Raw genomic sequence first — 61821 nt, forward strand, 5'->3', positions numbered from 1 at the left:
TTTATCAAAGATTCTACTCTCAATCCTATGAGATATAGTGGAGTAGAGTGATTCGTTCCACTCCTAGTCCTTCCGCATGCTGTGTTCTCTACGTATAAGTACTCTTAACTCTAAAATCTAATGAGAGATTTACGAAGTGGCAACTAGACTATGATGCAACTACCCACAAGATGCAACTAGGTGACTATTAGAACTACTATGGGAATGCTACGTTGATTCTATGATGAGGAGTTAGAGGGGGATTGATTCCACCTTAACTCGACTTAATCTTACTAATGACGAATCGTCGTAATCCGAATTGAATCCCATGAGAAATAATATGGTTACTCCTAATCCCTAATTACACATGGCATTTCTACCAATTCATAACTAGTATGTGAGCGATTAAACCCATTCTCATGGTGAACTAATCGTTTCTAGAGTGGAAAGGAAATTACGGCGACTTCTACGATAATCGAATCAAGCTTTCATCAAGGCTTCTCAACCCCTCAATGGAGGTTTAGCCGAGAATCATCAATTATCATTCCCAATGGAATTCAAACAAGACATGATATAAAGATTGAAACTTTGCTTGTTTAAATCCAATTCAAAACTACTAATGCAATAATTGAATTAAACTAATAATGGCAATTACTTGAATCTACGAATTAAAACTAAACAATTAATGGAAATGAAACTAACTTATGGAGAACACTATTTTATTAATCTAATGAATAATAAAACAATGATTCAAATACTAAATTAATAATCTAACTAACCTAAGTCTAGCTATCTACGTAATAAGGGAAATTAGATCTAAACAATTGTAAATGACAAGAATCGAAATTGACAAACTAGCTATTTTATTTATCAAACTAATGAAGAATAATGATTCTAAGAGTTTAATCTAAAACAATAATTGAATTTAAACTAAACTTAATTTTATTACATGAAAACTAGATCTATAATTATCTATAGTTTTAGGTCTAACTAGCTACCATTAACTATCTACCATTAACAAAGAGTTAAGCTTTGGTTTTTATACTTTTAGATCCAAAAATCGTGCATGGGCTTGGAGCCATGTTTTGGGCTAGAGAATCAGGCCCAAAACCCAATTCTTTCAATCCAAAAAGGCCTCTTCAGCTGCAGTTGGCTTCAACAGACTTTTCGTCCACTTCTGCTCCTATGATTGGGTCAAGGCTTGGACCATTGGAAATCTCTTTCCGAGCCGGTCGTTTTGACATAAGGTAGGCCCTATTTCGAGGTCTGAGTCCAAAGATACGGCCTTCGGAAGTTCTGCTGACTTGTGTGCTGTTTCTGCCCGCGTCGACTTTTCAGCTTTTGACCGGGCTTTAGAAAGGCTTTGTCTTCTTGAATCTTGGCCTTTAATCATGGAACTCCTTAGTAACCGACCTTTTCTCATTTATCTCGCTAAAGTGGCACATTTCTGCACATAATGAACTTTGAAGCCTGAAATGCATAAAAACACGTGATCAGTATTAACTCTTAATTATTACTCACATAATTGGTCTAATAGTATGACTGTTACAGGGTTAAAACTACAGTTTTGGGCTCTTATAAAACCACCCCCAAACAGCATTTTGCTTGTCCTCAAGCAAAGATGAGAAATTAGAATAAGTGACCTAAAATGGTGTTTTATCTACTCTCGTTTATTTGAGTCGCGATTGCATTGACCATATCGCGTGAAGGCCTTAAACCACTAGGAATTCCCTAGTGGATGAGTTATAGCCTTGTGAGAGTTTTTCCATGAAGGTACTCACAAACTTCATCTATACTACAACAACTAAGAAATAAAACTATTGTTTCCTTATTCATGCTCTAAATTAACTATACCTCTCACTAGCAATGCATATAGAGTAATCAAGTCGAAACCTAAGCTAATATATGCATAATAATCAATCATCTACAATAAACATATATAAAATGAGTAATACTATTAAATGCCTAGCAGGTTAGTTTACAAACTTCGAATAACGCCCTTAAGTAGGTTCTCACAATAATAGTCAAGATCTGACACTCTCGATTTTTTTTTCAAGTTTATACTCCGATTAATGCGGTGGGCACACTTTACCTTACAATCTCAATGACAACAAGGAAGCTGAGTCGATCAAACACATCTGCCACTTACTATCACACTAACCTATTCCTAATTGAGCTAGAGGTCTTTATTAGGTGTTCTTGGGGGATTAGGAGATGGTTTAAGAAGGAAGGAAATGGATATTCAAAAGGACAAGTCTGAGATAATAGAGTCTTTAGATTATGTAACTAGAGAAAACCTTGTTATTTACTTTTGCTTCTACACTTTGTTTCCATCCTTAGCCATATTTTTTTTTTTTTCTTTGGCTTTTGACTCCTTTTATTCTATATTTTATGGAGTTTTTATTTTATTTCTATTTTTATTTTTCTTTTCTTTGGATGGAAACTTCTTTTCTTTATTTTCTGAAGCAATTAACTAACTTTTGTTTACACAGGTTTTTCTATTCTTCTTTCTTCCTCATTCTATTCTCAGACTTACCTAAATTGGGTAGGTTTTTTTTTTTTTTTTTTTTTGTTTTGTTTTGTTTTGTTTTGTTTTGTAACAGGGTAAAGTATTTGTGGTTTATGAAAGGCTAAAGAAAGGCTCGGAGGGCTTAGCTAGGAAAAATAATTCATAGGTTTGAATTTACGGCTATATCGATCCAAAGAGGGCCTAAATTCTTGCTTAGGATATGGTTTAGTGATCAAGCAAGTGGGCGTGTGATATCTCTATCTGGATTTTACTTCTCCCTTGTGTCATTTCTCAAATGTTTATTTCATATAAGGCTTTTAGGCTATATTCTCCACGATTTGTAGAATAAGTACTCTAGCCTAGATTTCAAAAACTTATCTGCTAACAATCATCTATACCCATATAATATATTTATAGATAGATGCAAAGATTATTACCTACATATTAACCTAAGTTTCTAAAAATTATTACGATGCAAAAGCTACATTGAGACTTCTAGATTGTTAAGAGCATAGAAAGAAAACAATACCAATATTCCTAAGTGTATAGCATAACTTATTTATTTATATTTTTTGAATTTTTGAAATTTTAACTAGAAAACAAATGCATATTATACATATCTATATCCTAACGGATGCCTTAATTACACGTGTTTCTATGCCCCCAAACAAGAAGCATGCTTTGTCCTCAAAGTATTTTAAATAAAGAGGGTAGGAAAAATACCATTGAAGCGTGTGAAATTCAGGGAACATCTGCAAAATAATGTTAGAACGCGTCTAATATAGGAAATAAAAGCGACGAACTCTATCACGAGTTCTACCCATTATGGGGTTAACAAGAATGAAATTGCTTAGGGACATAAGCGGACACTAACTAGAATGAAAACTTACCTTATCTCCGCGTTTACTCATCATCTTCCTCATCCTCTTCTTCTATAAAGAAGTGAGGTTCCTTCAGCGATCCTACCATGCCATGATAATTTGCGGGGTTTCCGCCATTTATCATCTATTATTGCTAACCTATTAAGAGCCACTTGGTCCGACGGGGTGTAGGGTGCAACCTGATGAGGTTGTATCCTCCACCCTTGCCAAGTCATTACCGCGGAAAGATCGAATAATACTATTTGTGGGTCTTACACGATTAATAATCGTAATCCAATCCGTAAAAGCGTGTACAAAAAGCGAGGAAATAAACATAGCATAATACGGAAATTAGAACAGGTATAAGAAGGAACTTATGCCTCATGCTATGAGATTGAGCTAAACTAGACATCAAGGTTCGGGAAGGTCATGACATATACGTCCCGTGGCTAAAAGCAAGGAAGACGCTGCAAGTGGCATCATTCACGAAGAAAAACGCCATTCCCTAAAATGTTTAGCATGATCCAAAACATAGCAGTTCCTATGTTCATGGACCCGGGCTACCAAAGCGGCGTTATATTCCCCTTGGTCCTCGATATCGAAAATGCCCGCGCCATACGACTCATGCAAAAACTCATAAGTGTAGACATACATATTATCTACCCAATAACACCATGGGTCTTGTATTTCAGGGGCATAGCAAGTCCAAGAACAAATGCTAGCAAGAACACGGTAATTTCCATTGGTTCATTATCAATGTTGATGGAGAACACTTGTTCTCCATCTGGTCTTTCAAAGAAAATGCAGTTATCATAAAAATAAGATGCTAGTGTTGGAGAATAAAGTGCATCAGGTCTTACCATAAGCGGTTCCCAGCCTACGTATGTGATCGCTTCGCGAAACCAAGCACCGTAAGTAGTGCTTTAGAACAAATCTTCGAAAGATTGTTCCGGTATCAATGTAGGAGATGTCATCTCAAAATTATGCTCTGAAATAGCTGCGAATGATCCGGAACAACCTGCAGACAAACTGGAATTTTTCTGGTCCACGGAAGTCGGGGCGCGAGTGCGCTCTACTTGGGCGCGAGTGCACTCTGAAGATTTTGGAATTCCAGTGTTTGAGCGCGAGTGCGCTCTGACAAAAATTCTGAAAAAAAATGCGGTATGAAAAGCTCCTCAGGGAATGCGGCTCCGAGGTCTTGAAGATCGGAAAATGAGGCGAAACGTGGGAATCGTGGGAGTGAAAGGTGAGTGATGGAGGTTAGGTGTAGTGTGAGTTGTGAGTGTAGAATGAATGAAGTTTATATAGGTTTTAAGTTGCTAAAACGGATCGGGAAGTTGCCAAAAAGTTTTTACGGCAGTTTCCGAAAATCCTAAAATTTCTAAACCCGAAAACGGAAACAACTCATATTCTTGATTCTAAAACAAACCTAGTATCTTTTAGGTTGAATTTAGGATAGAATCTACCTATTTAATCGAGATTTCATCCTACCATGATACTTATTCATAGATTTGCCTAAATGGCCATATTTTCACCACGACTCATAATAACTTCTAAAAAGCGAGGGTCATATAAAAATCATCTTTGGAATAGATAACACCACCCCAAACAATTTGGGAAGGTGGGATCAATATTAAACAACCACGCACAATGAAAATAACCTCATTATATTAAAATTTTCATTCGAAGTACATTTCACTACAAAATTCAAATTATGGAATTAAACTTACATTAAAATAAATAACAATAATGAAACTACAAATAAACATCAAACGATACTATCCCTAACCACTTTGATACTGGTAGCGGAGGGCACACGCTCAGGAGATGGCTCTGAGCTCCCGATCAGCGGCACCATTAGCCTTTCGGCGACGGCGCCTTCGTGCCTCGATGGTGTGTCCTCGGAAGGAGAATCCCGTGAGGTGGGAATCGTGCAAGCATGTCGGCGAAACGGGCGAGCTTCTAGCTCGGCCCTCATCTATTCCCACGCTCGTCCTCTTCTTTGGGATCGGATCTCGAAGTTATGATGGATAGTAGCCTGTCGAGTCCGGAGGTCTTCGCGATATAGTGTTGAGTGAACGATCCCATGATGAATTATGGCCATGCGTTACGCATCGATCCGACAACACTCTCCGGGGCATCCGCATCAAAACAAGTCAAGTCCTCCCTCATCCTCCGGGCATTCTCATTTCCCCATCCTCCTCGACATTCTCATTTCCACCATCCTCCTCGTCCTCTACCCTATCCTCGAGGCAACCTCCAAACTCGTTGGACACAATCCTTATAGATCGCGAGAATTTGATTGTAGGGTGATGTAAGACCTATCGATGCCGGAGAGTGCTCTCAACTTCAACATGATCTTGGTTATCAACACGGGGAGAGGTGCAAATGCCTTCCCTACTCCCCTAATCATGCTAAGAAAAACTCCAAGATCTGAGAACTTCGTATACTTCTGCTCCTGGAGTATCCATAAAATGTGGAGGCAGTTCAGACCGATGTCGCTGACCTTCTCCTTCCCCAGGACGTTCCGACCAATCCACTGAGCTGCAGCCAGCTGGTTGGTTCTGAGGGATGCCTGGCGAACACAATGCCATCTCGCATTGTAGTTCCCTTCGGTAACTGTCACGTGCATCAACGGCTCTACCCCATTATATTGGGACTCCTGTAACGTGACATCCAAATGGATTCTAGGTGGAATGCCTATAATCTCAGCCAACAACCCAGTAGTTACTTCCTTCCTCCTCTTCGCCACCATAACAAAAATTCTACTCCCCTCCAACTCCCTTGTATTGTAGAACCGTCGAACTAAGTCTTCGTGGTAAAAGGCTTCGGTCGAGTACCACAAGCTATTCCAGTCTCTACTAATCATTTCGTCACCGTAAAACGGCGCGAAGTGGTCGCCAGTAAATGATTGCTCCAGCAAAATTCGACGTTGTTGAGCCATTGGAGTGTTAGGAATATAGTAGGGGTTTAAATGGGATGTGGGGTTGGAATTTAAGTCAACCGAATGAAACAAACAGTGGTGGTGGCACAATGGTGGCGCGACATCTTGAATTTGTAAATTTTGGTGGTTTTTGGTGATGTAAGTTGGTGGATTTGGTGGTTGTTTTGTTTTAGAGAAGATTTGAAGTGGATTTTTGATGGTTGGCGTGGGTTAGTTTAGGTTTCTTTTTAATTTTTTTTTTTTTTTTTTAGTTTTGAAGCTTTGGTGGTCGTTAATGGCGGGTTGGAAGTGAAGAACGCGACTGTTGGTGCAAAGGTAAGGGGCGCAGGTGGGCTGCTGGTGTGCGCGCGGGTTGGGCCCAAGCCCAATTCAAAATTTTCGAAATTTTTTATTTTTCGCGCAACTTCAAACTAAAATTGCCGCTTCGTTACCGGTCCGATTTTTGCGAATGAGATATGGAAATGATCATGAGAGAATTTTCAATCCAATGATCCATAAAACACTCTATTCCGACCGTGGATGACATATAAGATAGTGGAAAATGCCTCGAAGTGCGTGCATGACATACGTTATGCGAACGAATAAACTATAAATTCATAGAATACGTCAACCCGAATCGAATTACAATTAAACGGCCTAAACAACTCTAATAGGGCATAAAACATTCTAGGACGGAAACACGAACACCCCACCCCCAAACAAATTTTTTACAACAAAGTTTAGAAAATTTGTTTTTTTCTAAGTGGGTCTTTTAAAGTCAGATTCCCGAGACTTCCTAGATTACTATGTTTATTCTTTAATATATATATATATATATATATATATATATATATATATATATATATATATATATATATATATATATATATATATATATATATATATATATATATATATATATATATTTTTTTTTTTTATTTTATAAGGAAAAACAATAAGCAAGAAAGACATAATTCACCCCATAGAGAAACATGACTCAAAAATCCGAGAAAACATGCAAGAGTGGAAAACGTGGACTTAGGATCCGGTACTTATAGCCACACACTCCATAGGGAGGGCCCGGTTACCTTAATGGTGCACTCACCAATATCTGGAAATGAAAGGAATGCACCAAACACAAAAAAAATTGAGTCATTTATAGTCAGATACTCGAGACTTTATCTAAACATATGTATGAACATGTAGTTTATCATATATCAACAACCGAAATAGTTGTGGATCATTCCATAAATAAATATCACAGAAAACATATCCAAACACAATCAAGCACCAAGATTTCCTATGACGCAACCTAGTGAACTGAAAGCGAAGTCGGTTAACCCTATAACGTAACTTAGCATGCACCTTCTTTTTCATTTTTGAACGAGAGGGTGTTCTAGTGAATAAGTGTGGAAAAATGAATGGTTGTGGAAGATATAGTGGATATGGATAAGTTGTAGAAGGAAAGCATGTAAACAATGAGGATGTGGGTTTAGCACAAAACTCATTCATGGTGTAGGTAGGGACTGTCTCAAGTCTGAAAATGAAGGTGTCAAATGCTTTGTTCTTCTGAAGTATTTGTTTACTAGGTGGATTTAAAAAATTATGAAGCACAGAAGAAACAAAAGGATCGAGTGCAAACTCGAGATTCCTTTGAAAGGGTAGAAGGAGGGAGTCGAGGTGGATGTTGTGTAAAGTAGTTCTTGATAGGGTGAATCATTACCTGCTCTAAGAAACTCCTTGAATTCCTCATCTAGGTTGGTCATATCCACATTACTATGGTAGTCCACTATATCTTTGAGAAAGTCATCTATCTCGTCCTCATCCATAATATATGTATCGACTAGTGTAGGGATGAAAATGTTGGAGTCTGAACTTCCAAAGGAAAGAAATTTGGGCATATGATTATCAGGGAACGTGTTGTTGAAATAATCTCGAGCGAAGCTTTCGATCATGCTAACCTCTCCATCCATAGATGAATCGGGTAAATGTGTCTTTGTTTTAAAAACATTTACTTCAACAGCAAGATGGCCAAAAGACATGGACATTGAACCATCGCGGCAATTAATGAGCGCATTGACAGTTGCCAGGAAATGATGCCCTAAGATGATTGGGACAGAGTCATTAGCGACTTCTGTATCGAGGATGACAAAATCAGCCGGATAGTAGAAATCCTGAACTTTTACCAGCACATTTTCGACCACACCCTTAGGATACTTAATAGACCGATCAGCTAATTGCAACGTCATTTTAGTAGGTTGCATCTTGTCTAGACCTATTTGTCTATACAAATAAAACGGGAGTAAGTTAACACTAGCCCCCAGGTCTAATAACGCGGTCGTCGTATAAGAATCTCCTAAGGTGCATTGTACAGTAGGACGACTAGGGTCCTTGTACTTAACAATTCCATTATGTTCAGATAGAGTTAGGAATTGTTCTGTTAAAAAGGCATCTTTTGGTATATTGGTCTTACGCCTAGTAGTACACAACTCCTTAAGAAACTTAGCATGGTGTGGTAGCTTTTTAATAGCTTCGAGGAAGGGAAGGTTTATAGTTAGATTCTTAAAAATGTCCCTAATCTCCTCATAATTAGTATCCCTAGTTAACATGGCTAATTTTTGTGGAAACGGTGGCTTCTGTCTATATTTAGCAATGGTATCACCTGGATGTTTAACCTTGGCTTTCTGTTTCTTAGGTTGTGTTGTAACTGGTACCTCTACAGTGGTAGGCTCTTCAATTTCTATTTCGGTATCTAGTAAAATAGCAGGTGTAGGGCTACTGGTGGGGTAACTATAGGCATAGTTACTTTGTTATCAACCACTTTGCCAGAACGGAGAGTGGTGATGGCATTTAGCTCACCTACATTTTCATATTCATTACTAGTATTATCGATTACCTCAAAGGCTGTGTTTGTTGTTTTAAGATTAGGTATTGCGTGACCTGGCAACACACCTTTGGGTTGGGCTTTATCTTGGGCCAACTATTGGGTTAAATTATTAACGGATTGTAGAAGCTGTTGGTTAGATTGAGCCATGGTTTGGAAAAGTTTTGGCTCACTTGTATGAAGGTGTCAAGATGATCCGGTTGTGTGGGTGTAGTAGTCCGCGGGTGGTGTATTTGGAACTATTTCACGTGAATTATTTATGGTTGGATTTTGATAATTATTATTTACCTAACGATACCTTTATTAGCATTATAATTATTATAACTACCTTGACCTTGTGATTGACCTTGTCGAGGTTGCACTTGGTTGTTATAATTATTAAAATTACCCCGACCTATCCTTGTCGTGGTGGAGCTTGGTTAAACCGCGTGCGTTGGCCTAACATATTGATTATTGTACCTGGAGGTGTGGCGTGTTGGTTATTTCTCCAACCGGTTGGGATTTTGTCTCCAAGGGCGTTAGGTTCACTATTAATGGAACAAGCCTGTTCATAGGCTATATAGGGCGATGGGAGTCGGGATGCTTTCGGGGCTCCAACATAAACTACATGGATTTGAATTTACGTTCATGACGGGGATAGGCTTTTGTTGAACGAAATGGTCTCTACCTTTTTAGTGAGTGATTGATTAGAGTTTTAAGCTTCGGGATCGTGTTTAATTTCAAACATACCGGGCGCCTTAATCGTATTTGATGAACTAAGCGGAGCGGTGGATATCGTCACTACCCCCCCGTTGTTATTTCACTTAGTTTGATCCTCTAAAAATTTATAAGCCTCCAAGGCTCCTTTGCTAAGAAAACTACCCCATTCATTATGTCGAGGACTTTTTATGGTGATGTTGAAGTCCTTTGAAAAAGGCACGAACTAACGTGTCTTTAAGCTAAGTTATGATGTGGACACTCTATAAGGAGATCGATGAAATGATTCCAAGCCTCCGAAAATGATTCATGAGGATTTTGTCGAAAGAAATGAATCTTGGAAAGCATCTCATCCGTCTTTAGGGGTGGGTAAAATATTCCATAAACAAAACAAACAAGTTTAGCCCACGAGTCCACGTAATTAGGCGTTTGGGCGCTTAACCAAGGCAGCCTTTATCCGCTAAGGTGAAAGGGAATACCACGAGTTTAATTTGTTCCGCCCAACCGTAGGATGGTAGAATGTTGTTAGGACTTGTTCAATCTTACGCGTGTCCGATAGGGTTTTTCATGGTCTAAACCGTGAAAAAACAGTAACAAATTAAAATATTTGGGGGATTCGAAATCCCCACCGGGTCCGCTAGAACGATGCAAGATTTAGGGCTATCGCTTAAGGCTTTGTAAAAGTCCGAGAGAGGAGTCTCTCCTTCGGGCATTGTGTCGGTGGTGTGTGTGAAATAGTAGCTAGAGGTGTAGTGGGTGGTATACTAGATAGAATCGTTTGTTGACGTTGTTGTGTTTTGTTCGACCGGACCTTAATCTCATACAAGGCTAAGACCAAATTTAGCTAAACACATCAACACTCCAAACAATTCGATATACTAGTATAAACCTCTAACGAGGAGATCGCGAGGTGCGGAAGAAAGGAATACCTGATTAAGTCCCTTGCTTCGCTTATGAATAGCGTCTTGTTTACGTGTGTTCGAGTGTATATAACTAGTTAGAACACCGAAAAACTTGAAAAATCGGGTTCGAATCAAACCCGTGGAAATTCGCAAAAGTCATTTCGGTGGCGCTTCGCTTAGCGCTGATGCGGCGCTCGTGTAACTCAAAGTTACAGTGTTTTAGGGTGGATCGCTTTCGAGATGGGGCGGTCGCTTTCAAGTTTCCGAGCTTATGGGCACAGGTGAGCTTCGCTTTGGCGGTCGCTCCGTATTTTTTTCGCGAACTTTTCAATGCTTTGAACGGACAACCACGGTATGAATCAAACAAGGGTGGTTGGGTTTAATGGGACTTTAAGAAAAGTACTTATACTACGAAAACAATGCGAAAGTGAAACTAAGATGGCAGTGGCGCCATTTGATAAACCATAAAAATGATAGTTTACCTACGAAATGAACGATGAAACTCAAAACGTAAGTAAACTAAAACTATTTACGTGCCTATATTTTATCAAAGATTCTACTCTCAATCCTATGAGATATAGTGGAGTAGAGTGATTCGTTCCACTCCTAGTCCTTCCGCATGCTGTGTTCTCTACGTATAAGTACTCTTAACTCTAAAGTCTAATGAGAGATTTACGAAGTGGCAACTAGACTATGATGCAACTACCCACAAGATGCAACTAGTCGACTATTAGAACTACTATGGGAATGCTACGTTGATTCTATGATGAGGAGTTAGAGGGGATTGATTCCACCTTAACTTCGAACTTAATCCTACTAATGCGAATAATCGTCGTAATCCGAATTGAATCGCTTCGTGACAATATGGTTACTCCTAATCCCTAATTACACATGGCATTTCTACCAATTCATAACTAGTATGTGAACGATTAAACCCATTCTCATGGTGAACTAATTGTTTCTAGAGTGGAAAGGAAATTACGGCGACTTCTACGATAATCGAATCAAGCTTTCATCAAGGCTTCTCAACCCCCTCAATGGAGGTTTAGCCGAGAATCATCACGCTATCATTCCCCATGGAATTCAAACAAGACATGATATAAAGATTGAAACTTTGCTTGTTTAAAACCCAATTCAAAACTACTAATGCAATAATTGAATTAAACTAATAATGGCAATTACTTGAATCTACGAATTGAAACTAAACAATTAATGGAAATGAAATTAACTTATGGAGAACACTATTTTATTAATCTAATGAATAATAAAACAATGATTCAAATACTAAATTAATAATCTAACTAACCTAAGTCTAGCTATCTACGTAATAAGGGAAATTAGATCTAAACAATTGTAAATGACAAGAATCGAAATTGACAAACTAGCTATTTTATTTATCAAACTAATGAAGAATAATGATTTTAAGAGTTTAATCTAAAACAATAATTGAATTTAAACTAAACTTAATTTTATTACATGAAAACTAGATCTATAATTATCTATAGTTTTAGGTCTAACTAGCTACCATTAACTATCTACCATTAACAAAGAGTTAAGCTTTGGTTTTTATACTTTTAGATCCAAAAATCGTGCATGGGCTTGGAGCCATGTTTTGGGCCAAAGAATCAGGCCCAAAACCCAATTCTTTCAGTCCAAAAAGGCCTCTTCAGCTGCAGTTGGCTTCAACAGACTTTTTGTCCACTTCTGCTCCTCTGATTGGGTCAAAGCTTGGACCATTGGAAAGCTCTTTCCGAGCCGGTCGTTTTGACATAAGGTAGGCCCCATTCCGAGGTCTAAGTCCAAAGATACGGCCTTCGGAAGTTCTACTGACTTGTGTGCTATTTCTGCCCGCGTCGACTTTTCAGTTTTTGACCGGGCTTTAGAAAGGCTTTGTCTTCTTGAATATTGGCTTTTAATCACGGAACTCCTTAGTAACCGACCTTTGCTCCTTTATCTCGCTAAAGTGGCACATTTCTGCACATAATGGACTTTGAAGCCTGAAATGCATAAAAACACGTAATCAGTGTTAACTCTTAATTATTACTCATATAATTGGTCTAATAGTATGACTGTTACAGGGTTAAAACTACAGTTTTGGGCTCTTATCATCATGCACCGTTCTCACTTTGTTACGGAACTAAGACTGTCATCCCCTCTGAGCTCACAATTACAAAGACTCGCTCAGAGATTGTTGATTCCGGACATAAAGACTCTATCCTCACTCGAGAAGTCGACCTGCTCGAGGAACGACGTGACCTAGCAGCCATTCGAGTGGCCTCCTACCACTAGACTCTGAAAAAGTCATACAACAAACGAGTGCATCCCCGAAGCTTTCAACCTAGTGACCCAGTCTTGAAAAATACTAACAATGACTCGAAATTGGCACAAACACGGGAAGGCCCTTACATAGTGGAGCGAGTCGTCAGCAATGAAGCATACTGGATAAAAACTCAGGAAGGTCAGCCATTACCGCGTCCTTGGAATACTTGTTAAAAAAATTTTATCAATGGATGATTTACTTATTAAGTTCTTATTCTGGTTACTATTACTGTGCATCCACTCCTTACTTGTATCAATACAAACTAGTCTCTCAAGTTCAAAAAGGAAGGCATAACCCGCTCACTAGAGCATCAGATTCACTCAGGTCATAACGCTCACTTGAGCAGCATGCTCACTCGAGCTCTAAAGCTACATAGTACCACCACTTCTCACTAGTTGAGGACCTATTCTTCTAGGATCAATTTAGTGCATAACGCTCACTAGAGCATCAAAATCACTCAGGTCATAACGTTCACTTGAGCAGCACGCTCACTCGAGCTCCAAAGTTACATAGCACCACCACTTCTCACTAGTTGAGGACCTATACTTCTAGGATCAACTTAGTGTAGAATGCTCACTAGAGCATCCGACTTACTCGGGTCGCAGCGCTTACTTGAGCAAAATGCTCACTCAAGCTCCAAGGCTACGCAACCCAACCATCTCTTGCTAATGGGAGACCTATGTACTTCCAGGTGCAACGCAGTGCAGAACGCTCACTAGAGCAACACGCTCTCTCGAGCCCCAATGCGACCTTGAACTACAGTCGCTCACCAACTTTAGGTCCTAAGATTCCCACAAGGCCTAAGCACTTTCACTAGCTACAAAGCTCCCTAAAGCAAACAATTTTCTTAGATTTTGCAAAATATCAAAATAGTAAAGTTGTATTCAAAACAAAAGAAAATAAGCATGCATCTAAGATATGAACTGCCTGGACCAATCCAGGAAATTAGTTCGAAATATAGCAAAAAATGACAAATTGCCACATACATATGTGGAAACCAGCTCGCAAATACCAAAGTATGTGAACTGCCTGAATCAACTCAGAAAACTAGTTCTAAATTAGCAAAATGGCAAACTGCCCGAGCAAGCCTAGGGAACCAGCTTTATTGTATCATAACCATTTTCATATTGTATCAAGACAAAAATTCACTCACAACTCACAAGATCAAGAAACATTAGTCAAATTTTTAGTTCGTAGGGGCTCCAGTTCATCCCCCACATTGACTCCACCCTCAACAACAGCTAAAGAAGTACCAGCAACGTCCTGCTCATGACGACTCTCCACGATCTCCAGAGAAGAAGCATCCAATTCTGGAGCATCACATGCATCTTCAGGTACATCTAACTCTGGTGTACCCGAAGCCTCGCATTCATGTTCCTCTTTCAGTGCATAATAGATCTTCTCCATCTCCACGTAGTCTTTTTCAAGAGTCTCATAAGCGTCCCTAGCTTTCTGGGCAATCTCTTTGCAATTTTTGGCATAGGTAGTCATTGTATCCAGCTCACCCCTCAGCCTGTTTATATCGTTACCCAAAACAATCTTTTGCAAACATACGTCCTGGTACTTCGCCTTCGTCTCATTGAACTCCTTTTTCTCTGCTCCTTAGACGACTTGCACATTTTTTAACTCCTCCATCAGCTGCTCAACAACACTTTTTTTGGAGTCAGCAATTTGGGCGATCTCTTTCAATTTTTGGTACCCACTAATAAACTAATCAAACAAAAGACATATATAATTAATATTCATAGATTAAAATGGTAAGAACAATCTTTTATGAACAAACACTTACCAAACATTGAGCCAGGTCCATCAACCTCAGGTTCTCTGCCAAGTCTTTCGCGTCAAGATCACTCCGATCCCCATCAAGCGCAAGACTCTCGAGCAAGCAAGTTGCTACTTTAGCCGACTTATAGCTGCAGTCAGAATAGTTGACAATACACTTCCTACCTTGGTCGTCAACATACACCAAATTGCGGTCCAAATCTTCATTCCCCAACACAAACTTCCCACTCACCTTACTAGGTCCCTTCCCCTTCATCAGCGAACTAGGCGAAGCGGTGATACCAGACTGACCCAACCCTAATTTGAAAGTATCTAGGTCTAGGCCACTCAAGTCGATGTCCGACCTCGACCTCAGTGCAGGGCCAGCTTGCCCCCCAGTTCACTCTATAGTCCCTCCGCCAGCTCGCCTACTACTACCACTGTCAACTTTCAAACTTTTTCCAGATCTAGCCTCTGGGTGGTCAGCCATCCTCTTCAGGTGAGGACCATGCACTGAGATGGTGATATCCTCCATCTCAAGTGGAGAGCCCTCCCTTAGCCTCCCTGACCTCTTCAGCACACCTTCACCATGCCCACCACCTCCAACCATACCAGAACGCTTCGGTACCACACCACCACTTTTAGATGCACCCAGAGTATTACCGCTCCTCATCTGCCCAGGAGGACTTTTGTGACGTGCTTCCCTAGTCACCAGACCACTATCTTCTCTTTCCATCTCAACCTCAGGCTTAGAATCACTATCTACACCCCCACGCGCTCTTCTCTTATGAAGTTTCCTCCTCGACTTGACCACCACACCACCTCGCTCTGCAAAATAGCTCGCTACAACTTCAAGTTGTCTCTTTTTATGAGATCGCTTTTGACACGTGAACCTCTCGATCTCACCCCGTTGAGTTCGGTTCCCAATCACAACATCTGCCAGAGACCAAAAAAAAAAAAAAGTCAACAATTAATAGGAAAAGCGAATTACAAACCAGAACAACTTGTAAACTTCAGTAGAAACATACCATCAAAATTACAACTCCTAGTCTCCACACTAGTTCCCTCCACACAATGTTCTCCTATCACTAACAACGGTCTCTGCTCCCACGACTCGTTGCTTACCCCATCTATCACAGACGACTTGCCCGCCAGAGTTTGCTAGATAAAATTATTCGACCTAGATTGCTTAACAACGAAGTGTTCAAACACATCGTCTAAACCAATGTCATACTCCCTTGATTCGTTGAGCAGATCAAAAACTCTAAACAGCCTCCAACTATTACCAACGAACTGACATGGGGTTTTACCACAATAGTTCAACAATCCACATGTCAGTCTTGACAACGGCAAGCGCAACCCAGCTCGCATCTGCCCAACACACAAAACGACCCCACCACCATTCCTCTGTACATATTTACTACTAAATACATTATACACACTACTCAGTTCGTGTATCTCCAGTTCAAGGATTTCAATCTTAAATCTTCGTCTCAAATCCCCAAAACTAACAAAAGCATCCCTATCAACAACCCTAGGTGGTTCACCACTAGAAGAGGACTGATCTACCCCATCATTACTACTAGATATAGCTACCACAGAACGCGAAACCCCTTCTTCGGTTCGGTCATTATATCCTACCGACCTCTCCACCACCTCATTAGATCTTGTATCATCAGAGTTCGACATTCTCACAAAAAGGTATACAAACCCAACAAACAAAAGCTTACAAAGCAAAGAAACAAAAATGGCAGAGAACTAACCTGTTACTCTCTCAAAATGCGCTAAAAGAGGAGTGGTGTAATTGGAATGAAGATATGAGCAAAATGAACCCTTCAATTCTCTAGAATTGTATTAGATACGAAACCCTTTCATTTCCTGATGCAAGTAATCATAACACCAAACCATATAATGACATGTCTTCCCATAAGCCATTTTTGGAAATTTCGGGTTATTCTCACCCACCCACGAAACGAAGCAGTTCCTATTCATGTTTCAAATATCCCTTCACATGTGCTCCACACGTGATACCTTAAAACTCTTACCAGATCGCTCTCTCCGTCCTCAAGCAACCTGCTGAGCGGGGGCTGTGTGAGGGACTAATACCCACGTCCTATGGATATTATACACATGTCTAGCACAAGCGAATCCACCAACCTGTCCTCACCACATGCTCCTTCAGGTCGCTTCATCGCACCCCACACCTCCAGATCGCTCTGTAGCGACTCAAATCAAAAGCACGATCTCATCGGAGAGATCGTCCTACCAGTTCGACTAATGTAGCGATCTCCAAAAGATCTATGCTCACTCAGATCATAATAGATTGTAACGTATACCACAACTGTCACCATTAAGACCGGAGCTTTAGATGCGCACTCCATTACTCCACCACCACTCACCATCATGGCTCATTAAATGACCTTAAGTCCAGAACTTGACTTGACACGGGAGAGGAGAAAGTGTGGGAAACTTGCCTATATAAACAGAAGAGGAACTACGTCTGACTTGATTCAAGTAGTACCCAAGAACTTGATACATAGGCAGCTCGCATCTATCGCGAGCTCAGTCAAACTCATATTCAATCTAATTTTCCATCCACAATCAAGGCATGTAAAATTTATACTAAATTGAGCCTTTACAACAACCATGATTTTAGGGTGGAATTCAGAATATATTTCTGAAAATTAAGAATTACCCTATTTGGCAACTTTTTCTGCACTGGAATGGAAACCTAAAATCCTCAAAATCAATGAATTGTAAGTTTCTATAGAGGGCAGACACTTGAGATTTCCATACATTCAGGAATTTTAACTACTTGAAATTGTCTGTCTTGGAATTATATTTTCAATTCCAATTCCACAGGAGAACTTCCAAATAGACCCTATGGGTAATCTTCTCTAATTGAAAGAGCAAACAATTAGGAAACTAATAATTAAATTTACTCCAGATCGAATTTTGATGGAGTGCTATATATTAGGAAGGAAAATATTTATAAGATCTCTAATACAATAATTAATACGGACATTTAATGAATTAATTACTTAGGAATTAATGTTAACAAAATTAGGAGCAATATACGTAGATTTAATTTCAAACAACCAAAAAAATTGTAAGGCCATGTTCATCTCTTTATTTTTATACTATTTGTAAGGTCATGTTCAACTTTCTGTTAGTGTAATTTGTAAAAGGGTTAAAGAATCTAGCATTTAACTTTTTTTGTAGTATTTAAAATTATGCATGGATTTCACACTCTTGATTAAATTGTGGTAAGAGCTCATAGTAATGTGCGTATTCATCTAAATCAGATAAGACCCATAACTAAATCAGATAAGACCCATATCGTGCACTATTTTGGTTCTTTCAAGGACCAACTTCAATCTAAAAAGGAACTTCAAATTCATATAAATGTCATTTTGACAACCTTGATGAACATGCATAGGAGATAAAATCTATGGATTAATGGATTATGGTCATTTACTAAAACACATATAGAAGCAGCTATACTAAGTGGGATGATCCACTCTAGGAAACACAACACTATGTTTTTAAAGATTTTTTTGTGAAGATATGAACCACAAAAGATGATGTTATGGTGCTACGTGATAAGCACATAAATGTTACACATTTATGCCCATATTTATATTATATTGTCTAGTTAATTAGTATAAGTTCATTTGATTTGTCCTGTTTCATTGGTTTTATAGGAATCGACGCGAATGTGACAAAAAGGGTTGAGACCTGAGGTTTTAAAAGGATTGTAAAATTCTCAGGGGTTTATCACAGGAATAATGTTCGATACGAGTCTAGAAATAATATGCGAAGGACCTATTGAAGAACTTCTAAAAGTTTCAAGTTCATAAGTCAAAGTCAGAGTGCGCCTGCTCTCTAATACGCCTGTTCGAGAGTGCGACCCACGCCCCCTTCTGAAAATGTAGAATTTCAGTGTTTTCCAGAACCCTTTGCAACTTGCACTCATTGCTTGGAATTCGATTTGGAAAGTTTTAATATGATTCAAACACCAAAGGAAATCGTTCCAAACGGGATTCTAACTTTGGCACGCCCTAATCAATCTCTATATATACAAAGCAAGTAGAGAGGGAGAGCTCTCGCTCTCTCTCCCATCATATAAAATCACGAACTTTTGGAAGAAGCTGCTGGAGAAGAAGCCAACACCCAAGATGACGGTTTTGTCGATGACTTCTCTTCCTTACTCTTTTACTTCCATTACCATGTTTATAAGTAACTAAACTCCAAGCTAGGGCTTAGAGGAATCCCTAGACTTGCGTAGGATTTTCTTTGTTTACTGTTTACTGTTCTCAACTTGATTGGTAATGATTAGCTTGACTAATTTCACTGGTTTTAGTAGCACTACTTTCATGGATTATATCTCTCATGATAGCCTTTATGTATTGGCTAGTCCATAGTTAGATTAAGTGTTTGTTATAATCAAAGCATGGCATTTACTGTTGATATAAACTTGTGAAGATAGTTTTGTGCTAAGAGTTTATATATATGTGCTGAAAATTCAAGCAACCTAATGCATAGATTGATATAAGAGATACACGATCACACCTTCGAGCAAGCTAGAGTTACCTTACCCTCATGTTACTCGTAAAATAAAAGAGAATTTTAAATTAGTTAATTAAGAGAACCTACAATGGTCTACGATTGAATCAAACGCCTTAGTGTTTCTACATTTCATAGTTAATTCAAGTTTCTCCGTTTTCATAGTATAGTGTAAGTAAATAGTTTTAAGAGTAGTTAACCAACTTTCAAATCAACAACCATCATATTTGGATTAGGTTAAATAGACTTTAGATTTCAATTATTCCTAGATAGCAATCCCTATGGGTTCGACCTTGTTCTCGCACACCTACTACAGTGCGCTTGCAAGTATTATTATTACAATTATAGGATTTAATTACCCTGTTTATTTAGGTTGGTTAAAACCTTATCACAACGTGCTACTAATCAAAATTAACCTTAGTGGGATGTTGTGAAGTTTTATGCATATCAATGTTAACTTAATACAATAACTCTACTGATCGACCTGCTAATTGCTACTTCCATAAAACACCTCAACTACGTGCTTTAATGGTTCATATATTAGCTTTTGACCAAAACAAGTCAAAGCCTTAAAAGTACTTATTTTCAACAGTGTTATATAACTTAGAATGATGCCATCAAACAATAATTATTAGTATAATATTCCTCCTCCATGTATTAATCTCAAGACTTAGGCCCTTAAAGTTTTATTAGTAGAGTACATCTTAGTTTAAAAAACTCATGCCTTAACCTATTCTCATATCCAATATTGAGTTGATTAATTAAAAGTTTATAGGTTTCATAGTATTAGTGATTTGAAAGATGGTTTAGTGATTTGTTATTATTAAGTCGGGAATTGAAGATTGTTAAATCACCTAGAGTTGAAGATTGCTAAATCATTGACAGTCTAATAAACCATTATACAAGCTAGAGTTTACTATTATACAATCTAGAGTTTAAGATGCCATCTCAATTCAATCTCTATGTGGGTAAGTGCGTGAGAAAGTTAGAGCACACCCATGCCCTAGTTTGCCTTGCAGAGAGCTAGCCCTGCGCCCATTACCTTGTTTCCCTGCAAATTATGCAGAGAGCGCGCCCCGCGCTCTGTTATAGTTCTTTCGAAGCACGCCCGCACCTTGAGTAGTACTGATTCTTTTGATCTTTTGCAGGCTACTTCCAGTTGCAGTGTAGGATCCATAACTTTGCTCGTATATTATTCCAGGGTTGCAGGACACAGTGAAACTAAAGGAGGTATTCTTCTTACTCGTAGTTTAGATTTGTTTGTCTTGTGGTTTAAATAAGAGTCCTAGGTTTCAGAAGTAGTTTGTGGTAGAAACTCAGTCTGATAAAAAACCTATTGCACCATTTTATCCTGAGATTGAACGCACACTCCATAGGAGAAGTAGAAACCTCGAGTTAGAGGTACCCGTAACTTTTGTTGGCAATACACCAATTTTTGCTAACATGGAGGGTAATAACAATGACGTGGTTGCCCAAGTACCTAGATCCATTAAGGAAATCATATATCCTAATAGGACAACCTGACCATCTTGCATTGTTCCCCCTGCAACCAATGCTAATCACTTTGAGTTGAAGTCCAATCTGTTTGGGCTACTTCCTATGTTTAGGGGAACGGATGAGGAAGATCCATATCTTCATGTAAAGGAATTTGAGAATATTTGTGGGACTCTTAAGCTTTAACAATTTAGTGACGAAGCTATAAAATTAAAACTATTCCCATTTTCTCTTTAGGAGAAAGCGAAGAGTTGGTTTCACACTCTCCTATCGAATTTCATAACGGGTTGGGAAAAGTTATGCGTTGTATTTTTAAAGAACTTTTTCCCTAATCATAAGGCAACTACTTTTAGAAAAGACTTATCATCATTTTGCAAAAATGATGGAGAGTCATTATGGAAGTGTATGGAGAGGTTTAAGGGAATGCTCTTGCAGTGTCCTAACCATGGCTTAGAGAAGGGTAGGCTAGTACATATTCTCTATATATGAGGGTCTTGATTTTAGTTCTAAGGCTATGATTGAGACCATGAGTACTGGAGATTTTTGTGATAAGACTGTAGATGAAGCGTGAACATTTTTAGAAGAAGTCTCTGAAAAGGTCAAGCAATGGGAAACTAGCCGTGAGCCTAATAAGGTGGCTAGTAGCACTACATAGAATGGGTTGTTCCGCGTTAACAAGGAATTCGACACGAACGCTAGGATGGCTGCTTTAATTAGAAGAGTTGAAGCTCTCGAGCTAGAAAAAGAGACAAACTCTCTAGCTCCAGTTAACAATATTGAGGCCCCTGGTTGTTTTTTGTGTGATAGTCTTGATCACGTTATAGATAATTGCCCTAGCGTAACTGCACAAGTCAATGCTTTTAATTCATACCAAAAGCCATGCAATAATTTTTTTTCTAACACGTATAACCCTGGGTGGCGTAACCACCCTAATTTGTCTTGATCTAAGGGTATATATCAGGGAGGTCCCGTGGGTAACTCAAACCCAGTGCAACAGTGTGCACCCCAACCACCGAAACCCTCACCTTTAGAGGAAGCCCTTACTCAGTTAACACCGACCATTTTTCAATTTCAAAAAGATATCCAATAGTATTTGCTTTCAAACTTGTAGTCAATTACCAAGTTGGAAGTTCAAATGGGTCAGATTGCTAATACTTTGAATGAGAAGGACAAAGGTAGGTTTCCTAGTCAACCAGTGGCTAATCCAAGGGGTTAATTTGAAATAAGTTCTAACTTAAACCAAGACCACCAGGAGCAAGCCAAGTCTGTTACTGTTCTTAGGAGTGGTAATCATATTGATAATAAGGTTGAGATGCCTAGGGATTTTGTGGTCATATATGATCCTATAGAGTGTGAGCATGAGGAGAGTGACGTGAGTGGATCTAATAGTCATAATATTTCTAGGAAGGGTGTATAGCCTCCTACTTCTGTGGAGACTAGCCCTGCCCCATCTTATATACCTAAAACTCTTTTTCCTCAATGTTTGATTTAGGCTAAGAAAGGTTCTAATCTTAATTAGATAATGGAGATGTTTAAAAAAGTTCAAATTAATATTCCATTACTTGATGCTATAAAACAAGTTCCTTCCTATACCAAATTTCTTAAAGATTTGTGTACACAAAAACATAAGTTGAATGTGCACAAGAAAGCTTTCCTTACCGAGCAAGTGAGTTCTATTATCGAAAACTGAATCTTGCCTAAGTTTAGAGATCTAGGATGCCCTACTATTTCTTGTGTTATTGGTGATCATATGATTGAGAAGACATTACTTGATTTAGGCGCTAACGTTAATTTTTTGCCTTATTCGGTTTATTTACAGCTTGGTCTTGATAAGTTGAAACCTATACCAATTACTCTTCAATTGGTAGATAGGTCTATTAGGATTCCACGTGGTATTGTTGAGGATGTTTTCGTTTAGGTTGATACATTTTATTTCCCTGTTGATTTTATTGTGCTAGATACACAACCTGTTCAAGATCCTAAACACCATATTCCTGTCATCTTAGGCCGTCCCTTTTTAGCCATCTCTAATGCTATCATTAACTGTCATAATAGAGTGTTGAATCTTTCTTTTGGTAATATGACTACAGAACTTAATGTGTTTAATGTTGGTCAAGAACCTCCTAAACCTGATGATTTTTGGGATGTTAATCTTATTGATAATATAGTTCATGAGACTTTCTTGAAGAGTTATTCTGATGACTCTTTTGAGTCTTGTTTAACTAATTCTGGTAGTGGTTGTGATATGGATGGTGCCATTTGTAAGTTAATGCGTTACAATTTTAGAAACTGATATGTGGAAAGCCACAGTAGAACCTCTGACTCTATCTAAGTCTACCCCAGCTCCTTCCATAGAGAGTCCTCCTAAGCTTGAATTGAAACATTTACCCTTTTTTTTTTTAAATAACTAGGGATTTAGGACACCCCAACCTTTTATTTGTAAGACTATGAAATTCTCAGATGCATCTTTCCTGCTTTATTCGCCAATATCAAATCATTAAGTTTTTTATCCAACGGTGGAATAAAGTACACAATTTCATTACAAGTTTGCCTACTTAACTTGGATAGATAATCTGCTACTTGATTTCCTTCCCTAAAAACATGCTTGAAGTTTATTTGCTCAAACTTCAAAATATCGGCTTAGATATGAGCAACTATATTCCTGCAATGCCATGGCGCCTCTTCCTTCTTTGTCAAAATCTGCATCGCCCTCAGAGAATCCGATTGCACTTGAATTCTTTTAATCTTCATACTTGTTGCTCCTTCTAGTCCTTTTTGAACCCCTAGTAACTCCTGGTACAGGACGGACAATCTGGTAAAGCTGCCATTGTAAGCCATTATTGCATCTCCATTCCAATCCCTCACCGCTCCACTATAGCTGGCCCTTCCCTTTTGTACCGATCCATCCGAATTCAGAACTGTTATTCCAGCTTCCGGTTTACTCCAGTTTACTCATATCTCCTCTCTCTGCTTTAAAGTAACCCCAATTCCCAATTTCGCTAGTAGCACTTTCGTTGCCTCATCTTCTTTAACCGTCTCCAGTAATTTCCCCACATAAATCTTCATGCTACTCAGCACTTTCTGGCTCACTACATCTGTTGGCCAAAATCTAGCTTTCTTTAGCCTCCAATTTCGCTCATTCCAAATGGCTTGAACTACAGCGCAAATGAAGTCTCTTATCACTTCAGATGTTATGGTATTCGCTCTGCAGAGTCTCATCAAATAGTACCATTCATTATGTGATGCTTTCACCATCTCTAGTAGTCCCATAGCTCTCTTAAAATTCTGCCAGACCAATTTCGAGTAAGGACATTCGAAGAAAAGGTGAGCTGAACTCTCTTCATGGCCACCACACAGACAACACTTTGATTGTGCTATCACCTTTTTCGCCATCAATCTATTCTGTGTTGGGAGAGTTGCCGAGAACAACTGCCAAGTGGTAAAAGAGTGTTTCGGTACTAAGTATTTTCCCCACACAATCTTAAACCATTTTACCTTGCTTCTCACCTTTTTTAGGACAGAGTATGCTGAAGAAGTAGTGAAGGCTCCTATACTGCTTGGTGTCCATGTCACCCGATCCCCACTAATATAGGAATTAATCTCCATTCCCAAAATCCAGCCCTTTACCTCACCTTCCTGCATATCAGTGATACATCTTAACTATCGTCCTTCACTTAAAACTGCGGACACCTTCACATCCTCTGGGATGAGATGCTCTAGCAAACTTCTGGCTTGGTTGTTCAAAAATAATGGCCCCGAACACCCTGGATCATGCTAAAAACTAGTACCTGATACTCTTAAGTATGTCTTTTTAGGACTTGATGATTCTTTACCTGTTATTATTGCTTCTAATCTTGATAGTGAACAAGAGGATAATTGATTAGAGTTCTTAAAGAGCATAGAACAACTTTAGGGTGGACTATTGCTGATATTAATAGTATAAGCCCAACTAATTGTATGCATCATATTCATCTTTAGAATGATGCTAAACTACCCCATGAGTTCTAGAGACAGCTTAATCCTAACATGAGGGAGGTAGTGAGAGCCGAGGTTCTCAAGTTGTTAGATGCGGATATCATTTATCCTATCTCTGATAGTAAATGGGTGAGTCCTATTTAGGTTGTCCCTAAGAAGTTTGGCATTATGATAGTTAAGAATGCAAATGGCGAGTTAGTTCCCGCTCGTTTGACTACCGGGTGGCATTTTTGCATTGACTATCGCAAGTTGAATTTGGCTACTAGGAAAAATCATTTTCCTCTTCCGTTTATTAACCAGATGCTTGAGAGGTTAACTGGTCATAAGTATTATTGTTTTCTTGACGGTTATTCCGGTTATTACCAAATATGTATTGCACCTGAGGATTAAGAAAAACTACCTTTACTTGTCCCTTTGGAAATTTTGCCTACCGTCATATGCCTTTTGGGTTATGTAATGCACCTGGTACCTTCCAGCGAATGCATGCTTAGTATTTTTTTTTTTCTGATATGGTAGAAAGGTTTCTTGAGGTGTTTATGGATGACTTCTCAGTATTTGGTGATTCTTTTGATGAGGGTTTGCACCATTTGAAATTAGTGTAATTAGGTGCAAGGAGAAGAATCTTATGTTGAATTGGGAGAAGTGTCATTTTATGGTTCAACAGGATATTATTTTTGGTCATATTGTTTCTAGTAAAGGCATTGAGGTTGATAAGGCCAAAATTGATGTCATTTCTAATATTCTACCACCTAAGACTGTGAAAGACATTAGGTCATGCTGGATTTTATAGGCATTTCATTAAGGATTTTAGTAAGATTTCTCGTCCCCTATGCAACTTACCTGGTAAGAACACCACTTTTGTCTTTGATGATGATTGTTTGAAAACTTTTGAGAAGCTTAAGCATTTATTGACTACCGCTCCTATCATACAACCACCTGATTGGAGTGTGCCTTTTGAGTTAATGTGTGATGCGTCTGACTATGCAGTTGGGGCTATTTTAGGTCAACGGTTTGACAAGTTGCCCCATGTTATTTATTATGCTAGTCGAACTCTTAATGATGCACAGATGAACTACACTACAACTGAGAAAGAGTTGTTAGCTGTTGTGTTTGCTTTAAACAAATTTAGTTCTTATCTCATAGGATCTAAGGTTGTCGTGTTTACTGATCATTTGGCTTTGAAGTATCTTCTTACCAAGAAGAATTCTAAAGCGCGTCTGATTCGTTGGGTACTCTTGTTGCAAGAGTTTGATATAGAGATTAGGGATAAGAAGGGTATGAAGAACGCGATAGCTGACCACTTATCTAGACTTATAGTATAGTCTTCTACTGATATTTTGCCTGTGAATGAGTCTTTCCTTGATGAGTAACTTTTTGCTATATCCCAGTCACCTTGGTATGCGGATATTGTTAATTATCTTGTAACAAAACAGTTTCCATCTCATTGGAGACAACAAGATAAATCTAAGTTTCTTGCTGAGGTTAGGAATTTTTTTTGGGATGATCCATACTTGTTTAAGTCATGCCCTGATAAGATTGTTAGGAGATGTGTTCCTAAGAGTGAGTTTCACAGTATTCTCTCTTTTTGCCATGACCATGCTTGTGGTGGTCACTTTGGTCCTAAAAAGATGGTTGTGAAGGTGTTACAGTGTGGTTTTTATTGGCCTACTGTCTTTAGGGATGCACATGAGTTTTGTTTGAGTTATGATAGATGCCAGTGTATAGGTAATATTTCCCATAGGAGCATGATGCCTCTTTATCCTATTTTAGTTGTTGAGCTTTTTGATGTGTGAGATATAAACTTCATGGGTCATTTTCCTCCTTCCTTTGGTTATCTTTATATCCTTGTCACCGTAGACTATTTTTCTAAGTGGGTTGAGGCGGTGCCATATAAAACGAATGATCATAAAGTCATAGTTAACTTTTTAAAATATAATATATTTTCTCGTTTTGGTACTCCTCGTGCAATTATAAGTGATAATGGTACTCATTTTATACACCGAGTATTTGAATCTTCAATGAAAAAAATACTATATTACTCATAAGCTTGCTACCCCTTACCATCCCCAAACTAGTGGCCAAGTTGAAGTATCTAATCGGGAAATTAAGCAGATTTTAGAAAAGACTGTACGACCTGACTGTAAGGATTAGTCTCAATGTCTTAATGATTCTCTTTGGGCTTATAGAATTGCTTATAAAACTCCTATTGGTATGTCTCCTTATAAGCTTGTGTTTGGGAAGACATGTCATTTGTCTGTAGAATTGGAACATCGTGTTTTTTGGGCCATTAAAACTTTTAACTTTGATATGCGTAGGGCAGGTTCACAACGTAAACTTCAGTTGAATGTGTTAGCCGAGTTAAGGAAGGAGGCATATGAGAATGCTAAGATTTACAATGAGCAGACTAAGATTTTTCATGATCAATCTATTCTTCACAAGTCTTTTGAACCTAATAAAAAAGTCTTGCTATATAATTCTCGTTTGCGTCTTTTTCCGGGTAAGCTAAGTTTTAGGTGGACTGATCCTTTTATTGTTAAAAATGTTTTTCCTCATGGTGCTGCTGAGATAGAGGATCCTACGAATGGTCGTGTGTTTAAGGTAAATGGTCAACGTTTGAAACCATGCCTTGACGGTTTAGCCGATCAGGATGTGGAAAAGGTGGATCTTATTGATCTTGTTTATCATGACTGATTGATTATTGATAACTAAGTTTTAATAGTGTAAAAACAGTACTAAAATCATTCTAATCAAGTTATATAATTATACTCTCTAAATATGTGTTGAAGAGGAGAGTAGTAGTCGTGTTCGAACCACTCTTGCTTGTACGTATTTAACACGAATTTAGACTATCTAAACTAATTCACTAATGAGAAAGTAATATTTTAGACTATGAAAACAGTAAATAAATATGCTAAAACAGTGATTTATAAGATGATAAAAGATATAGAGAAAGTAATAAATCTACCGAATGATTAGTTTCATGCAAAAATCGAATTATTCATTGAAAAGAGACCGTCTTTAGGTTTTCACGCAATGATCCAACCTAAAGCCTCAAACTTTATAATCCCTAGCAACAACCTACATCTCTATAGTCATTATTACTAGCATGTAGGATTATTACAACCAAATCTCTCGACTTAATCATAACAATCCCTAGTTTAATTTACTATATGCTTATTTTGGAAGTCATACAATAAACTAAACTCATTGAAACATATACACAATTAAATAATTCTACTTAACAATCTATTCCTCATTAGGCTTCATAATCACTCCCTGTAATGGGGGGATTATCCTAATATCATTGGATTAATTAAACTAAGACAATAATGTAAAGACATAATGTAAAGATAAAAATTAAATATTAAAAAACTAAGTTTTTTATTGATAAGTTATAATGGAGGCTACATTACAAACTAATTAATTAACTAAACCTAAACTAAACTAAATAAGGAGAGAAAGAGATGACCCTAATATACAACTAAACTAAAGAGGAGAGTAGCCAAGTTTTGTTTAGTTTTAACCCTCTTTATAAATAAAATGGTTAGGGTTACATTTTTGTGCATGGGCCTGGAGGCTAGACTTTTGGCCTTTAATGTGAGTCCAAAGTCCATTAGGTCAAGTCTAAAAGGGTCAATTATGTTGGAAATTACTTCAGTGCCATTTTCGTCTACTTTTAAAGCTCTGATTGGGGCAAAATTGGGTCCATTGGAAAGCTTATTCCGAATCGGTCGTTTTAACATAACGTAGGCCCAATTCCGAGCCCGAGTCCAAAGATACGCCTATTTGAAGTTTTGTTGACTTTTCTGTTCTTTTTCTACCCGAATTGACTTTGACTTCCCAGCTTTGACTGGGCTTGAAAATACGTTTTCTTCTTGATTCTTGAGCTTTAAACATAGAACTCTTCTAGCAATCATCTTGACTCGTTTTCCATGCAAAATGACATCTTTAAGCCCATAAACAGCTTCAAGACCTGAAATACATAAAAATACGTAAACAATACCAACTCTTATTTATTATAAACATAATTAACCCAAATGTAATATTATTAAGGGGTTTAAACTACACTTTTGGGTGCTTATCAATTATGCTTATTATACTTTAATAGTTTAGGTTTTGTTGTTTTCGTTTCTTTTTATGTTTTAGTGTTGTTAAAGTTGCTTCGTATTGTTTCCATGTTTTTCATTTATTTGAGTCTATTGTACACAAATCTCATGCATTCCACTTTAGCACCTTTTCTCCGTCTTTTTGGAGACGTGTAACTCTATGGAATGAGATACGTGACACATTTTAGTCGTTGTAGTGATTTGGTTTCTTATATATATTATCACTGTTATATATTTGATAAGGTACTAATTTCTACAGGTGACTAGAGCTTTATTTTTCATTCATGGAGTTATTGGTAACCTTTTTCCTTTATCTTTACTTGTCTATGTTGTTATCTTTTTAATTTGAGTATACATGCCAACATTGAGGACAATGTCTAAAATAAGTTTGGGGGTAGGAACAAAATATTTTGTTTAGCAAACAATAAAACTTATTTATACTATGCACTTAGGGATAGTGGTATTGTTTCCTTTTCTTTAATGATTATAGTCTAGAAGTCTCATTTAACATTAGAATTAAGAGTAGTTATTAGAAACTTATGTTAATATGTAGGTAATAGTTATTACATATTTGCATAAATTTCTTGCATGAACATCATGGTTGTATTTGGCAGTATTTTTCTGAGACCTAGGTTAGAGTACTTAAGCCTAGGTTATAAATTCTGTGAGAATCTAGCCAAAAGCCTTATACGAGTAATATCTGAGTAATGACACAAATGAGTAGTAAAATCCAAGTAGAGAAATCACACGTCCACTTGCTTGATCACCATACAATATCCTAAGCGAGAATTTAAGCTCTCTTTGGATCGGTATAGCCAGAAATTCCAACCTAAAAAAATATTTTTTTTCGCTAGTCGCCCTACTGAGCCTTTTCATAAACCGTAAATTCCTTACCCTATATTAAAAAAAAAATAAAAGAACAAAAATTAGCCTACCCATCTTGAATGAGTCTGAGAAATAGGATGAAATGAAGAAAGAAAAGAGAAAGACCTGTGGAAAACCAAGAATTTGTTAGTTGCTTCAAAAGAAAAATAAGAAAAAGAAAAGAAAGTTTCTATCCAAAGAAAAGAAAAAGAAATATAAATAAAATAAAAAATTAGAACTCTAAAAAACATAATCAAGAGAATCAAAAGCCAAAAAAAAAAGGCTAAGGATGGAAACAAAGTGTAGAAGCAATGTAAGAACAAGGCTTTCTCTATTTACATATTTTGAAGACCTTATTTTCTCAGACTTGCCTATTTTCTTTATCCATTCCATTTATTCTTAAACCAACACCTAAGCTATATATAACACCTAATAAAGACATTTAACTCAACTACAAATAAGTTGATGTGATAGTAAGTGGCAGATGTGTTTTATCGACCTCAGCTCCTTTAGACGTCATTAAGATTGTGAGGAAGAGTGTGCACTGCACACTGGAGTAAGTGAAACTTGAGAGGAAAAATCAGAGTGATTTGTGTCTTGACACATTTCTTGTGAGAACCTACCTAAGAACGTTATTCCAATTTTTTTAGAAACGGACCTACCATTACAGTTCATTGCATTATTCATTACATGTTTATTTATTTTTAGATGCTTTGATTATTATGCATATATTAATTTAGGTTTTAAAAAATGAGTATTTTTTATTCCTTGCTAGTGAGATGTATGGGCACCTGAGATTAAATTAAGGAAACATTGTTGTTATTTCTTAGTCATTATAGTATAGATGAAGTTTGTGAGTATCTTCTCTAAAAACTCTCACGAGACTAAACTCGTCCACTATGGTAACCTAGAGGTTTAAAGGGCTTGTTACACACGCTAAGGGTAATCGCGATTCCTACGAAAATGAGTTATGATTTTTATTTTTGTTATTAATTTAGAGTTAGTTTGTTGGAGGACTAGCAAAATGTAAGTTTGGGGGCTATTTAATAAGCACATAAATGCTACACATTTATGCCCATATTTATATATTAGTCCTGTTTCATTGGTTTTATAGAAATCGACGCGAATGCGATAAAAAGGGCTGAGACCTGAGGTTTTAAAAGGATTATAAAATTCTCAAGGGGTTATCACAGGAAAAATGCTCGATACGAGTCTGGAAATAATATACTAAGGACCTGCTGAAGAACTTTTAAAAGTTTCAAGTTCAAAAGTCAAATGCAGAGCACGCCCACGCTCCAATAAGCCTGTTCGAGAGCGCGACCCGCGCCCTTTTATGAAAATGCAGAATTCCAGTGTTTTCCATAACCCTTCGCAGCTTGTACTCACCACTTGGAATTCGATTTGGAAAGTTCTAATATGATTCAAACACCGAAGGAAAATTTTCCAAAGTGGATTCTAACTCTGGCACGTCCTAATCAATCCCTATATATACAAAGCAAGTAGAGAGAGCTATCACTCTCTCCCCCATCACACAAAATCACAAACTTTTGGAAGAAGTTGCTGGAGAAGAAGCCACCACCCAAGACAATGGTTTTGTCGATGACTTCTCTTCCTTACTCTTTTACTTCCATTACCATGTTTATGAGTAACTAAACTCCAAGCTAGGGCTTAGAGGAAGCCCTAAACTTGCATAGGATTTTCTTTGTTTACTATTCTCAACTTGATTCTTAATGATTAACTTGATTAATTTCACTGGTTTTAGTAGCACTACTTTCATAGATTATATCTCTCATGATAGCCTTTATGTATTTACTAGTCTATAGTTAGATTAAATGTTTGTTATAATCAAAGCATTGCCTTTACTGTTGATATAAACTTGTGAAGAGATGTGCTGTAAGAAGACAGTTCTTGCTAGGACAATATATATATATGCTGAAAATTCAAGCAACCTAATGCATAAATTAATATAAGAGATACACGATCACATCTTCGAGCAAGTTAGGGTTACCTTTCCCTCATGTTACTCATAAAATAAAAGAGAAACTTTAAATTAGTTAATTAAGAGAACCTACAATGGTCTAGGATGGAATCAAACGCCTTAGTGTTTTTACCTTTCATAGTTAATTCAAGTTTCACCGTTTTCATAGTATAGTTAAAATAAATAGTTTTAAGAGTAGTTAAACAACTTTCAAATCAACAACCATCATATTCGGATTATGTTAAATAGACTTTAGATTTCAATTATTCCTAAGTAGCAATCCCTGTGGGTTCGACCTTGTTCTCGCACACCTACTACAATAGACCTTGTGCGTTTGCAAGTATTATTATTATAATTATAGGATTTAATTAGTCTGTTTATTTAGGTTGGTTAAAACCCTATCACTACGTGCTACTGATCAAAATTAAACTTTGTGGGATGTTGTGAGGTTTCATGCAAATGTCAACTTAATACAATAACTCTACTGATCAACCTGCTAATTGCTATTTCCATAAAACACCTCAACTGCGTGCTTTAATGGTTCATATATTAACTTTGGACCAAAACAAGTCAAAACCTTAAAAGTAATTATTTTCAACAGTGTTATATGGCTTAGAATGATGCATCAAACAATAATTATTAGTATAATATTCCTCCTCCATGTATTAATCTCAAGAGTTAGGCCCTTAAAGTTTTATTAGTAGAATACATCTTAGTTTAAAAAACTCATATCTTAACCTATTCTCATATCTGAGTTGATTAATTAAAAGTTTATAGGTTTCGTTGTAGTGCATAATACATATTTTTAGTGATTTGAAAGATGGTTTAGTGATTTGTTATTATTAGGTTGGGAATGGAAAATTGTTAAATCACCTAGAGTTAAAGATTGCTAAATCACCGACAATTTAATAAACCGTTATACAAACTAGAGTTTACTATTATACAACCTAGAGTTAAGAGCCCATCTCAATTCAATCTCTATGTGGCTAAGTGCGTGAGTGGCTCAGAGATAGAACTCGTAAAGCCTTTTTCAGCACGCGTATGTCTGGTCCAAAATCTAGATATCTGCTATGGCTAGAATTTAAATGTAATACACCAGTCCAAGATCCAACCAAAGTTTCCTATTCATATGGGTGTGACGTGTGAATGTGTGATTCAAGCTTTCAACCAAAGTCTACAACTGATGGTTGGAAATTTGCAATGTCCCGGTTCTTGGGGTGCGAGCTTTAACTCACAATCATGACGGGCTACCTTAGGAATTAGTGGGCTACTGCCAATTATAGCCACTAGGCACTAGCGATAAGTGCTTGCGAAAGGTCACAATGATAATGGCCGTCATCGTTATTCTCAACTTATAACAAGGTTAGTTTTGGGTTAAAAATCGCTACAGCGCTACAAGTTGGGCGAAACGACTTGTCTGCATAATAATGCCCGCTCTCTCTCTTTCATGGCCAGCTTTTGGTACAACTATTTTCTGTAAACATTAATGACTGATCACTGATCAGCTTTAGTTCACATATCATGTCTTTTTAACGGAAGAAGTTTCAAGTTGCAGAAGAAGTGAAGAACTATAGGCTTTTGGTAAGTTTGAAGTGGTTCTGAGAGATATGCGTCCAAAGATCATTCTTTTTGGTGATTCCATTACTGAAGAATCCTTTGATGTTGGAGGTTGGGGTGCTGCTCTTGCCCATCACTTTTGTAGGACGGTACATATTTATCTCTTTTCTTACTGTGACATTTATGTTCTTGTCATTATTCCATATTTTTTTGTTTCATCAATGGTATATCCAGCCAAGTTTGCTTATTAATCATTTTTCCAAATGAAGTTCTTGTAGTTTCGGAGTTTTGATTCTAAATTGGTTAACTTGAAATTTAAGAGATGATTTTGCATTTTGATCTTTTAGGTTGACGTAGTGCTTAGAGGTTATAGTGGATACAACACAAGATGGGCACTTCTAGGTATGGACAAGATTTTCCCGGTGGAAGATGGTGCTAGTTCACCGATTGCGGTAACCATTTTCTTCGGCGCGAATGATGCTTGCCTTTCGGATCGAAGCAGTGCATTTCAACATGTTCCTCTTCATGAATACAAGCAGAATCTCAACTCCATCATCTCTCTCATCAAGGTCTTCTTCTCATTCACGTTATCATACATTCATACCGCACTTGGTGCATTGCACAATAAGAATACTTAATTTAGGTTAATTAATTATAAATTTTTGCTTACATCATCAATAAATTTGTTTTTATTTGCACGTGCAATAACCATAAGTCCATAACTCTTGCTGGCCGTCCAATTGGTGACCCAACTTCTGTTTGGGCCCATCTCAATAATTTCTTCTTGGGAAACCATGGAGAGATGGTGCCGAATATATGAAGGTAGTAGGTACTAGGTAGTACATGTGAAGCTCATTTGTGTCATTTGCTAAGGAGTCAAGCAAGTACTGTGACTTTAGTGCTAGGACACAACATTTATAAAGAGTTGCACGTTGCAGTTCTTAATTTATGTAACATGCCACTGACACTAACCCCTACTCCCCTAGTAACTAGGTTGGGCTTCTTTGCCTACAAATATTTTCGTGTCACTAGTAAAAACTTTGCTGCCATTCAAAACTACAAGTTAAATAGTAAAAAACTAAAAACACCTGTCAGCACCATCAAGCGTATGTTTCCGTTCTACTTCAAAAACATTGTAATTTATGTGAACATTTACTGGCAAAGAAGCACAACAAATACGTAGTTTGATTTAGGTTTTTTTTTTAAAACGGGCTGTCTGGTTATACGGACATGTTATAGAGTGTATTGAGCAGCTTATATTTTATAGAGTGTCTTGAGCAGCTTATATAAACTGTCTACGAACACTATATAAATTATTCAAGACACTATATAAACTGCTCCACAAATATATCTGTTTAAACAAAAATATGTAATTTGATTGTTATTTATTTTTATCCTTGGGTATAGAATGTCTTTTGTTATTGTCGAATTTTTCTTGTCGGTGTCTAATGCTGACTTGCAGAAAATTTGTTTGTGCATGCGGACCCATGTCTTCTATTGTGTTTCTGGGCAGTGTTCGTGATTCCGAAGGAAACCTCGGAATTCTAAATATAAAATTGAAATATTGATTATTCCGAAATCAATCGAAATTCTGAATATGATAGGGGTTGAAATTTAATGAATTTTGGTTTTTAGATTTATTGGAATTCCGAAAATTCCGAAATCCTGAACTATGCTTATGGGTGATTCCTTCAAATTATTATATGATGGCTAATGCTTGCTTACAACACAAAAACAATAAGAAGGGGCGCCAATGTTTTATGATTGATAAGCATGGCAATTGGGGAACTTAATTAGGTCAAAATGACAACGATTTGTAGTACCATAGTTTTGACTATATTTTTGTCAGGACTAAAATGTGCTTTTCCATTGTGATGAAGGGACCATTATTACTATTGTGCATGCTCACAATTAGGACTGTCTCTTTTTTTTTTTTGAATTTCGACCCGAAATTGGTCCGGTTTTAGATGTAATTTTCATAGTCTGATACTCGATTTTATAAATTTCTAAAAATTTTGAAAAATAATTGGATCGGATTTAGATATAACTGTCAAATATAATCCGAAAATTTTGAAATATAGCCAATCCAAATTTCTGACATTATTTCTAATTGTTTGTGAAACTATATGTACTTATATTATAACAAATCTGCCGTGTCCATTTGGTTAAATAATGACCATTTATTTATTTTCTAACTTTCTACACTAACAAAACAAAACAAACAACTAAACAAACCCAAGTAGTTACTTCACTCCTTTTTTCTCCCACTCCTCTCAGCACTTCTCTCTCTCATCATAGTAAGTAGAATTTTTAAATTAGTTTTTCATAAGAATATTTTGTATCATTTTTTTTTTAGCTCCTGACATGTAAAATTTTGGTTTTTTGAAATTCCAAATTGGTTTATTGCTATTGTATATTTTGAAATTTTGTTGTGTCAAATTTTCTTTTCCAAAATAGTGGAAAGTAAAGAAATCTATGAAATTTTACCACGAGTTCTAAAATTTTTGAGTTATTTCGAAGCTTCTGAATTTGGATAGATATTTTGATTCCGAAAATAAATTGGATCAGATTTGACTAGCATATTGGATTCCAAAAATATTTGGAAAAACTTCCGATAGAGATCAATTAAGTTACCCTTAATTACATCCGTCATTGCTTGTTTATTCTTGAAGATCAATTTTCACGAACTTACATTACCACCTTGAATAGTTGTACCGTGCAACTCCCTTTTGTAATTGTTGTGTACAAATTACAATTGGTTTGGTTGAAGAGATAATCGGTTATTCTTGATTACATGCACACCAATTAAAATTGTTTGTAAAATATATATTTTAATATTAAAACTCTCACAATGGGTATTTTTCGAGCTCTATTAAAATTTCACGTCATCTCCTATTAAAACGGAAATTTCTTTCGTATTTGAAAAACGGGAATCCTATTATAACGGGAATTTCTCTCCTATTAAAACAAATTCTAGCACTTCTAATTAAAGCGGAAATCATTCGCCTATTAAAATGTGAATTCCTTCCCTATTGAAAAGGAAAAATCTACCATATCTAATTAAAATGAGAATTATTCTCCTATTAAAACAAAATTTCTCTTCCAATTGAAAAAATGGGTTTTTAAAACTTAATTAAAATTTAATTTAAAATAAATTGTTAGAAAATTAAAATGGATTAGCGACTAAAACGGTAGTCAAAAGAGCCGGTGCGTATGCACGAGCCTACAAGCTAGTATCTAAGTAAATTTCAGTTTTTATAATAAGATCTACACACGTGTGATAAAGAAAAAGATATGGACTAGTTGGGGATGATTCCTATGCTCAAAAATATTAGGGCAAACCCCAGATGTAAGATCTAACGGTAATGATGTGGTAATGTTTTTTCACGTGAAAATAATAATAATAATAATAAAAAACAACTTTATTTCATAGCTGTCGGATCTTGCACCATAGGGGCTAGGGGTGGGAATTTGGCCCTAACGATTCTAACCCGGTCCTGACCGGCCCAACCCTAAGTCTTATAAAGCCTTCACAACTAAAGCTCTTACAGAGTTTAGGGCAGGGCTGACCCGACCCTAATGCTTTCTAAGGCAGGACTAGGGCTAGGGCTAGGGTTCTAAAACATAGGCCCGACCTTAATTCAGCCCTCATTAGCTTGACCCTAACTAAACCCTAGTTATAGTTTCACACTTTCACTATAAATACACATACTATAATTGTCTAACTCTTTGTTAAATATTTTCAATTAAAATAACATTGTCCTTTGTAATTTATCACTTACACCCAAATGTATTTCCAATAACTTGTCGTATATAATAAAAACTTGTCAACTTAGCAACTATGAAGAACAATGAGCACTAGCCTAAACTGATGTAGTAAAAAAAAAGAAAATATATAGGCGTGACCTTAAAGCCTTTAAAGAGGGCATATGGTAGGATTAGGGCTTGAGATTTAGACTTGTGACCCGATCCGACCTGATCCTATACTGACTTTAAGGCCGGACCGACCCAACATTAATATCTGAAATGCTTTAAATGTTTAGAGTAGAACTAGCCTGACCCGGCCCGTATAGGGCTTTGTCTGTTTTTTCGTTTTAAAAAAAAATGGGGGTCATCCATAACTAACCCAAAAGATATGTTTGCGGTACAATTGTTTAATGGAGCATGAGGCACGTTACATACTTACATGTCGTTTAGTATCAGTTAATTGACATGATTAGTTAACTACATACTACATTCTTATGGTTAAAGTTGGATGTTTCGATTCAGAAGCGATGGCCCTCAATTGTAGTTCTCCTCGTCACTCCACCGCCTATTGATGAAGACGGACGACTTCGGTACCACATTTACTTAATGTAGAAGACATACTTCTTGTTACACGGTTTGTAATCCTCCTACTTCTGTTCATGGAGCTCTGTTATGTATATGCAGGTATCCTTATGGGGACAACCATGGTGTGCCTGAAAGGACGAATGAGGCTGCTGGTGCTTATGCTAAGGAGTGTGTTACAATTGGGGAAGAATGTGGAGTATCAGTGGTGGATGTGTGGTCTAAAATGCAGCAATTCCCAGACTGGGGAAAATCTTTTCTCAGGTATTCCCAAATGTTTATTAATTATGACCAATTCCTGGTTCACATTTTCTTGTGGTTCCATCAATTCATATGCTCATATATACTATATATGTGGTCACACAAATCATCATTTTTATTGGAACGAATTATACTTCATTATGTGGTCATAGTTATATGTTAACTATGAGTATCCATTGCTACCTTCCTTAACTTATTACCCTGATTATTTTGGCTTAATTTGTTAAGGGCGTCTGTGCGTGGTTCCAGAAGCTATATAACTTCTGGAGTTGCTTCCTTCTGAAATTAGAAAAGAATGACAAACTGTCGATCTCCAACAAGAATTTCTTCATTTTGACGAGTTCATTCAACTCCCAGAATTGGGTTCCACATTCTCACCAAAATGAGACAAGTTTCAACTCCTGAAATCCGCGTGTTGGAGCAGGATTCGTTAGGTACAACTATGAACTACCTAAAATAAGGAAAATATACTAAAACTCCAGTGACTAGTTGACCCTGTATATTTCCTTTTGGTAAGCCCTCTAGAAATGTACACGAAATATAGAGCACAATCAAGATTTCGAAATATGGACCAACTGTAGGGCAATCTAGAGCAAAGTCCATTGTGGCCAAGTGCATTTTCAATCCTATTTCCTTCACAAAATATACGTTATTACTAAGTACTAACCACCTTTGAAATGATGAACATCCAGTTAGGCAACATGCTTATAATCCTTCACGGAACCGACTGCCCAGTTGCAGACTTGCAGTACAATGCAACATCAGTTTTGAAACATCCAACAAAAGCTTGTTCTGTCTTCTAAATGGAAAAGAGGGCACTCATTAATTAAGGTGAAGACAGAATTCTAAATTCCCAAACAGGCTGTAAAACAACATATTAGTTTTCCCACAATTTATTCCTTTTCACCTGTACCGTCAAGGCTTTGTTTGAAACTGCATGATAATCGTTGAGGAAAACTTGCAAGTTGTGGTGGACAAATTTCATGAATTAGGAAGCATACGTTTTCGATCAATTCTCGGAAAATATTCATGCCACACAGTGAAAATTCTGTTGAAGATTTGTCATGACGATATCAACAAAAGAAAGGAATTCTGTTTCATTTGTTTTTGTTACCCATGGTCACTACTTGGATACTTTCTTACTGCTATCAAAGACATCAAAAGTTCAAATTGAAAAAAAAAAAAAAAAAAAAAAAAAAAAAAAAAAAGAAGAAGAAGAAAAACTCAAATACTTAATTATTAGGTTGACAGTTTTTAGTCTAATCGCCAACTGTCTGTCCTAAGTGACTACGTCGATTGTCAAAACCGAAAACTGGGTTTAGCTGCTATGTTTCCTATATTTAATGGCATATTACTGATACCTATTTTTGGGGTTATGAAGTTCATAATTTGTTGTAATTTATCTAAGGTATAACTCGCTTCATTGGCATTGCAGAGATGGATTACACCTTACACCAAGCGGTAACAAAATTGTGTTTGAAGAAGTACTGGAGAAACTTAAAAAGGCAGGTTTAGGCGTTGATACCTTACCTGTTGATCTCCCAGTCTTTTCGGATATTGACCCTAATGATCCTCTCAAAGCTTTCCAGAGTTCAGATATATCGTCTAAATAAGGTAGGAAATTAAATTGGTATTTTTGCTGGTTATATATAATATGTATACCAAGTTTTAGTAAAACCGTGTCTTACAAATATCAAGCAGTGTCAACTGTCAGTTCTGTAAGTCATCTGAGTTTGTTACTCTATGTTATATTTATTTTGATGTTACTCGCAACTTTTGAGTCAACATACTCGTGTTTATCTATTTTCCGTTATTCAGATGGCTCATCCTCCAAAATCATGCTGAAGCTTAAAGCAATTTCTATTCTATAGTTTACAGTAGTAGTCTTCTGATCTTGGTCTAGCTAGGCTTTAATTAGAGTAACACATCAAATGTTAAAGATTTAATGTGCAATTGGTAAATTATGCCTTTTCTGCAATTCGCGGTTCTGTTTGTCGTTGGTGTAAAACAGCCCTCAGTAGTTTAATCCTAGCTACCATATTTCCCTCATAAACTGTGAATCTAAGGAGCTATATAATATGAAGATTTCATTAACATATTTGAAGTAGCAATTATTGTAATGCATCTTTCAATCTTATCGTCGGTGTCAAAATAACAACGTTAATTCCATAGAGTAGAACGGACGACTCCTATGTCTAAGATAAGAGATGACCTGATCTATTGCACAGCGAGCAAGCAGGTTTACCTGCTAACGTCAACAATTCATATCAATCTTTTTATTTAAAATCTATCGACCAATCACTTATAACTATGGGGGGGGTGGGTTGGGGTATGGGTTGTATACTTGGTAGCACCAGAGGAAAATGTTTTTGGAGGGAAGAGCTCTGCACTTCAACATCTACTAGGGGAATAGTCTAGACAACAATGGAGAATGAGAATGATGCTGAGAATCTGGTCCTCCAGGTGCCGGTCTCTTCATGCTTTGGGCGATCAACCTCCGCTCGGGATACTCAACTTTTGAGAGATCGTAGCCAAATCTTTGTAAAATAATGCGACTATCGGTAGTTTTCTGCACCATGGGAAAAATCCTCGCTTCCGAACCCATCATGAGCATGCACAAGGTTATTAGCAAGAATGTGGACATTTGTGTCATAATGTATTTGGCCATCTCCCGCAACGCTTGAAACTTGGAGCCAGGTTACTGAGGGGAGAAAACGTTTAGAGCCACCGAGATGACTGAAGTGTCTTTCCAAGTAACTGAAGCCCCTATATATAATGAAAGAAATCAAATAGGTTAGAAACAAAAGCACAAGATTTAAACTCTTGAATTAGTGCTACTGATAGTGTTGTTTAAAATCTAAAAAAGTATCTAAGCATATGGTATTGGAACTGCCACTGTGACAGAGAGTCCTACTCATTCTGTTTGTCTTTCTATACAATGGAGCTGCGTGGCACCTCCCATAACTTTACAACAACCTCAAAACTTAGCAATGAGTTAAAACTCTACAGTATCAAAATTGTGTTTTTTGTCTCCGCATTATCTTTTTCTTTGTGGTCCTTCTTTATCTGGGATTAGTATTTGGAATCAAAAGGGTAGTTTAGCCCGACCTTCTAGCCACCCTTGTCTTTTGTACTATGGGTTCTATATTGAATGAGTTGCGTTGCAACATAGGTACTTTTTAGCTAGGGTTAACTAGTATTATCCCCACTAAGAGTATGATGAGCCAATTAGGATTTCCCCCTTAATTATTAGATGGGGAAATTAGGGTCTCTCTTCTAAATATACAAAAAAAAAAAAATTTTGATTTTGATATCTTGTCATTTTTTGTGTTTAGGTTTAGGAAATACTAAGGATCAACCTAATTTCCCATCTAATAGGGAGGAAATCCTAATTGGCTCATCTAGTGGGGGATAATATTCGTTAAGCCTTTTAGTTAAACATCATTTAGACTGGATTCCAAAGATAGGAGTAGACTATAATTAGAAACGTTCCTATAGATTAGCTTATTTCACACTTAATTATTTGTTTCCCAAAGGATTAAGCTCATTTTTCAGAACAGTGCTGAAATGCGATAGGTGGTGGGGTTGTTTTGAACTATTGATATCTTGTCATATAGCCTATAATTGACTGAAGTTTAGGTTTAACTTCAAATACTAAGGATTAGTTGGTTCCTGTAAGGCTGTTGTTATGAATAGTACAATGCGAAAACAACGTTATCTACAACAAATAGATCAATCCTACGCAAAGATCGATCATTCTCACTATACAAACTTCAACACCCTCCAAGTAATATCCCAACATTTCTCAATATCAAATAACAAGCATATAAAGTAAAACAATTAATGTAAAGGAAGAACAAACCACAAGACGAGATATATCGTAATTCGGCAATTTGTCTACGTCCACACTGCGAGTTCCAAGCTTTACTAAATGTCTAGAGTAACAGATTACAAGATCTCTCAATTCACTCACAAATAATGAACACTCAACTCACAAAGAATTGCACTCTTATAATCACTCTCTTTCTTGATTTTGGTTAGGTTAAGTTTTTACAGAAAAAACTTATATTTATATTGTTTCTAAAAACTTCTAAAAACAATCGAATTTGTGTTGAAAAACGGTGGAGCGCGGGCACGCCGCGGCGGGTAAAAGTTGAGTTGGCGCCCTAAAATCTTGGAAAGTAGCCAAAGACATGGCGTCGCGCTTTGTTCGAGCATACATAGATGCGTGCCCTAACACCAAAGTGAGAAAAAACATTTTTTTTCTCTACATTTTCCACTTCGGTGAGGTTTTAACACATAAGACCGAGCCAAACACATCCAGCAAGAACACATCCATCTGGAACTCGCAGTCAACCTCCCCAAAGGGCCATGCCCACAAAGGGCTCTTTCAAGCATGTAGGATTTGGAGCAAGTCCAAATAGTGTTAGAACTTAACTCCGGTGACAACCTTTGTCAGCATATCAGCAAGATTGTCATGGGTGTCCATTTTCTCAAGTGCTACATCACCATCCTCAACGACATCCTGTATAAAGTGATAATGGACATCAATATGCTTGGTCTGAGCATGATGAACCTGGTTCTTCGCCAAATAAATAGCACTCTGACTATCACAATATAAAGTAACACTGTTATGCTCAATACTCATATCATCTAGAAGACCTCGAAGCCATAATATCTCTTTCACTGCCTCTGCCATTGCCATATATATACTCTGCCTCAGTAGTAGATAGAGCAATTGTAGCTTGTAGCATAGACCTCCAACTAACCGGTGCACCATGCATCATAAACACATAACCAGTAGTCGATCATCATCTATCTAGATCACCTGCATAATCTGAATCCACATACCCACTGACATAACAAGTGCCTCCACCATAAACTAATCCCACATCCAAGGTATCCTTCAAGTACCTCAATACCCATTTCACTGCTTCTTAATGCTGTTTCCCAGGATTTGTTATATACCTGCTTACAACACTAACTGTTTGTGAAATGTCTGGGCATGTGCACACCATAGCATACATCAAACTGCCCACTACACTTGCATAAGGAACATTAGCCATATGCTTTTGTTCCTCCACCGAACTAGGAGAGAACTTAGCTGAAAGCCTAAAATGCCCAGTTAAAGGTGTAGAAACCGACTTTCCATTCTCCATACTAAAACGAGAAATTACTTTCTGAAGGTATTTCTTCTGAGATACAACTATCTGTCGCTTCTTCCTATCTCTGTCAATCTCCATGCCCAATATTTTCTTGGCTCCACCTAAGTCTTTCATCTCAAACTCAGAGTTAAGTTGAGATTTCAACTTGTCTATCTCCACCATGCTTTTGGAAGCAATAAGCATGTCATCCATATAAAGCAGGAGATAGATGAAGTCATTACCACAAAGCCTACGAAAGTAAACACAACAGTCATACTTACTTCGGGTGTACTCATGTTGCATCATGAATGTGTCAAAGCGCTTGTACCATTGCTTTGGCGATTGCTTTAAACCATACAGTGACCGATTCAACTTGCACACATAATCTTCTTTCTCAGCAACAACAAAACCCTCAGGTTGTCTCATATAGATCTCTTCCTCCAAGTCCCCATGCAAGAAAGCAGTTTTCATATCAAGTTGTTCTAACTCCAAGTGGAAGTGAGCAACTAAACTCAATAACATACGAATGGAAGTATGTTTGACCACCGGGGAAAATACCTCATTGTAGTCGACTCCTTCCTTCTGTGAGAAACCCTTTGCTACCACTCTTGCCTTGTACCCATCTTCGGACTTCTCGGAAAGACCTCCTTCTTTCTGAACACCCATTTACTGTCGATAGTCCTTTTGCCCTTTGACAATAAAACTAGGTCCCATGTGTGATTTTTATCAAAAGATTTCATCTCTTCTTGCATAGCAACCAACCAATCTCTGTAATGAACAACTCTAACAATTTCCTTGAAATTATATGGCTCAACATCTTCGATATTCAGTGCATATGCCACTAAATCCACCTGACCATAGTGTTTCACCGGCTTCTTGTGCCCATACTTGTGCACTTCTTTAACTTGTCTCTTTGGCCTAAGGTCAGCCACTACAAGTTGCAGATGCTCATGCTCTTCTTCCTGTTGTTGTGTGGTTCCATGATCTGGTACCTCATCATGAACCAACCAGTTATCTGCTGCATCAGACAACTCAAGCTCAGTAGCTTGAACTTCTATAGACTCACCATTCTGCTTAGCTTTTTTCGGCTTACACGGAAGTCTCATCAAAGGTAACATCTCTGCTGAACAGAAACTTGTGGTCTTTTAGACACCACAATTTGTATCCCTTTACCCCATTTGCGAAGCCTAAGAATATGGTTTTCTTAGCTCTAGGATCTAGCTTGCTCTCCCTCATATGGTAGTAAGCAGTCGATCTAAACACTCGCAAAATACTATAATCAGCTGGGTTACCTGACCACACCTCATAAGGTGTCTTGCAATCTATAGCTAAAACTGGTGACTTATTGTACAGGTAACATGCCATGGACACTGCATCTGCCCAATACTCTTTGCATAGACTAGCATTAGACAACAAACATCTCGCTCTTTCAAGCAAGGTTCTATTCATCCCCTCTGCCATTCCATTCTGGCGGGCGTGCCCCGACCGGGTCCAAAGTAATTAATTCCCTCATTCGCCAAAACTCTTAGAAAGGCTCATAGGTATACTTAGTACTATTGTCAGACCTTAGTGTCTTGACCTTCCTATCTGTGCGATTCTCAACCCTTGCTTTCCACTTCTTAAAAGTCTCAAACACTTCATCTTTCGTTTTCATCATATACACCCACACATAGCGAGTATGATCATCAATGAATGAGACATAATAACGGTTACCTCCTTTAGAAGCCACTCTGGAGGGTCCCCAAACATCTGTATGCATATAATCAAGGATGTCTATTGTCGTGTGCTTGCTTGAACTGAATTTGACTCTGTACTGCTTCCCATAGACGCAATGCTCACAGAACCCCATACTTGGCTTCTTCAAATCCTTTAAGAACCCTCGCTTGCACAACTCAGACAAACCCTTTTCACTCATATGCCCTAGACGCATATGCCACATCTTAGTGCACTCAGAATCATCACTACATGCAATCACTGCTACATCGTCTATCACCGTACTAACCATCAAAGTATATAAGGTTACATGTCTTTGACCCTTCATAACAACTAAAAAGCCATTAACAACCTTTAGGACTCCACCTTCCCCCACAAACTTGTGGCTTTTGGAATCCAAGGTACCAAGAGAAATAAGGTTTTTCTTTATCTCAAGAACATGTCTGACATCGGTTAAAGTCCTCACTACACCATCATGCATCTTGACCCGTATAGTTCCAATTTCTATCGTCTTACAAACAACGTCATTACCCATCAAAACGGAACCACCATCAATGCTCTCATAAGAAGTAAACCACTTTCTATTCGGGCACATATGGTGGGAACATTTGGAATCAAGAATACATCTTTCGGCCATATAGTCTTGTGTAGACACATAGAGACTCAACTTGTCCCCTTCAGAGCCTAAAACATAATTTGCCTCAATTTTAGCCTTACCTTTCTTCTTACCATCTCTCTTGTTCTCTTTCTTCAGGTGAGGACAATTACTTGCGTAATGTCCCTTTTTATCACAGTTGTAGCACTTCACATGTGTCAAAGGCTTCTTTGACTTGGACCTAGACTTCTCATTGCTTGTAGAAGCTTTTTCATGCGACCTTCCTCTTGCCACTAGCCCCTGACCTGCATCAATGCTATTCTCAACTTTTGTCTTTTTCATCAAGTCATAAGAAAGTAGCACACTTTGAACTTTGTCAAGATCAACATCTTCTCTATTCATAAATGTGGTCATTAGATGCTCATAGCTTTCAGGTAAAGAGAATATTAAACATGCCGCTTGATCCTCATCATTCATCTGCATACCAATATTCAAATAATCTGCTAGGCGTCGACGGAACTCACTAATGTGCTCTTGCATCGTTGAACCATCCACCATCATGTACCGATAAAGACGCTTCTTAAGGTATATCTTGTTCGTCATGCACTTGGTCATATATATAGCTTCTAGCTTGAGAAAAATACCGACAGCGGTATTTTCTCCCATCACACTATACATGACCTCATTAGCAAGATACAACCAGATTGATGAACAAGCCTATAGATCGAACTCTTCCCAATCATCATCACTCATAGTCGCAGCCTTAGATTTAATCCCTTTTAAAGCCTTGTGCAAACCTTGTTGGATGAGGATGTTCTTTACTTGGACTTCAAAATCCCAAAGTTATTCTTCCCATTAAGCTTTTCTACTTCAAACTTAGCATTTGACATTTTGGGAGCCATTTTTTCAAGTCACACACAATAACCCAAAAAACAATTTCACTTCGAAATTTTATCGAACACATTGTCTACACAAATTTTGAGCACTATGGTTCTTCACCAAAACTCAAAATCCTAGGTTGTATACCTCGCTCTGATACCAATTGTTGTGAATAGTACAATGCGGAAACAACGTTATCCACAACAAATAGATCAATCCTACACAAATTGATCTTTCTCACTAGACAAGACTTCAACACCCTCCAAGTAATATCCCAACACTTCTCAATATCAAATAACAATCATATAAAATAAAACAATTAATGTAAAGGAAGAACAAACCACAAGACAAGATATATTGTGGTTCGACAATTTGCCTACGTCCACACTGCGAGTTCCAAGCTTTACTAGATGTCTAAAGTAACAGATTACAAGATCTCTCAATTCACTCAAAAGAATGAGCACTCAACTCACAAAGAATTGCTCTCTTATAATCACCCTCTTTCTTGGTTTTGGTTAGGTTAAGTTTTTACAGAAAAAAACTTATATTTATACTGTTTCTGAAAACTTCCGAAAATAGTCAAATTAAGTCTTTGAAAAAGCGGTTGGAAGCGGTGGCGCCCGCCTTGCCGCCGGCAAAAAGTCGAAGCGGGCATGCCTAAAGTATTGGAAGTCGCCAAAGACATGAGCGTCGCGGCATCCTTGTTCAGCATATGTAAGGCGCTTTAACAACAAAAGAGAGAAAAAACGTCTTTTTTCTATACAGCTGTAACAGAACAACTTGTTTCTCAATGATTCCTGGTATAACGTTTAGTGCTAATATGAGATCAGCTGGTTCTGAAAGAGAAGAACTTGTTTCTCAGTCCCCCTGTTGTAACATCCAAATATTAGATCATAGGAAATATAAGGACACTGAAGACTTCTAAAGCTGGAACCTAAACAACCGGAATACTAGAGAAGTAATCTTGTAGACTTTGTCTTTGAACTATGGCTTTAAGCCTTTAACAGACATGCAAGACACTGTGAAGAATTGAACACTGCAGAAAAATAAACATAGCTTACCTCAAATGCGATAAGCAAGGGTAATCAACCAATGAACGATCATAAGATATGAACATCGTTTCTACTGTTCATTACAATGTCTACATTTCATTTAGTCAATCATGTTATAAGAAAGTAAGAAATACATTTGACTAGCTTATCACAACCTTCTTTAAAATTTGAAGTGATAGGTGGTCAAGTTACGAAACTACTTTTTCTACTGAAAACACCATATTAAATCATTCTATTAAGAGTTACTTAAGACAAAGTAGGTGGAAAAACAGAATTCGTTATGCAGTATAAAAATACTAGTTTCGCTCGTAATGCTTATGTAAACGCGTTGACCATGGATGAGAGGCACAAGTGTAAAGATATGCGAAGAGATGTACTTGTTATGGTCTTATCTCTTACGTATTTTATGCTTAACAGCACCTTCGTTGCAGCTTGAGACATAAAAAAGGTCTAATTTATAGGTAATACATGTCTGGTGAGCTTTTTAGATTGCACTTTTAAGTTTGAAATTGTTAAGTATTTTCCGAGCAGACTGTAGATAGTGTCCGCCGTGACCGTTGTACGAACAAACCTAAAGTCAACCACTACTTTCTTGCTTAACATAAGCCTTTCTCTACAGAGTCCCCCTGTTTTTTAATCGCGTGATAATGACACATTCTAATTCTATGTTAATGCTGAAAAGGCTCCAACAACTCAATAAATTTTACTCGTTAACTGAAGGTTGTCATCACATGTTAAGTCTGCGAACTCATTCATTCTTCGATAATGTTGTGTTGGAATGGTTGGGCTAGAATTCGTAGCAGAAGTATACAGAGCATCCATGATTAGTAGTAGCTAAATGGTGTCTTATTGAAAACTTCTTGTTGGACTAGGACTGTACCTTCTTTTCAAGAACCAGCCAGCTAACTTTTGATCCTATTTTCTTGACTCTATCACTCTCCACATTATACTCACTCAATCTGTACTAGAGCTCCATGTCCTTGTATTCTATATACTCTCATGTAGGGCTTCAGTTCAAACTTCAAAATAACTTGACAAGTTTACCGGTGTATACTATAGGCTCTTTAAAGTTAACTACTTCACACATTCTTTTTCTATTTAGGTGGATTTTTATCAGATCATTATGGTTGAAGAGTAAAAATGTCGCAGACATATAATAAGAGATAAAGGAAGAGGAAGGGGGTACATTGGTCCAAGGTGCATATGTTGAGTCATTGCTCAATGACTGATTACATGCTTTTATCGTTTTCAAAATGAAGGTCTGAAACAGTTCTAAATCTTTGTTTCGGTTGTGTAATGTTCCAGAGTTCTTTCTCAGCTTACAGACACAAAAAGGAACAAGAAAAAAAAAAAAAAAAGCAAAAAGAGAAAGGGGGTACAAAATCATTTCTTTTTCATGCTTTGAAGCATTGATACGTTGAAGTTCTTTAGGGATTCTTAGAGTGGTGTTGAGGGTCAGGTCCTCCAGGACTAACTCGTTTGAAATCATTTGCATCCCAAGCATTCTTCTTCACCAGTCCTACCACTGACACTTCTTTTGAGCCCTCTACGGATGGACGTATTGATTCGTTTAGCTTTCTCCTGTCTAGAGAGGAATTTAGTGTGCGAGATTTGGACCTTCCAACTGTAAGCATCAGTAAGGTGAGACAAAACAAGAACCTCAAGTTGGCCATTCTAGCCAAGTAAGTGTAGAACTTCCAAGTGTACGTTCAAGCTAGTGGGATGAGAGCAAGGAGTGGGGATTCAAACGATATGAAGTTTCCTATTTATATTGTCTGGTAGTTATGAGCTGACCTACATTCTTCTGTCTTTTCTAACAAACTCTTTTGTTACCCTTGAGAGACAAACATTCACCAATTAAATTTAGGGTGTGCGTTGTCCATTAATCCATTATATTTTCTCTAAAGAATAGCTGCCTATGCCTTTGGCATTTAACTGCTTCCTTTTGTGAAGAACTTTAAAATGTGTCTGTCTAGTCAATAGGATTTGGCCTATCTGTGAAACAGGATATTGAAAATACTTGAGATCGTCGTTCTTGAGCATGAAAGGTCACCCTCCCCTGTTCCATTTATATGTACGGGGTCGATGAACATGCCATTCTTTATACTTAGTATAAAACTCTTGCTGCCGATGGCTATAAGATTAGTAACTATGACCTATACATATAAATGTAAAGGGTTTCTGCAGTATCTTTTAATATCATGCGAGTCCCTAACTAGTATCTGTAGGTGGCACGCAGCGGCTCGTAAGCAACTTCCGTTTCTTTCTTGTCGGTATTAGCTCCAAAATACCAATACTGTAGACATTTATGATTTATCGTTTTATCCTTCCTTCAGTGTTTTTAATAATAAAATATAGCTGACAATGATGTCTTATCAGCTAAATGGATAATAATCATAGCAAGAGCACATGAGATGCAGACCTGAGATTTCTCCATGGTCCATACTCCATACCAAGGCCCAAAATATCGATATCGATCAATATATCGGTGTACCCAAAAACCGATATATATCGGATATTTCGGATATATCCATTTTTTTGGTAACCAGTCCAAATTATTTAAAATATCGGAAATATCGGATATATCGGAAATATAGGATATATCGGAAATATAATATCGGAAATATCGGATATATATCGGAAATATATTGGAAATATCGGTTTATATTTTAAAATGGTCAAAAGTCAACCGATATATATCGATTATATCGAAATATCGATTATATCGGGCGATATAAAGTTTCATATCGGAAATTCCGATATATATCGGAAAAAAAAAGAGTTCTATATTCGGTGGATATATGTCGGAAATATCGATATCGGTGTACCAAAATACCGATATATATCGGCGATATATCGGATATATCGGCGATATTTTGATCCATGCTCCATACATATATGAATATACTTAACCTAGAACTTTGAGATGCAAGATTGGGAAGATTCGACAATTCAACATGAAATCCAAGATTGGGAAGATTGGACAATTGAACATGAATGTCACTGAAAATCATCTTAATATATATGTGGGGAGTGGTTTTAGGGACATATCTTTTAAAAACACGTAAACAAATTCAAAATCGTTAGGATATTTAAGTGTTAGATTAGTCTAATATTTTTATAGATACGATCTCCTAATTATTCTAAATATTATTATAAATAATAAAAAAAAATAAGAAATTTCTAAACTTGCCAAATATAATATAAAAATTGGTGAAAATGAACGGTTCACAATTACCTAAATTTTTTAATTTGTTGACTATATTTGACAAGTTTAGATTCTATTTTTTTATTTTTATTATTTGTGACAATATTTAGAATAGTAAAAAAATCATGTCTACAAAAAATTAGTCTAATCTAAAACTTATAAATACCCTAATAATTTTGAGTTTGTCTCCTTTGTATAAGATATGTGAATCCTATGAACTTCTTGGTTCGTACACACTTTAAGAACTAGGTAGTTGAATTATGGATCTAGTAGTTGAATTATGGATCTACTCTTAGCAGGGTACATTAAGAAGCTACAGAGTGTGGATGTCATATGTCAACAATGCTATAAATCAGATCTTTACGGATAAAAAGGATATGAATGACTTTATCACCTGTAACAGTAAATAATAAGCTATTGCCTGCATGTGTATTATCCTTAAATTTGCACTTGATAAGTGCAAACAATGGATAAACACTTGAGGCAACCAAGGATAGCTATGACAGGTATGATACTGGGATGCTGAGAAAAAAGTTAAACTGTGTGAATCATCCACAGAAGGCTTGTCTGTGGGCAGAACTACAACCATTGGTAGAGAAGTTAGTTTTAGATACCGACCAATCTGACGACTACAGGATTATCCAACCGAAGAATAACTTTGCATAATAATATAGTCACAGTCATGACATCAGAAGGATAAACCAAAGAAAATGTCAAGACTGCAGTACTACACCTCACGATATCTGCTTTAAAATTAGTCAGTGCTTGCTTAGTTACAGATAGGCATATCCACCAGCACTTTACTTACAGATCTTCCACTTGTTCATTTGGTTTCTAAGTGGTCTCTTCTACTGATGGATTCACAAAAAGCAATTATTCAAATCCTATATGAACTCTCTCTATGTCTATCAACTTACTAGCTCATTGTTTCCTCATGGTTAATTGGTTATTATAGTTAAACAGAAAAATTAAACATAGAATAGTATCTCTTTAACTTTTCGAAGATTGTTAATTCATTCAGAAGTTTGGCAGTTTCGCCGCAGCCAAAATAGCGGAGTGGATAAAAGACAAAGCGTACATGTCAGTTGAGACTTGAGACATAAAAGACCATCTTAGCGGACTTCATATTTAACTTCCGATACTTGCAGGCTTGCATATCCATGGAAGTTTTGTTCTTGGAAAATCTCTTTTCCAAGTCGTTATGATTTCAAGAGAATAATCTTCCACGAAAATAATGTTTTCCACTAAATCATACCTGCCCTTAAAGTGTTCCATTAAAATATACCCTTGTAAGGTTTTCAAATAGATTATCATTTTGGTGGAAAATCCAGTTAAGAAGCAAATAACAGCAGAGTAGTGTAGAGTTCAGAGTTAGACCATTCAGAAGATCTGCTCTAAAATTGCATTCTACGGTGATTAGTACAAAAAGAACAGGATTTCCTTTTCCTAGGAAGATCAGGAACCAGGGTTCTGACTTCTGAGGGCACTGAAAATAGTGGTTTGTATGCTGTACTTCATTAAATAAGTCCTGTTACTTGTTACTGCCAGACCCCAATTTGTGTTAGACAGACTCCGGGTTGGGCTGGGGTCTGGCCATTGTGTTGGGCGCAACTTCGAACCATACACCCCCAACTAAATACCCAAGAAACTGAGAAACTGGCGAAAACCAGTTCCACCCTTCGTCTCCATAAAAAACCCTCGTTTCGATTTCTGCTCTCGATAAAAAACTCTCCATCAAACTTTCGTTCTTGATTCTTTGTTTCGATTACTGCTCGATTGAACTCTCGATCCCGATTCTCTATCAAACCCACCCAATTACTACTCGATTCTTTCCTCTCGATTTCTACTTTCAATTACTACTTGATTACCACTGTTTGTGTTTTTCTATGTTCAAATCCTAAAACGACATAGCCACACCATTTGGAATAAGTCCCAAACGGTGTGGTCACACCGGTAAAGAGGCCAAAAAACAGAACTCTATGTTTTTCCAAGTTCAAATCCCAAACGATATGGCCACATCGTGTAGACTAAGTCCCAAATGGTGTGGCTACACCGGTAAAGAAGCCAAAAAACAGAACTTTATGTTTTTTCCAAGTTCAAATCCCAAACGATATGGCAACACCGTTTGGGACTTAGTCCAAACGGTGTAGCCATATTCTTGGGGACTTACTTCAAATGGTGTGACCAAACAGGTAAGTTTTTTTTTTCTAAGTCTAAATCCCAAACGACATGGCCACATCGTTTTGGACTCAGTCCAGATGGTGTGACCAGGCCGTTTGGTGTGCACAACGAACGACCTAGCCGGGTCGTTTAAGCTTAGGATGTTCGAATTTTCTCTTTCATCCCAATATCACTGTACACGTGCATAATTACTACATGCATAATTACGTTTAATTTAGATTTACATTATTCTTATTAAATGCATCATCATCCATTCCTCTATTTTATTTACTTGGAATTTATTCTACATTTTCTTCTTGAATGGGGACATCATGCATTACATTTTCTTCTTCATCTTCATGTTCTAAAATGGGGTTGGGCTCTTCCATTAGTGTTTAGTATTAGTGTTAGAATATAGTTTTCTTTAGGGTTTAAGGGTTTAAGGTTTAGGATGGTGGAAGAGAAGAGAAGAGAACGGCTGAAAAGGTTGCAACAAGTGAAATTCACGTTGGTTTGGGAGGTGCCCAACACAAAATAACTTTTGGGGTTAATGACACATTTGTAATAATTGTTTTTGTTTTTGGGGTCTGCCCAACACAATATGGGGTCCGGCAGTAACGAATACCATTAGTGAACTACTAACAAGTGTTTAGAAAAAATGAACGAATTTACGTTTCCAATTAATTTCAATGTTGTTCAAAGAATTTATCGGACGGTTCTCCAATTCTAATTTGCCTATGTAGTTTTTGCTTAAACCATGAGGTGGCATCCATCTAACATTTCAACACACCAACTCATCAAATCTCAATTGATATTCTAACTGATATTGGTTAAACAAAATTTCATCTACTGATATTTAAAATCTAACATCACGTGAGTTGTCTCCCCCCTATTTCTCTTATACTTTCTCATTCTTTTCTCCAACTCCATTAATGGTGGAAACCTCCACCAATTTTCATATTCAAATGATTGTCTTCAAAATCACCTCTAACAATTAAAAGAAACAAATGACCAACATCTAAGCTAGCCAACAACTGAAAAATAAGCTTTGGGTGGAATTGAATTTCAGTTTGGGTTATTTTATGGTGATTTTCTTGGGTGTTTGATGTTGAGAAGGAATGACTTGTTGTTTGCATGTTGTTGGAGGTGTCAATTTGGTAGTGGTGGTTTGGTAGTTTTTTTTAGTGTTGTTTCAGTTTTTCGGATGAAGAAGATGGTGAACGGGTCGGATTTTTACTCATTTCAGATCTTGTTGACATGGGGCTTGATTTGGTTAGTATCGATTTGTTTGGTTTGATTATGATTGTTTTAGAGTATGATATGGTCTAATTGTAAATGGGTTCGAAAATGGGTGAAAGAGATGATGAAAAAGGGTTATATGGGTCAGTTTCGGGTTTGCAGAAAACTGGTGGGTTCTTTGTTGGCAATTGAGTTGATGCCACTCTTTCTTCATCTTATTATTCTGAAAATGACAGGGATTTTGGGTATCTAAATTTCAACCGAAAGTTTCCGGCTTGGATTTTGGAAATAAATTGGAATTTGGATATTTTGAAATTTTGGTTACCGTCCACCTCACTGTTGTGGGTAGGGCTGCCAATGGATTGTTTTGGGTCGGGTTTTGGAAAATCCGAACCCGAATCGATAAGAAAATTAGGAACCCGAAACCGAACCGAACCGATAATATTACGTTTAATCTGAAGCCGAATAGAACCGAACCGATAAGATATATTGCAAATCGAACCTAAACCGACCCGAACCGAAAACTATAAAATCAATTAAATTTTAAATTAAATTAATTAATTTTAACCACACAATTGATAACACATATACAAAATTAATCATAAATATTACTAAAATGCTATCTTATCGGTTCGGGTTCATATCGGTTCGGTGGAGGGCAAACCCAAAACCAAACCAATATCTTATCATTTCGGTTCGATTTCGGGTCGGTAGAGGGCAAACTAAATTATCAAAACCCAAACTGTTTTTTATCAGTTTGGTTCGGATTGGTTATCGGGTTATCAAAACCCATTGACAGCCCTAGTTGTGGGAGCTGCCACATCAACAAATTAGAATTGGGGAAAATTTTAACGGTCTAGTAATCTGGACATCCAATTAATTGGACATGACTAAATTGAGTTTTTTTTAAAGTACAATGTTTATTTGAATAAAAAAAAAGTGTGCTGTCTATTTTGAAATTAAACCAAGTGCAAAGTTCAATGTGTTTATTGGTCATTTTCTCCCAAAATTAAGACAACAACTCCTTTTGAAAATTTTATCATCATTAAATAATCTGGACAACTGGAGCATAGGTATCAGTGGTGGATGTTTGCATTAACAAAAAATATTAAGATATTTTCGTAGCTTCTTCTGATTATTAGCCTTGGACGGATATCTGGTACTTTAAATGTTGTTTTATATCTAGACAGATTGTTCAATTTTACATGAAGTATTCAGAGAGTTAGGCTGAAGTCTAGAGATCGATCAAAAGATTGAGGACAATGGTTTAGATTGATTAGGATCAAGAGGATAGACACGAAGTATCTTATTGTAGGCCTAGGGTCATCAACACCTAACGTGTGTTGATGATATATAGTCCAATAACATAAGATGCAATAGTTTGATATTATGGTGAAGAAGCTTACCAGTTAGCACATTACTTGATCTTTGATTGTTAGGTTGTTTTGGGGATTTCCATAAAACTACTAATTTTCTGATGTCTTTAACTTGTGACTTTGTGAGTGTCCTTATCTTACATATAGCAGAATACGTTGTGTGCCTTTGTAGCTCGGTCTAGTTGGATGACCAGTTTTTCATATGGCATGATAACTTTTGCACTGAATCAAGAAAAACACATGCCACTGAGTTTTCTGAGAGGAATAGCAAGAATACAAGTTGATCCACATTTAGAAGTTGGAATTGAGTATATATTGACAAAGAAGTATGATTCTCCCCCAAACATAAATCGACCTTTTCTTCCCTAGAATAATGAAATGCATTGAGAGTTCTCCTTAATGAAATAAGCATTACGTCGAAGGTTTAGATTTATCTTTCGATTCATAGTAGTTGTTGTTACAGATACAACATGCTCTTTTTGAGCAGCAATCTGTCACAACAGTATAAATACAATTAAAATCTGATTCCTGATTCTACCTTCTTCGATCTATGGACCACCAAGATCAGTGTATAGTGTTTGTCCCAATTTCTCATTTTTTTTTCCAAATAGATACATCAGAAGTTGGCAATAAGTTGATCTATTAACTAACAAGTAAATTGAAAAACATAACAAGAAGTCAAGAACTACATTGATGAAACTTATTTAATTCGTTTAGAGTATCGACAGGTAATCTTACATCTTGTACTAAGGATTAGAATTTGGTAGGGACCTTGAAGTGCCACTAGAACAGCTGGAAATGATGGACATACAACCAACAAAACACTCAATGGCGATGAATGTTAGGAACTATCTTAATTTAAACAAGAAGATACAATACATTTAATTAGTACTAGACTTACTGCATAGCAGTGGGCGGGTGTGAGACGAGTCGATCACAGTTTGGTATATGAACACACAATGACCAAACAACATTTTTTTCCCGCTCACGGATTACCACCGCCGCCGCCACCACCACCCCCATCTCCATGATGATGTCCACCATGATCATGACCACCGAAGTTTCCATTAGCACAACATAAGCCCCATAGTAGTAAACTACTGGATTATCGTTACTACGACCTTTGTGACACTTACTTTGACCGGAATATTTTCTGCATGCCATGATGACCATTGAAATAATTGAGAGAGACATGCAAAGCAAAAAAAAAGTCAGCTGATATTTGGAACAAAGAGTTATTGCTTGCTTCTGTACCAATGTAATAACATGAAGGAGCCTAGCCATCTTCTAAATTTCAACAACTATGCATAGAGCTTTATTTTGACTCTCAAGATACAAGCATAATATGCTTACTTGTGTTGGAACCATTATTAATTAATTGACTTACCCAACTAGCTAGTTAAATTAACTAGCAAATAGGCATGTGCTTTGATATGCTTTGCACGTGGTAATCATATGTGTTTCAGTGTTTATGATTTTGGCCCGAGGCCCACCATGTTTTCCATCTCTAAAAACCAAAAACTGTCGGTACTTTACTTGTATCATGTTTTAGTGGTAGGGCCTCTCTCACTCTCTTACGGTCTCTTTAACAAAACAGATGGACTTTTGTATTGACTTTTGCTTTGATTTTTTTGTGGCTCAAATGGCTTGTACTTGGCTAACATGAGACGTGTCAATAAAAATAGCACTGGTTAGAACCGATAGACAGCTCCATCGGCTCACTCTCCCACACCCCTTGTAAGTAGTAGAGATAAAACTAAGAAAGAGAGAATAAAAAAAATACCCAACTAAGAGTGTGTTTGTTAAATTTTAAATTTCAACCAAATTTTAGTGTTCCACATTTTTTGTCATGTTTTGTTTGAATTTGGTGGAACCGTTTTTTGGAGAGAGAGAAAAGGAATAAACAATTAGGTGGGAATGGAAATTGTCACGATGCTAAGCTACCGCATTATAAATGGTGTAGATGTGAGGATACTCATCATGCTAATTACTCTATAGTCTTAGTTTCACAATATGGATTGGTTTTGAGCTCATTTTCGTTCCCTTCATGTGAATCGATCCACCGTAGTGGCTGGAGCCAATTAAGTTCAACAAACATACTTAATTAACACCATTTTACACTATGAGTGGATCATATGAATTGATGATGACAAAATCATAATACAAAATATCGCGATATATCGTGAAATATTGTAATATCTATCTCTATAGAGATTTCAGCAATGGATAAAAAAATATCGTGATATGTGTAGGTAACAATTTTATTTAGAGATTTCAGAAATATCTCTATAGAGATTTCAGAAATATTGTAAATATCGGTGATATTTCGATGATTTCAGCGATCTTTATGATATTTAGAGATATATTGCGATATTTTGGGATATTTTGTGTGGGTAACAATTTTATTTAATATTTATCATTATATTTCGAATAAATACAAAAGATATATCAAGAAATATCTATAATATCTACGATATTTGTCAATATTTTAGATATATCTACGATATTTGCATGTGAAATAATGTAAAATATCTCCAAAGAGAAGGATATATCCACGATACATATCAAGAAATTGAGTATCGATAAATACCCATATCCCGATATTTTGTACTATGGATAAACCTATTGTAGACAGATCCTATATGGATTCCTCACCTATCAACCTATGAATCACAATTCACAAGAGACACTTGGGTCGAATCAATAATTAACAAACAATTCCTTAGGCCAGATCCAAAGCACACACACAATTGTGACAAATACCTAGAAGGTTCCTCGGTGGACCTTAATTGGAAGTTTTTTCCTGGTCAAATCCTATGAACAACATACATGTTTGTCACACAAAGTATTACAAATATATATATACACACACTAGTAAAAAACATGGACAATAACTTTTGTCTTGTCCACATTTTCTATGTTGAGACTTGAGACCTAGGGCAAGTGTTTCAGAAGCATATAAAACATATACTGCTTGCCTACCACAACTTATTTTGATTCTCTACCGATGACACCAACTACAACCTCTGCTTTATTTGACAGTTCGGGCAGGATATCGATCACTGAATATAATTGAAATAATGTTCAATTCCTAATTAAAGAGTTAGTTTTTGTAAGATTAATCTAGCTTGGACAAACGTACAACCACAAAATAAGTAAATATATAGTTGCAATTAACTTTTGGTAACAGTTAACTACTTCAAAAAATAGAACATGTGAATGCATTAACCAATCAACCTCTACTAAACATAATTTTTTTATGCTAAATGATTCTTGCTTCGAAGTGCTTTCGAGTATTTCTAATTATGCAATAAATCCTTATTTTAGTTGGATTTTCTTTTCTTCATTCTACTAAAGAATGTTCTCTTGCAACAATGCGGAGACCTAAGGCCTCCATTTATGGAAGGCCTCAAATTTCTATAATATCTTTACTTTTCATACTTATTTCGTTACATATTTCTTTATACTTCTATTAGTTTTATCAAATAAATGGGATACAAAAGTAATTCAACTCTACTTAGTTATTCTTATTCTTTCTCTTAATGCATAGATTTTCGGAGAAATTAATTTCAATTGGTAAGGATTAGGGTTCCATACATCTAAGTGCCACGTACAGTAATACATTATACTTGGGGTAATACTTGGGGGAACATATATAATAGATGCAATGATGCACATACATCTATCACATATATAGTTCACAATATATCCACTGTTACTAGCTAAGTGCCTAATGACATCCATTTGCCACACATTGAATCTTTGTTTCAAAAGTCTTCATCAAGTAAATCAAGGTAATTATAGAATTTCATATTCTAAGGCCTCGAGTTTCATTGAGCCGCCCTAAATGTTATACACACGTACCTTAAGCTATTTTACATATTTACAAGAATCATATACTCCTTCGTTTGTTCATCGAAAATAGAAAAGAATTATATATCCTTTTTGTTGTTTTTAAAGAGTTAGAAAAAAAGGAAAAACTGTTGTTTTTATTCCGCTTTTGTACAAACACAGATAAATTTGAATATGCTATATATGACACCTAACAACCACCACCACCACCTCCACCTCCACAGCCACCACCACCTCCACCTCCACAGCCTCCACCACCACCACAAGCTGCACCAGCACTACCATGATGACGACGACGTTTGTGATGTTTATCTGGATCATGGGCTCTGTGGCCACATGCCAAGATAACCATAGAAATTATTGAAATGGATGCAACAATCATGCAAAGCAAAAGCAAAGCCCCTGGAACTTGAGACAAATAATTTTCACCACCTCCAACACTAATTCCATTAAGAATCCTAGCCATCTTTACTTTGGTTAACGATTTCTAGCCATAGCCAGTTAGGTATATATATGTTTGTCTTTTTTGGTTGAAACACGTTAAGGTCAGTTTTCCAGGAAACTCCATTCGCGATGGCTTTGAACTTTCTGAATTGAATTTGGTTAATTAGCTGATTGACTGTTCAACAAAGAAGCAATATATGCTTGTCTTTTTTGGTTGAAATACGTTAAGGTCAGTTTTCCAAGAAACTCCATTCGCGACGGCTTTGAACTTTTTGAATTGAATTTGACTAGCTGATTGACTGTTCAACAAAGAAGCAATCAAGGTTTGTATTGGTCGGTTGCTCCTATGAATATGAATTGACTTAAGCTAATCCATTATCCATTTACAATATTAAGCATAAAGGCAAAAATGACAGTTTTTAAATGGAGTGGGGTATAATGCCGAAAATATTGAATGACCATTCTGATTTAATGGGTGTTGCAGGGGTGGTATGTACACCTTCTATAATCCATAGTTCTATGTAAGTACCTCGGTTTACTTTTAGGTGTTAGTTTCAGAAACAAGGAACGAAGTCTGGGCCACCACCATGGATCGAGCATACTCAACAGAAGTTTGGTACTTAGCAAAGGATACTTCATAGAAAAGGAAAATACGAGGGATAATGTAATGACAAAATGCACTTATGTGAGAGATTTCACTAATGACCAAGGCAAAACATGAAGATTAAAATACTTCCTCGTACCTTAATGTTTGCTACTTAGGCACTTAGTGGCATTGTTGTTGTAAATGTCAAGACTTTTACAAGTTAATTAAGATCGTTATTAACTTTGTACATTAACTCACGGGTACTGGTGGTATGGCTTGTCCTGTTTCAAGAGTTGAAGGCCATAGAACAAAGGCTTATCGCTTGCTTAAATATGGATCTTAGAGCATTTCAGGCCAGAATGTTTCATGGAAAGAGAAGATAGACCCATGTATGTATGTGTCCCATGGTGCTTATCAACTGCTTAAATATGGAGATGAATTCTGATTCCCTATGAGCAGTTCAGGGCTTCAGGCAAACAAGCTGGCGAAACCCCTGGATCTGGTACTGTCCGGATCTTTTGAAGGCTATACAAGATCTCAGCTCCAGTTATAATGATGACGACAAAACTAATGAAACAGAGAGATCCCATATGGATTCCTTACTTGTATTAGTTGTATGATCACAATATAGGTTGTCATTGGAGCCTAGTGAAATTAATGTTGTCTTTATATGGACCACAATTGACTCTTGGGTAGAGTTAATCACTGAATTCAAGGCACGGACCCAATTGCGAGAAATAACCTCAGTGGAGTAGTGGACCTTGATTGGAAGTTTTTTCCTGGTAAAATCCTATGAACAACAATACAACATACAGGTTGCAAATGAAGTGTTGCAAATACTAAAAAGCATGGACAACAACTTTTATCCATATTTTATATGAAGAATTTACCGATTAAAATTCTAAATTACAGAAAATGTTGTAGTGTTACATACACATACCTTTAGGAATTACATGGATAGATACATGAATCATGAATATATATTATTCTTTCTATCGCCTTTGTATGGGGTAGGAAACGGGTCGGGTATGGCTATATCCGAATCCAAATTTCAAAATTTTTCTCATATTTCTACCAAATCCAAAACCGAACCGGAATCCAAATCTGAATAGAAATCCGAACGGATAACACTAAAATTTTGTATTAATATATTGAAAATAATTTGATATTTGATATTTTATTATTTCTACGTATTCGAATTCGACTGGCATATCCGTATATTCGAATACAAAAACGGATAGGTTTCTTGACCCGAACCTGACCCAAATTGGATTCGGTTAAGGTTGGATTCGAGTAAACCCAACCTGATACTCTGTCCTATCTTTGTACACAAAACAGATATATTTGAACTCATTGTACAAAATATCACGATATATATCAAGAAATTAAAGAAAAGATATATAGATATCACGATATTCTATTGGATAAATTCCAGTGCATATATCGACGATATTTGTAGATATATCGATGATATGGTGGATATGATAATATATAATTGAATTTATTGCGATAAATAGGTGATATTCCAACGATATTCTTGTCTGTATCCACGATATTTATTCAAAATGGAAAATTCATTTTTTTGCTTTGGCATAGATTCAAACTTTTA

The 61821-nt window shown here is 36.9% G+C and overlaps 2 protein-coding genes across 5 annotated transcripts; one reads left to right on the forward strand and one right to left on the reverse strand.

Annotated features, from left to right (window-relative positions):
• Window positions 1-23846: 23846 nt before the first annotated feature.
• On the reverse strand, window positions 23847-24536 carry LOC147476853 (uncharacterized). The gene has a single exon (XM_086585840.1). It carries the CDS (start codon window positions 24534-24536, stop codon window positions 23847-23849), a length of 690 nt encoding a protein of 229 aa, XP_086441966.1.
• Window positions 24537-32999: 8463 nt separating this feature from the next.
• On the forward strand, window positions 33000-39781 carry LOC147476854 (SGNH hydrolase-type esterase superfamily protein). 4 transcript variants are annotated; one of them, XM_086582257.1, is made up of 5 exons: window positions 33000-33523; window positions 33722-33943; window positions 37644-37711; window positions 37806-37967; window positions 39400-39781. In XM_086582257.1, exons 1-5 carry the CDS (start codon window positions 33425-33427, stop codon window positions 39575-39577), a joined length of 729 nt encoding a protein of 242 aa, XP_086438383.1. In that variant the 5' UTR covers window positions 33000-33424; the 3' UTR covers window positions 39578-39781. The 4 variants fall into 4 exon arrangements, with proteins under 4 accessions (XP_086438383.1, XP_086438382.1, XP_086438385.1 ...); XM_086582256.1 differs by having other exon boundaries at window positions 33204-33523; window positions 37644-37729; XM_086582259.1 differs by lacking the exon at window positions 39400-39781 and adding an exon at window positions 38657-38795 and having other exon boundaries at window positions 33204-33523.
• The last annotated feature ends 22040 nt before the right edge of the window (window positions 39782-61821 follow it).

Source organism: Coptis chinensis, chromosome 9 (genome assembly GCF_015680905.1).
Source record: "Coptis chinensis isolate HL-2020 chromosome 9, ASM1568090v1, whole genome shotgun sequence".
Taxonomy (NCBI): Eukaryota; Viridiplantae; Streptophyta; class Magnoliopsida; order Ranunculales; family Ranunculaceae; genus Coptis; species Coptis chinensis.

Bases quoted from the DNA above. Each gene is read 5' to 3' on its own strand.
- LOC147476853 (XM_086585840.1), bottom strand. From the start codon at position 24,536: ATGCAGGAAGGTGAGGTAAAGGGCTGGATTTTGGGAATGGAGATTAAT.
- LOC147476854 (XM_086582256.1), top strand. From the start codon at position 33,425: ATGCGTCCAAAGATCATTCTTTTTGGTGATTCCATTACTGAAGAATCC. The intron at 33,524-33,721 runs GTACATATTTAT...TTGATCTTTTAG, and splicing joins CCCATCACTTTTGTAGGACG to GTTGACGTAGTGCTTAGAGG. The intron at 33,944-37,643 runs GTCTTCTTCTCA...GTTTCGATTCAG, and splicing joins CCATCATCTCTCTCATCAAG to AAGCGATGGCCCTCAATTGT.